Genomic DNA, 72089 nt, shown 5'->3' on the forward strand with positions numbered 1-72089 from the left:
CATGGTTTGAGGCCCATTTGATGTATTAAAGGCCCATGGGTCTAGGCCCAATGGGTTGTACATGAGGTCCATTACAACGTGATTCTACCATGGTTCATGTGTTGACTATTGTAGTGGGCTACGCCTTGGGAGCAATGATGGTTTGACGTCTACATTGAATGGATAATGTTGGTTAAATGTCTGCATTATAACTCTCCCTAAGGCCCACTGATAGGCCCATACTTGTAATAAGTAGGCCGTGTAGGCCCATCTCCGTTATACACAGAGCTCATCTCTTTATACATGTTTAGTATAGATCCATGATTCATGATCATACGCATCATATGTATGCCTAATATGAGAAGTGACTGATCATAGCATATGCCTTTGGGCAGATTGTTTATGGACTCCCTGATAGGCGGAGTTGCCCTACATAAGCGCGCGGTGCACGCAGGATTGTTGCATGTTTGGTAGGGTAATTCATGCACTTGCATTTGTGTGATCATTGTATGCCCTAGCGACATCAGGGCCAAAGCCACCGCAGACACATCGTGAGTGGCTGGATTGGATACTGAAAATGTTTGGTTCTAGTATACGGGCGCCATAGATATCCCTGGGTGAAAATTTCTAAACCCGATGGTACTAAAGGATGACTTCAACATCGAGACCGAGTGGATATATGAGCACATGAGGGCCGAATACCAGGAGGCCGCGTCTCCCACTGTATTGTGGTCGGTTGGAAAGAGATTTGGCCTTACTCGCCCAAGGGTAGGGGGCAATACTAGGCTGAGTTTGACCAGCTCGTGAATGAGTCCGCTATCGACGTGCCGGATAGGTATTGGTAGACTATTGGCTAGGCGGATAGTGAGGTTTCTTACGCTCACTTGGACTATGCGGCTAGGAGAGCGACAGTGCCATTTGGAGTATATTGAACCCCAGTGATTATCTAGAACGAGAACTGTACTGATATATGATGAGGATTGACATGCTTGAGTTGCATCTCGTATTGCATGACCGTGTTATGGCCGATAGCATTCATATCTTGCACCGCATAACCTTAGTACGGCTGATTACATTCATATACTCATCACCATGATTCCGCATTACTCTGACCTTACATTCTGAGCAAGCTTATATTACGCACACACTTACACCACCTTCTAAGCTTTCTATAAGCTTATGCACGATTGATGCGTGCAAGTGACACCAGGACGCAATCGCAGCCGTAGTCTCGCAGTAGTTGGAGTGTGCAGCCGAGCTTCTGGAGTTTTGTTACTTTCGTTACATTGTATTTTCCTTTCAGACACATTGTACTCAAAAGTTTTTTATCATAGTAGATTTTGTGGTGGTGTTCTTGTGGTTATTGTTCGTGCGTTATGCTTTTGGTTATACTCATTATGAATCAGACTGATGATTATAAATCCTCCTTATAGTATCCCAGGATCGGAACCTGGTGAATGGGTGTCGGGAGCCGAGAATGGGGTTCTATGGTTGCTGTTGACGCCGGATTCGGCGATCGAAAATTTTGTGAGCCCGATCTCCAAGTTCGGGGCGTGACAGGAATTAACCGCGAAATGCATGGAAATGACCGTGAATCAACACGGAATCGCCGGAATGACCATGAAATGCATGGAAATGACCGTGAAGTGAAGCGAAATAACCGTGAAATGCGTGGAATTGACCATGAAGTGAATGGAATTGACCATGAAATGCGTGGAAATGACCGTGAATCAATACGGAATCGCCGAGAATGACCGTGAAATGCATGGAAATGACCGTGAAGTGAAGCGAATTGACCATGAAATGCATGAAAATGACTGTGAAGTGAAGGAAAATGACAGTGAAATGCATGGAAATGACCATGAATCAACATGGAATCACCGGGAATGACCGTGAAGTGAAGAGAATTGACAAATTGACCATTTGGCAGAAGAATGCATGGGTTGACAGCGTGGTAAGTAAATCACACACATACATATGTGGTTTTATTCAAAATACTTATATTAGAGTAGAGCTTAATTTTTCATCTTTATTGATTAAACTATGAATAAGTACGTCGATTTCTTGGAGAGAAGGCACCGATCATTTCCTCCATTATATACAAAGGACTACAAGTTATGTCTCACATTTTTTCTGGTAACTGTATGATTTGGATCATGTTTACTATGTTATTTCATTATATGATATATGTTTTAATTTGGTATGTTGTTTGTAATAGTCATGTATCGGCATGCAAATGTCGACATTGCGAATGTATCGGGATGTTGGTAGTGACGAAGCACGTTTATTATTTTACGCTACAGGAGATAGGTCTGCGTTGGAAGGAAATGCTTGAACGGTCAAAGAAGATACCTCTATACCAAAGCAGACGAACGGATATGACTGTGGCATTTTTGTCATGAAATATATTGATATTTTGTACAGCGATCAAATTTTGTCAGGGAGAGACTTGTAGCAATTCACTTCCAGCTTTACGGAGTCAATAGCCTATGATTGCCTGAGTGACCTCAAAATATGATGTATTTGTCCTAGGCATGAGAGGAATCAGGAAATTTTGTGAAATGTTGTAAATGATGTACTGTAAAACATTCATGGTGAAATGATGTAAATGATGTGTTGTATATTTTGTCATAATTTTGTAGCAAATGATGTATTCGTAATAGTGATTTCATTATGAATGGTGAAGTCATCATTTTGCAGTAAATGATATCTTCTCTTCACGGTCATTTCCAAGCATTTCACGGTCAATTCGCTTTACGTCACAGTCATTTTCATGCATTTCACGGTCAATGCCAGCGAATCCGTTTCATTTCACGGTCATTTCAATGCACTTAACGGTTAATTTGCTTCACTTCACGATCATTTCCATGCATTTCACGATCAATCCCGGCGATTCCATTTGGATTCACGGTCATTTCCATGCATTTTACGGTCAATTCCCTTCACTTCACAGTCATTTTCATGCATTTCACGGTCAGATTGCTTCACTTCACGGTCATTTCCATGCATTTCACGGTCATTCCTAGCGATTCCATGTTGATTCACGGTCATTTCCACGCATTTCATGGTCAATTCCCTTCACTTCACGGTCATTTCCACACACTTCATGGTCAATTCACTTCACTTCACAGTCATTTCCAAGCATTTCACGATCATTCCCGGCGATTCAGTGTTGGTTCACAGTCATTTTCACGCATTTCACCGTCAATTCCCTTCACTTCACGGTCATTTCCATGGATTTCACGGTCAATTCGCTTCACTTCACGGTCATTTCCATGCATTTCACGGTCATTCAAGGGGATTTCGTGTTGATTCACAGTCATTTCCGTGCATTTCACAGTCAATTCCCTTCACTTCACGGTCATTTTCATGCATTCAAGGTCATTCCTGGCAATTCCATGTTGATTCACGGTCATTTCCATGCATTTCATGGTCAATTCCCTTCACTTCACGGTCATTTCCATACACTTCACGGTCAATTCGCTTCACTTCACGGTCATTTCCATGCATTTCACGGTCATTCCCGGTGATTCCATGTTGATTCACGGTCATTTCCGTCATGGTCATTTCCACGCACTTTACGGTCAATTCACTTCACTTCACGGTCATTTCCAAGCATTTCACGGTCATTCTCGGCGATTCAGTGTTGATTCACGGTCATTTCCACGCATTTCACGATCAATTCCCTTCACTTCACGGTCATTTCCACACATTTCACGGTCAATTCGCTTCACTTCATAGTCATTTCTATGCATTTCACGGTCATTCAAGGCGATTCCGTGTTGATTCACAGTCATTTCCATGCATTTCAGAGTCAATTCCCTTCACTTCACGTCATTTCCATGCATTTCACGGTCATTCTTGGCGATTCTGTGTTGATTCACGGTCATTTTCACGCATTTTATGGTCAATTTCCTTCACGGTCATTTCCATGCACTTCACGGTCAATTCGCTTCACTTCACGGTCATTTCCATGCATTTCACGGCCATTCCCGGCGATTCCGTGTTGATTCACAGTCATTTCCGTCACGGTCAATTCCCTTCACTTCACGGTCATTTCCACGCATTTCACGGTCATTTTGCTTCACTTCACGGTCATTTCTATGCATTTCACGGTCATTCCCGGCGATTCCGTGTTGATTCACGGTCATTTTCATGCATTTCACGGTCAATTCCCTTCACTTCACGGTCATTTCCACGCATTTCACGGTCAATTCGCTTCACTTCATGGTCATTTCCATGCATTTCACGGTCATTCCCAACGATTCCGTGTTGATTCACAGTCATTTCCATGCATTTCACGATTAATTCTCTTCACTTCACGGTCATTTCCATGCATTTTACAGTCATTTCCATGCATTTCACGGTCATTCCCGGTGATTCCGTGTTGATTCACGGTCATTTCCCTTCACTTCACGGTCATTTCCATGCATTTCACGGTCATTCCCGGTGATTCCGTGTTGATTCACGGTCATTTCCCTTCACTTCACGGTCATTTCCACGCATTTCACGGTCAATTCGCTTCACTTCACGGTCATTTCCATGCATTTCACGGTCATTCCCGGCGATTCCATGTTGATTCACAGTCATTTCCATAAATGAAGGGAAATGAAGGGAAATTGACCGTGAAATGCATAGAATTGACCATGTAGTGAAGGGAATTGACCGTGTAGTGAAGGGAATTGGCAATGAAGTGAAGGGGAATCGGTGGGATTGACTGTGAAATGCATGGAATTGATCACAAAGTAAATGAAATGAATGAAATTGACTGCGAAATGATTGAAATTGACCGCAAAGTGAATGAAATGGATTTTCGACCATCGACCTGATGGAATCTTGGAAAATAACCAGGTCGGTTGGCTAAAGTAACTTCTCCTACCCCAAAATCATATAGCATACATCAAGTAACTAATTTTGGTTTAGAAGATATTCTTGTTAAATGAAGAAAGAAAGAAATGAAAAAAGGAGAGAAATTTTTTTTTCATATGCTTATATATACATATTTTAAAAAAGAAAATTGTAGGTAGAATAAAGTTCTCTATGTATAAAAAAATTTAAAAAATAAATAAATAAATAAATGCATTGACTATTGTCACAGTGGTTCGTCTATAGCTACGGTTATAATCCGTAGCCATAGGGAGTGCCAGATCGGCATGGCCCCGCTGGACAGGCCAGCAACTGGCGCGAGGGCTGCTAGTTCGGCGAGCCTACCCCGTACAATCTTCTATGGCTACGGATTATGGTATCCATGGCTACGGTTATAATCCGTAGCCATAGGTCTGACCAAAGCATACATCATTCCTATTCTACTTTAAATGTCTACCATTGAAACCCTTTTAGGGGTCACTGAAGTTTTAGATCATTATGAAATTTGTTTTTCCTCTTTATATAGGTCTTTGTGACCTTATGAATGGATTGGATGGAAAATAAATGTTATGGTGGGCCCTACAAAATTTTTAACGGTGAAAATCAATTTTCCCGTTGCTCTTTGTGGTGTGGTCCAGTTGATCTTTGGATATGATTTTTTCTTTTTGATAATGCTCCGAAATGATCTCAAAATATGGATGAACGTAGTGGATATAATAAATACATAAGTGTCGGGCCCATGAAACTTTGATATCTCTTGAACCGTTCGTACAACTCGGAGTTCGAGGAACGTCAGCGCTGGTCTTCGAGTACCAGGCGATCTGCTTCCGTAAAGAAAGCAGGGGCATTTTCGACCTGAGAAATGGGGCCGTACAGCCGGGGCTTATTCTTGGGAGGTAAAAGCAAGTGAGCTTAAAAGGTTAATGTGCCATATATGGGTCGTACAGTTGGAAATTATTTTAAAGAATAAGATAATGAACCCCTGAGCCCGTGAGACTCACGCCTATGGCAGGCAATGCAAATCCAAAGCAACCTTCGTCATTGCCATCATCGCCATCATCACGTGCTATTTAAGGAAGAGGAATCACATCATTCATGTCCTGTGTCTCCGGCAGTACACGTGGGTTGTCAATTCTGACAAGTGGGTCCCACCGTTCGGTAATCCAAAATATTGGCCTTTTGAGTTGCACTGTGGATAGACCAGGGTCCAAAAATCCTCCATATTGACAAATATCAAGGACCAATATTACGAACTTCTTCATTTGAATGTATTGCCGTTTATATCTAGGAAAGAATGTTCAAATTCTAAGAGGATCCCATTGACTTCGTTTAGGGAATAGTCTAATCAACAATGGGATGCAACGGATTAACGGTCTGGATTAAACATCTATGGGCTCATTTTGGATTGTGATCCACTCACAATAGGGCTCACGATTTTAACGATTTACAGCGGGATCCAAAAGTTTCCTCTGGCCCACCCGTCATGCATGCTCAGACATCCGAGCTGTGAAGAAGCTCGATCGCTCTACGAAGATGGTGTGTCTTCGAAATCAGACCGATATTCTGATTAGGTGCACCACACATGGACGTTAATTAAAACCAGTGGCTATCATTGATTGTGATGGTGTTGCTTCCTTGATGAAGGGATCGGCCTAAGTTTTAAGCAGATAATTTCAGTGATACGGCCCACCTTTTGCACTGCTCGGATTTTGTAAAAAGATACACGTTGAAGAGAAAGATCGCGATGCATGTGAAAGTTCAGCACAGGCCTTGATCTGCCCTCTTTTTTTTTTTTTAAGAAAGATATTAGATTTCGGTAGAAAATGTTTCGTATGAACTTTAACGTACATTTCTCTATCCCGCCAACATGTCATCTTTGTAAAACATCCAAGCCAGGCAGAATATGGAACGCACCATGGTGATCATCTTGGGCAACAATTAGCATCCATCCACTCATTGGGTGGGCCACACCAACGTTACTTTGATTTTGATGGTTCAACCTGCCTTGTCGGTGGATCGTCCTCTTTTTCGGGCGCAGCTTTAGTGGATCCCCCGACTCGGTAGATCCCTGACTGTGGGCCCCAGTCCTTTAATCTATATTACATACATCCATGCCATCCAACCATTTTGACACCTCATTATAGGGTATGATACTAAAAATAGGTAGACCACCCCCACGTAAACAATAGTGATTAAATACTCACCATTAAAAACCTATTTGGGACCACCAGAATGTTTATTTACCATCCAACCTGTTGTTAAGGTCACAAAGACCTGGATGGAAGGACCACAGAAATATCAGCGTGATCCAAAACTTTTGTGGCCCACAACAAGTTTTTAATGGTCAATCACAAATGTTTCCTGTCGTGTGGTCCACCTGAGATTTGGATCTGCTTGACAATTGTGATCAGTCCATAAAATAAGCTGTCAAAACGAATGGATGGAGTAGATTTAAGGTCAATACATCAAAGTGGGCCCCACATTCAGGCCGAAGTCATGCCCCTCTTTTTCACTCTACATCATCTTTGTGATGTGGCCTACCCTTCGTACGAATCAGATGTTCTACAAGACTGACGGTACGTGAGCATTTTAATTTGTATTTTCATTAACCACCATCCTTTGGTTTTAAAGATAAAGGTATATTAAAGGAGCGGATAAGGTGGTGTTGGACCGTTGGTAATTCCATCATGTCTCAATCAATTCGGCTGAGATAAAAAGGTCTAATCCATTATTATCAACTAAAAGTGTGGCACGCGCAACGCACGTGAAAAGCAGGATGGAGAGCAGTCAAGGAGCTGGGACTCACCCAAGAAGTTGCCAGCAATTACCATGGGCCCACCTTGATGTCTTTTTTCTATATCCACATGGAACCATCCGTTCTTCCAAATCAATGAAGCAGATCCAATTCTCATGTGGACCATACCATAGTAAACAGTGGTGATTCATCATTAATGGGCCACGAAAGTTTTGGTTGAAACTGATATTTATTTTATCTTTTCATCCATATTTTTGTGACATTATCAATAGATTTAGATAGCAAATAAGCCTTACGGTGGTCCCTATAAAGCTTTTAGTGATAAGGACTTTAGTCACCACCCTTTTCTGTAGCATGGTCCACCTAAGATTCGGATCTTCTTTACTTGTAGGCTCATGCCCTAAAATAATATATAATACATGCATCAAGATGGGCCGCACCTAATCATCTCATGGGAGAGATAAGGAAGTATGGAGAAAGTAAAAAGGAGAGAAATCAGCAAAGGATGTAAGATAGGAGATAAATTCAAAGATATTGTTGTAAGAGTCTAAGCTACTGCTAAAATTCAAACTATATCGATAGAGCACATTTATAATTTCCAAAATGCCATACTTTATTTTAAAATGTTTCCATATATCTTTTTAATATGCTACCTAAGAGCAGTGGTAAAATTAAATGTGAGGGTAGAAGTGCCACTATATTTAAATATAGATATGGATGGAGGGGAAGTGGCTGGTGTCCTTGATGTAGAGCGGGTCGTGGACAGTTACATGGCCAAGATGGATCAGAAAAGGGCCGGTCGACGATAGAAGTAATCCAGACCATTAGACCTTAAATCAGGTGTATCTCGCAATTCGGAATGAGTCGTCTGACATAAAATATATGATTTTGGGGTAGAACGAGCTACTTTAGCCAACCAACCCACTACGCGGGGTTGCCCAAGCCGGATTTACGAAATATCGCCAGATCGACGGTCGTTTCCCTATTTTAATTTCGTTTTTACTATAAATAGTAAGTGTTAGTTTAATTATAACTCTTCATCCATTGGGCTTTAGGAGTTGTGTCCAACGTGAAAGAGCTTAGAAAATTAGGAGAACAGCTTGGTAAAACCAAATAGGACACTTACTATTTTTGGCCAAAAACCTTGCGCACTAGTAGACATTACGACCGTCTATAAATAGTAAGTTTACTATTTATAATAAGTCACGGATTCTGTGAGTTTTAGTTGTAGTTTGATTTTGATTTTTTTCACATTGCTTGGTACTCCTATTTAAAGGGTCGTGAACTCATTTTTATTCATTTATTAATCAATTTCAAATTTATTAGAATTTATTTCTATTTTTTGCTTTCTTTCCTCGTGGATTCGAGAAGTCTCTATGAGGAGTCCAGAGAAGTTCCATGGATTCAGAATAGTTATCCTTTTGAGGAAGACGGTGCTCAACTTCACATCCTTCCCTACATCAATTTGGTATCAAAGCGAGGTTTTTCCTCAAATAGATGGCTTCTAACGACGGGTCGGGCAACAATCCCATGGGCGGTGCTCTAGGGAATTTAATTTTAATGACGACAGTTTTTAAAGCAGCGCAACAAGAGAATTGGCAAACCATGCAAGGGCTACAGGCTTCCATTGACCTCATAGCGAATCTCTTGGTGGAAACCCTAGGGCAACTCCGTGTTCCTGTCGGTAATCCTCCACTCCAATTGCTGAAACTCGTAATCGCCCTGATTGTAAGATAATACTAACAGTGCATCCAAGGGTCATTCCTGAGGAAGGGGGATCCAGTGAGGAGGATATTGATGACATAATCTTCCAACACCCCAAACAAGGCAACGATCGAGTAGATCGAACAAATCGAGAATTCAAGATGCAGGTTGATATTCCTAACTTCAATGGTTAACTACAGTTTGAGGATTTCCTCGATTGGCTTTCTGAAGTTGAGTAATTTTTCGACTATGTGGACATCCTGAAGCAAAAAAAGTCAAGCATGTGGCCTATAAGTTGAAAGGCAGAGCTTCAGCTTAGTGGGAACAACTGCAACTTGCGCGAACTAGGCAGATGAAAGCACCAATCCGCACATGGCAGTGGATGAAGCAGCTACTACGTGCCCGATTCCTCCCTAGTGATTACGATCAAGTATTATTCTAACAATACCAAAATTGTCGACAGGATAGTCAGTCGGTGAGAGAATATACCGAAGAATTTTACCGCCTGGCGACGCGTAACGATTTGGTTGAGACTGAATCGCAGCAAGTCGCCCGATTCAACGGTGGATTGCGCATGACGATCTAAGATCGGGTCCAGATGCAGTCCGTCTGGATGATGAATGATGCGATCAAATTGGCTATTCGGGCGGAAGCAAAACTTGAATGTCTTAACACATGGACCTATCCTACCGCAAGGATTGCTGCGGCAGGTCCGCCCCAGAGAGCTCCACAGCCCAAGGGAAAGGAGCCCGTAGGAGCACGCACTCAACCTCCTACGTCTGAGAGTCGAAATCAGGGAAGTGGGCATGCTAGACCCTAAAGGGGCGTATCAACTACTGCTGATCCAAGTAGAATCCCAAACCCCTATGCTTGACCAAGGCCTGACAACTACTATTGTTGTGGCCAACCGAGCCACCTATCAAATACTTGTCCCCAGCGAAAAGTGGCGAACATCGCCGTCAATAATGGAAGTACTGATAACGCTTATGAAGATCGAGATGTTGAAGAATAAGAGCATACCACAGAGGACAAGATAAATGATTCAGGTTGGGTTTAGCAAGATCGCGGCGAGTCGCTTGTCGTGATGCGGCTATTATATGCGCCAAGAAAAGAGGTGCATCCACAACGGCATAACATCTTCCGCACTAGGTGTACAGTGAATCGAAAGGTTTTTGACATAATCATTGATGGTGGAAGCAGTGAGAACATCGTCTCCAAGGTCATGGTAGAAAAATTACAATTGAAAATGGAGTGTCATCCCTCCCCATAAACAATCGGTTGGATCAAGAAGTCAGCGAAACAAAAGTAACTGAATGGTGCACCATATCCTTTTCAATTAGCAAATATTATAAGGATAAAGTAGTATGCAATGTGGTTGACATGAAAGCATGTCACATACTACTCGGTCGACCCTGGCAATCTGACTATGACGCCACTCATAAATGGCGAGATAACATATATATCTTCGTCAAGGATGGCCGGAAGACCATATTGGCCCCTATGGATCCAGAGGGACCACCTGAAACTTCTAATGTGGAGGGCCGCTTTCTTTTAACCATACGGGACTTCGTGGAAGAATCCAAAGAAACAGGACAGGCTTATACATTAATTGTAAAAGAGGAAGAGCTCGAGCCTACTATCATCCCTGAAAGACTAAGGCTCTTGTTACATGAATTCAAAGAAATCTGATCCAATGACCTTCTCGATGGGTTACCCCCCATGCGGGATATCCAACACCATATCGACTTTGTCCCCGGGTCCAGTTTACCTAATCGTTCTCATTATCGAATGAGTCCGAATGAGTGCGAGATTCTGCAGGGGTAAGTGAAGGAGCTGATCCGTAATGATCTTATTCGAGAAAGCATGAGCCCATGTGCCGTACCAGCTCTATTAACTCCAAAGAAAGATGGGAGTTGGTGCATGCGCGTCGACAGCCAGACCATCAACAAAATCACCATAAAATACAAGTTTCCTATACCACGGTTGGACGATATGCTGGACATGCTAGAGGGCGCAAAAACATTCTCTAAATTAGACCTAAGGAGCGATTATCATCAAATTCGAATACGGCCAGGTGATGAGTGGAAAACAGTCTTTAAGACTAAGGAAGGATTGTACGAATGGATGGTCATGCCCTTCGATTTTTCGAATGCGCCTCGCACATTCATGAGATTGATGAACCAAGTTCTGAAACCTTTCATTGGGTGGCTCGTTGTGTTTTATTTCGATGATATTTTGATATACAGTCAAGACGAAACCACCCATATGGAACACCTCAAGAATGTCCTTTGAGTGCTCACTGAAAATAAACTGTATTTCAATTAAAAAAGTGCAGCTTCATGACTGATAGCCTATTGTTTCTGGGTTTTGTCATAACATCCACGGGCATTCGGGTGGATGAGGAAAAGGTAAAGGCAATCAGAGAATGGCTGGTTCCCATAAATATGCACGAAGTGTGAAGTTTTCATGAACTGGTGACATTCTATCGTTGATTCGTGAAAATTTTCAGTACCATTGTGTCACCAATCATAGATTGCATGAAGAAATGGCAGTTTCAGTGGACTGACGAAGCCGACAGGAGCTTTGCCAAAATCAAGCGCAGATTATCCACGACCCCGGTTCTTGTACTTCCCAACTTCGACAAACTGTTTAAAGTCGAATGTGATGCCTCATATGTCTGGGTTGGGGGAGTTTTGTCTCAAGAAGATAGGCCGGTAGCCTTTTACAGTGAGAAACTTAGCAATGCACGCAAGAAGTGGTCAACATATGAGATCGAGTTGTACGCGATGGTTCACGCACTGCGACACTAACGACATTATTTAATTCAAAGGGAATTCATACTGTACACGGACCATTAAGATCTCAAATTCATTAATAGCCAAGCTAACATTAACCGTGTGCATGTTAGATGAATCTCGTTTTTATAGGAATTCACGTTCGTGTTAAAACATAAGTCAAGGTAACAGAACAAAGTAGCCGATGCGCTGAGTCGCCGTGCAACTTTGTTAGTCACTATAAGCAATGAGGTTGTCAGGTTCGAGCGCCTCAAAGACATATATGCCGACAACGATGACTTCAAGGACACATGAGTTAAATGCCAAGAAGGTCACCCCGGCGACTTATATATGCAAGACGGGTTTCTTTTCAAGGGAAATCGATTGTACATCCCCAACAGTTCACTAAGGGAACAGATAATCCAAGAGTTATATAGAGGTGGCCTTAGTGGACACCTTGGGCGATACAAGACGCGAACTCTTGTGGAAGAACGGCATTACTAGCCGCAATTGGTACGTGATGTGGGAAGACAGTCAAACGTTGTTATATTTGTCAGACCTCCAAGGGGCAATCTCATAATACGGGCCCCTACACCCCATTACTCGTGCCTAACGGCCCTTGGGAGGATTCATTTATGGACTTCGTGCTTGGTCTCCCATGAACACAACGCGGCATAGATTTAGTGTTTGGGGTAGTAGATTATTTTTCCAAGATGGCGCACTTTATTCCATATAAGAAGACTCTCGATGCAACACACATGGCGAATCTATTCTTCAGAGAAATTGTGTGGCTATACGGGGTTCCCAAGACTATTACTTCTGACTATGACATGAAATTCATAAGCCACTTTTGACGGACTTTGTGGACTCGATTCAATACACGACTTCAGTACAGTAACGCTTACCACTCAGAGACTGATGGGCACACTGAGGTTGTGAATCGCACGTTGGGAAACCTCCTTTGATATATTTCAGGAGAAAAACCGAAGCAGTGAGATTTGGCCTTGTCTCAAGCGGAGTTTGCATTCAACAACATGGTGAACTGCTCGACAAGGAAATCCCCGTTCCAGGTTATTTACGGACGAGTACCTCGCCACACACTAGACTTGGTCCCTCTACCCAAGCTCCTTGGCATGAGCATTGCAACAGAACATATGACAGACAGGATGATGGGCATTCATGCGGAGGTACAGACCAAGCTACATGCCTCAAACGAAAAGTATAAGGAGCAAGCGGACAAACATCAGTGACAAAAAGTGTTTGAGGTGGGCGACCAAGTAATGATCCATCTACGCAAAGAAAGATTTCCAACCGGAATGTATAATAAGTTGAAGAATAAAAAGATTAGACCAGTACCAATCATTCGAAAGATCAATGACAATGCTTATGTTATTGATCTTCCAGATGACATGGCGATCTCACAGACTTTCAATATCGCGGACCTGACCGAGTATCATGACGAGAACCCGAGGACGAGTTCTTTTGAAGTGGAGGAGACTGATGTAGAGTGGGTCGCGGACAGTCATGGCCAAGATGGATTAGAAAAGGCCCGGTCGACGACAAAAGTGATACAGACCATCGGACCTTAAATCGGGTGTATCTCGCAATTTGGAATGAGTCATCTGACGTAAAATATATGATTTGGGGGTAGAATGAGCTACTTTAGCCAACCATCCCCGTTATGCCGGGTTGCCCAAGCTAGATTTACGAAATACCGCCAGATCGACGGTCGTTTCCCTATTTTAATTTTGTTTTTACTATAAATAGTAAGTTTTAGTTTGATTATAACTCTTCATCCTTTGGGCTTTAGGAGTTGCGTCCAACGTGAAAAGAGCTTAGAAAAATTAGGAGAACAGCTTGGTAAAACCAAATAGGACACTTACTATTTTTGGCCGAAAACCTTGCGCACTAGTAGACATCACGACCGTCTATAAATAGTAAGTTTACTATTTATAGTAAGTCACGGATTCTAGGAGATTTAGTTGTAGTTTGATTCTGATTTCTTTCACATTGCTTGGTACCCCTATTTAAAGGGTTGTGAACTCATTTTTATTCATTCATTAATCAATTTCGAATTTATTAGAATTTATTTCTATTTTCTGCTTTCTTTCCTCGTGGATTCGAGAAGTCTCTGTGAGGAGTCTAGAGAAGTTCCGTGGATTCGGAATAGTTATCCTTTTGAGGAAGACGGTGCTCGACCTCATGTCCTTCCCCGCGTCAGTCCTGCTAGGCCCAAGGAGGGGCTCTGTGAGGCCCACCGTGATGTATGGGTTTTATCCGAGCCATTCATCCTTTTTTTTTTCCAGATCATTTAAGGTAATGAGTCAAAAAATTGAGGTGGATACAAGGCTCAAGTGGACCACAAAGTAGGGATTGAACACTCATCATTAAAAACTTCTCGGGATCATAGAAGTTTTTTATAAGATAAAATTTGTGTTTTCTGCTAATCCAAGTTCTTTTTTTTTTTCTTTGCAAAGAGGTTGGATGAAAAATAAACATCACGGTAGACCCTAGTAACGTTTCAACAGTTAGTGTCATTATACCGTTTCTTTCTATGATATCTTCCACTTGTGCCTCGAATCATCCTCATTTTTTGGGCTCATGCTCTTAAAATGATCTTTAAAGATGGATGAACGGAGTGGATAAAACCCATACTTTACTATCCAGGTGGGGGCAGGGCGCAATCCGCTTTCGGATGGAGGAGGGCATGGAGGGAGGTGGATTTCCTGCTAAAGCCTTTGGCATGAAGTTCCTACATCGTGAAGCTTGGTGGGGCTCATTGTGATGTTTGTGAGAAGTTCATGTCCATCCATTTTGCAAGATCATTTTAGGACATATGACCAATAATAAGGTGGATCCAAAACTAAATGAGACTATACGGGAGTGAAAATGGGGGAAAGAAATTCCTATAGTTGAAAACTTATTGAGTTCCACCTTTATGTTTATATGTTATCCAAACTATTTATAAAGTCATTCCCACTAAGATGAGATGAACTAAAAATGCAAAAAGCTTAGCTTAATATTATCCACGCAATTTAATCAAACACAATGCCACATGTGTGATTGAAGGCCGATATTCGGTTTGTGTGTTTAGTTAAAAAGTGTGACCGTGCCAAAGTCATACTTAACTTAATGTTTGATTGAACATTGGTGACCCTCACAATGAAACAACTGTGTAAGATCGGATTCAAAAATCCAACTATCAAGTCAGCTACTGGTTATGATCTACGAGAAGACAATTTGTGAAAGGGTATGGGTGAGACCTTCCCGATGGATTCTTTTTGCCTTATATATAAGGACTTGTTCTTTCACAAGTAATTGCATCCGATGTGTTTATCCAATGAATAAAGATAAATAAATAGATTAAAAGAATATTAAAACAATGCCGATTTTATTAATATTTGAATGAATTCTATTACAATTGATAGAATGTTAAACAAACTAGAGAAATAAACAAAACGAGAGATAAATACATGATCCATTTGTAAGAATAGATGATTGAGGCTGGATGTAATCAGAAAGATGATCACCTAAGTAAAGACTTAATTGATTGGAATCCAGCAACTTAAGGTTGTGGATATTTAATCTAATCCTACAATATCGTAGCGGTGGCGTTGGATAGTAACAATCTATCCTAAGATTAGGATAAACTAAGTAGAAATAGATTATATTTGGTGTAGGCCTTGAGCTCTTCATCGATTGGTCCTTTTATAGGTTGTCGAGACGGCAAAACTCTCGTTGGGTTTTCTTACTAACTCTGGATCCTTTGAGGTTACGGTATTTATTCCGAATAGGAATCCCTATAAAGCTAGATACGTTGGTTTTTATATCTACACTTTTACATAGATGCTTTCATATTAAAGACCTTTATCACCATGCCGCATCTAGATTTGGAATTGATTATATTCATCTCCACCATTCATCCTGGACTTGAATCGATTATGGTCATGCATCTGAAATGACCCAATCAGCATCGTCCACCTCTCTATGATCCCGGTCCCTTTTGATCGTAGAATTAGTGGGACCGAATCCACTAGTCCGAGCTCTCGCATTCTTTTAATCCTAATTCATGACAAACAAAGACCCAATCTATTGGTGTCCATCCTATCCTAATTTGGGTCTAAGTTGTAACTAATCCACTCGAATTTTTAGTTGATCTTCAAATACTCAGAATCTTCATGATCACAGCAAAACCTTTGAACGTCCGTAAGGTCTCCAATTTTAAAAGGATTGTGAGATACAACCTTATCAAGTAATACACAAATTTGTTATAAGATTCTTTCACTTAGTGGGTCTTTTATAGGCGTGCTGGATACGTTACCTCATTAAAATGGCACGCTAATCACAACCACATGGCACGCAACGTTTCACTCCCCTAAAGGCATGTGTATGGCTCATTTTCATCATGTTATTAATGAAAGACATACAAAGATCTCTTCAAATGCGAGTATGATTTTACCATTATTGAACTTGTAGTGTTGACACATGACAACTTTTTTTTGGTACACGCCGGTATGCTAAAAATGAGCGTAACAGATACAAAACTTTTGTGGCCATACCAATGTTTCAACGGTGGCCATTCAATCCCTGCTATTTCCTCTCATGTGGCCCACTTGAGTTTTGGATCATCTTGATTTTTGGTTGCACGTCCTAAAATTAGACTGTAAAACAGATGAATGAGTGGATTTCTCACAAACATCACGGGAGGTCCCACCTAGCTTCCCCGCGTAGGAACTTCCTACTAGTGGCTTTAGCAGAAAATTCACCCAGTGTAGAGAATTTTTGGGGAATTATTTTTTTAAAGGTCTTTCCATTCCGATAGCCGGAGTAGGGGTTGACCTTCGAGACCAAAGTGGTTGAGCTACTGTAGTGGGTCCGCCACAGTGTTTATTTGAAATTCACCCACCCATCAGCACATCACCCGATGTTACACTCGGACCAAAATCAACTCCATCCGTGATTTAGGTGGACTATACGATTGGAAACAATGCACATGACAACACTCACTCTCCAAAATTTTCCTTCGTGTGGCCCACTTGAATTATGAATGGGGGATGGGCCTGATTTTGTAGGACCCATGCCTAAATTTTGGTGTACCACCTAATGGTTGGAACCAATTTCATTTAATCATCGTGGTGGACCCTAGCTATAAAAATCAAGGACAGACATCATCTCTAAATTGTTTCCTCTAGTGTGGCCCACCTTGATCACATGCTAGCCTGATTTTTGGCCCTAGGCCTAACGTTACATGTCTAATTATAGGAGCGAATCTCACGAATATCAGGGTAGGCCCAGCCAAAAATTAAGTGCGAGCGTCACAAAATGTCTTTTTCTAATGCATCTGTGGGAATCTGAGATGAGTTGAGAGAGGGATGCCCATCCTTAATTTTTTTTAAAGTCTCACGGGGATGTGTATGCATAATCTACTCCAACCATAATATAGGTAATCCCACATTAATCTCAAGGCAAATATCAAACTAACTTATGATTCATGTGAGACACACCAAAGGAAATAATTAGGGGAGAGACATCCACCCTTGATATTTACAAGGCCAACGTGATGATTGTACAAAACTCACTCTAACCATTAGGCTTGGAGCCAAAAAAACAGGGACTGTATGTGATTTAGGTGGTCCACGCCCTAGGAAATACTTTAGAGGGTGAGTGTTGCCCTTTACAGTGTTTCCAATAGTATAGTCCACCTGAATCATGGATGGAGATCATTTTTAGTCCGTGGGCCTTGGGTGACTCACCTAATGGTCAAGATGAATTTCATATAAACATCATGGTGGGGTCCACTAGAGTGGCTGACCCACTGTCCAACCCAAAGTTCAATTAAGAAATCTATCAAATCCACTCCAAAGATAATCACTTACGTTAACCGGTTAGTTTATTCAAAACCTTTTTGGAAAACGAGGTGGAATATGAATTCTATATTTAAAAGGTAGGTTGTTTCTAATTTCCTTTTTTCTATCATAAAATACCAAGTTAGGACAGTTCGTATGACGATCCAAATGACATTTCCCGGGTTTTGAACCTACGGGCTTGTGGCGAGACTAGGCATGTGGCCTTGAACTAACTCCCACCCAACTTACCTACAAGCAGAAGACAGGGCTGGAACTTGGGTTCTGGTCAACCCAAACTGGATTGACCCAACCTAGTTTAGGTCAGGTTGGGTTGGATTGTTAAGGTCCTCAGGTTAAGATGGGGTTGGAAAACATCCAACAGTTTGATTCGAGTCGGGTACAATTTAAATTCAGGTTGAGTTTGGGCAAAGTAAACTCAGGTCAGGCAAGGTCAGGTTGTGAATGATCACAGTATTTGGGCCTAGCTAGTTGATATTGTATTGGGTTAGGTTGAATTGTTTTGACTTGAGTATGGAGGAATTGGGATTGAATTTGAGTTAGGTTTATGTGAAATTTAAATTCAACAAACATGATGTTCTTGTGAAATTCACCGAGACTACCAGTTGATGTTAGGTTCCGATTAAAAAAAAAATCAGCTTCATTTATGATGCAGGTAGAACACGTGGTTAGAAAATAGTGTACAAGCAACACACACCTTCCAAACTGTTTTCCTTAGTGTGGCCCACTTGAGTTATAGATGGGTCTGATATTTTAAAAACTAGGCCTAATTTTTAGTGTGGCACCTAATTGTTGGAGCAGATTTCATTTAATTATCGCGGTGGACCCTGTACAAATCAAGGGTGGACATCTCTCTCAACTGTTTCCTCTAGTGTGGCCCACCTTAATCACATGTCAGCTATTTTTTAGTCATGGACCTAATGTGTGACTACACATCTAACGATCAGAGTCAAGGTGGGCCCCACCAAAAATTAAGGATGTGCAAGCTGACTTATGGCTCATCTGGGCCAAATCAAAGGAAACAGCTGAGAGAGATGTCCACTTTTAATATTTAAAGGACCCAACATGATGAGACAAAACTCACTCTAACCATTAGATGGTATGCCAAACTTTAGGCTTAGGATCAAGAAATCAAGACCATCCATGATTTAGGTGGACCACACTATAGGAAATACTTTATAAGGTTAGTATTGCCCTGTACATTGTTTCCAATAGTGAGGTCCACCTGAATCATGGATGGTCAATATTTTTTTTATCCCTGGCCCATCAAGTGACTCATCTAATGGTCAAGATGGATTTCACATAAAGCTCGTGGTGGGGCCCCACCGACTGGCCAATTCCGTTAAGAAATCTAACAAAGCCACTCCAAAGATAATTAAATTAATGCGGTAATTTATTGGAAACCTTTTTAGAAAACGTGGCGCAATGTAAATTTTATATTCATGAAGTAGGTTTCTTCTAATTTCTTTTTTTTTTTTTATAATATCATTACAATAGCAAGTTAGGATGGTTTTATGATGATCCAAATGACCTTTCACAAGTTTTAAACTATAGCGAGGGGAGATGAGGCGTGTGGCAAGATGAAGCATGTGGCCTTCAGCTAAGTCCCATCCAACTTCCAACAAGCAAGAGATAGGGTTGTAACTTGGGTAAACGTGATTGACCCAACCCTAGTTGGGATGAGGTTGGGTCTCATTAAGTTCCTCAGGTTGAGTTGGGTTGGAGAAGCATCCATCAATTTTAATTGAGTTGATTTAAATTCTGGTTAAGTTTGGGTTAAGCAAATTCAGGTGGGGGTGAATTCATGTTGTGAATGATTACATGTATTTAAGTAGGGCTGAGGTTGTATTGGGTTAAGTTGGGGTAATGTTATAATGCAAGGGCATATACACTCGGGGTGGGTAGCCTGTGCGAAGCGGAACCCATGTAAAGTAGGGCCCACAAAAAAGTTTGGCCGAGGTTCTAACCCATGCGATGTAAAGCCTGTAATATGAGATAAAGGAATTGACTCGACACTCTATATTAATTCGAGCTTTTAGAACAAGTGGCTAATTATCCTACATCATGTTAGCTTGGGCATAGAAGGCCTTGGTTGGAATATGTATAGGTTGGATTGCCCCAACTCATGTATCTAAAGAGTCTGTGGTAAAAGTCTTGGCTATTTATTTTGTGAGGTTAAAATTCAAACGATGCATCAAAAGTCCACTTTTAAAATTTTCTAGTCTGTCATCTTTATTTAAAATGTCTTCTATCCTTTTTAACATTGTCCGTAGGGAGTGGTTGAAAATTTAATTGTGGAGGCACAAGTGTTAATATACTAAAACATATATGTGGATGAAAGAGTGGCTGGGGGATATCTGTTTTAGGAAAATTTTCAAAAATAAAGAAAAAGGTGTTTCCATTCAATTAGCTAGGGTAGGGGTTAGCCGTGTGACCAAAGCAGTAAGGCGACGGGAGTGGGCCCTGCCATGATGTTTATGTGAAATCCAACTAAAGTACCGGTGCATTGTCAAAAATTATTTGGACAATGCAATTGGTACAAGGCAATGCTTACCCTCCAAACTATTATTCTTGGTGTGGCCCACCTAAATTAGGGATAAGCCTGATTTTTTAGAACCCATGCCTAAATTTCGGTGTGGCGCCTAATGGTTGGAGTAGATTTCATTTAATTATCATGGTGGGTTTTTGATGTGGCACCTAATGGTTGGAGTAGATTTCATTTAATCATCATGGTGGGTTTTTGGTGTGGCACCAAATGGTTGAAGTAGATTTCATTTAATTATCATGGTGGGTCTTGTAAAAGACAAGGGTGGACCAAAAATTAAGGATGGGAGTCCAAAGTTTTTTTTTTTTTTTTTCCAATATGTAAATGGAGATCCGAGATGATTTGAGAGAGGGATGCGCACCGTGATGTGTATGCGGAGTCTACTCAACCATTATATGGGTAATCCCACGTTAAGCTCATGGACAAAAATAAAGTTGACTTATGACTCATGTGGGCCACACGAAATAGCTCAAAGAAAAATGTCCACCCTGGATATTTACAAAGTCCAATGTAATGATTACACAAAACTCCCTCTAACCATTCAGTGTGCACCCAACTTTTAGGCTTGGAACTGAAGAATCAGGACCATTTGTGATTTAGGTAGACCACACTATGGGAAATACTTTGGAGGGTGAGACCTAATAATTTTGTCCCTAGACTACCAAGGTAACTCACTTAGTGGTCAAGGTGGATTTTATATAAATATCATAGTAGGACCCACCTAAGTGGCCGGCCCTTGTCCCACCTTAACTTCCATTAAGAAATCTAACAAAGCAACTCTAAAGATAATTTCTTAAATTAATCAGGTAGTTTATTAGAAACTTTTTTAGAGAAAACGTGCCAGAGCGTAAATTCTATATTCAAGAGGTACGTTATTTTTTTCTAATTTCCTTTTTTTAATTATTAAAATATCAAGTTAGGACAGTTTGTATGACGATTCAAATGACATTTCATGATTTTTTAACATACAACTAGGTCATTGGGTCAGATTATTAAGGTCCTCTATTCGAGAAGGGTTCCATTTAGATTCGGGTTGGATTTGGGTTGAGTAAATTCAGGCTAGGTAAGGTTAGGTTGTAAATGGTCACATGTATTTAAGTGAGGTTAAGGTTGTAATAGGTCAGGTTAGGTTGTATTGAGCGAATGAGCGTTGAGGGATTTGGGTTGAATTTGAGGATCTTGGGTTGGAATGTAGGTCAGGTTAAGCTGGGATTGACCTCACCCAACCCTTCTTGGGATGATATGGTAGGCTAAAAGGTTGGAATACCATCGTCATCTCTACTGGGCCATCCATCATGTATGGCTCATTTCTCAAAAAATACTACTGTTAGAAGATTATATCCATTGCATGTTTGACCGTTAACTGTTCTCATTTATAGCCACCAAAAACATGTATCAATCATACAATCTGTGTCTACGAGAGTTTGCTCTACCGTATCCAGATGTTATCAAGCAAGGAACTGAATCCTCTTCAACACCTACCGTACAACGAGCATGCAACACGCAAGAGCTCTGTGGGCCCATCGTGATGTTTTTGTATAACATCCACTCCATCAATCCATTGCACAACCACATTTTAGGACCTGATATAAAAAAGAAGGCCAATCCAAAGCTCAGGTGGGCCATATGCAGTGGAAATAGGTACACTCACCACAGAAACCTTCCAAGTGTGGCCTTTTTAGCACAAGCCTCACATTTGGCAATTAGTCACTCAAGTGAGAGATCAGGTCCGTTCATCGTTGAGTCCCTACTTTGCAAATGCCTTGTTTCAAAATTCAAACTTTTCCGATGGCCAGGTTCACCACGCATGTGGAAAAAATATAAAATATAAATGAAGAAGCTGATCAACACGCTACACACTATGTGCATATGTATAGCCAGCCTGATGATCAAGTTGGCCGCTTCTTTTTTTTTTAATTTTTTCGGTTTTTTTAATAAAAAAATAGGAATGCCTACTGAGTATCGTGCCACCGTGAATGTATGTGGTTTATCCACGCCGTCCATCCATTTTTCTAGCTCATTTTACGTTTGATCCCAAAATTGAAGCATATCCAAAGCTCAAGTGAACCACACCACAGGATTTCCTATGGGAATAATGATTTCCACCGTTGAAAACTTTCTCAGGCCCACAGTGATGTTTATTTGTCATCCAAACTCTTCGTAGGATCGCACAGTCATGATGAAGGGAAAATACAAATATCAGCTTGATCCAAAACTTCCGTGGCCCCCCAGAAATTTTCAACGGTAGACCTTCAGTCCACTTGAGCTTCCCATATGCTTCATTTTTAGGCACCACAGAGTTGCTAAAATGGACAAATGGAGTTGATAAAATACATAAATCACAGTGGGCACCACAGAGTTTACTTAGTATGCAATTGGCTTCCCTACTTTTTAACACCAACAACATTTACAAGTAAATGGTGGAAATCATCTGATGAGCAGCGACAATCTTTCATACGTGTCCATCATTGCCACGTGTGAAGCCAATGCCCAAAAAAAAAAAAAAGGAAGAAAAAAAAAAGTAAGCATGATCGTGACTGTCATAATGGTAGTGAACGGTCCAAATTGAATAAGCATATCTCCATCAATCAAAGTGATTGTTTTTTCATATAATTAAGATTTCAACGACTAGTAAGCTCATCCCCACATACCATCCACCCTCGTTAATTTTCGACATGCATCAAACGTGCCTATTTCTTTCTTCTTCTTTTTTAGTTATAGTGGTGGTTGCATTAGTCATCTACCTATTGAATAATTCTTATATTTATTTTGGGTTGACCACAACGTGGACGGTGATGATGGATTATTGCTTTTAAACGGATGGCTCAGCTTCCTGCAACACATCCACCGTCCACATGGCAAGAATGCACATCAATGCCACAGATCAAATCTTCAGCCTATTGTGGATGGACCATAGCCCCTAAAAGTGTTTGATTTGGGTTTTTGAATTTGAACTTTCGATTGGATGGGACATGATCCATGCACCTACAACAGGTCGTACCATTTGGGGGTTGGACCTGGCGTTTATATGTCACCCCTCGTAGAGGGTGGGATGGACCACCCACCATGAAGTGTAGATTCGAATTTTCATATCTGTCCTCATTAGTAAAGGTGAAATGAGCTGGCTACGACTGCTATGGACCACTCCCTCACCATCCACCCCCATTTCTCGGCATCAATTGCTTTGTGTTCTCCTTGGAGATTGCGACCATGTATTATGCAGTTTTGCTTGGCTGAAATTGTATGAGGAATTGAAAAGCTTATATGAATGGATTTATTAGACTTTCTTTTTTATAAATGGAGGAACAGAGAGCATATCAGAAAAGTTCAACTGCAATGAAGCTAATTAAAAAAGAAAAAAGAATATTCATCTATGGATATTTTGAGGGAAAATTATGTGGGACCCACCCACTAATAATTGCTCACAAGCGAGCCTCGTGAAAATCCATGTAGACAATACATGTGTCAGAGATCTAGGCTGGGCTATTCATTAAGTAGTACACCTAGAGCATGCCATGTACCAAAAATAGGACAATACTCCCACAAAGTTAGCCATTTCATCTGTTGGATTTTTTCGACTCAACCTGAATTTCATTTGGATTCTTCTGGGAGCATGGATTTTAAATTTTGGACTTTCAATTGTCTTGTAGCCTGAATTTTCAAAATCCAAAAATACAGATAGTGTTTGGCAATATAAATTTTGCCTTTTAAATTCCTGAAATTATTTTGTATATCTTGTAAAAATAATTAATGTGGTGAGATAAATTGTCTCAAATATTTTAACATCATATAATGTGTGATATGTAAGAAAATCATTGTATTGAGCCCATTGGAAGATACTTTCTGTCCAAAGTAATTCAAAGTATCATGTGGCCTACAAAATTAGGCCTAATAATTTAACATGATATAACATGCGATATATAAGAAAATCATTATATAGAGCCCATTTGAGGATACTCTTGGTCCAAAGTAATTCAAAGTATCACGTGGCCTACAAAATTAGGCCTAATCATTTCGTAAGTGAAATAAAATTTTATATTTCTTTTTAAGTAGTTGTTAAATTATTATTTTTTATGAAGTGACACACATAATGACTGTATAAGCTTAACTTTTATAGCATCTCATCATTACAATGTGAATTTAAGTGGAAATATCCCGTGGCAAAAATGGCATTGCATTGAGTGGAATATAAATTGCATTTGACGTTTGGAATCAATGGAAATGATTGGATTAATCCAGGTATTTGACCTTCCAGTCTCGATAGGAGATACAATGAAATTTTTGGTGAATTGAAAACCACTACATTTGTGGACCCCACGTTGATGCATGTGTTTTATCAATGCCGTCCATCCATATGCACCCTTTTACCGTGACACTCAAGTTGCTTATGAATATAGGTGACCAAAAATAATAGTAAAATTTGACCCATTGATTACAATTCCAGCATCCAGCAGACATTAGATTCATATAATACAATGCTTTTCCCAAAGGAATAATTCACTCCCAAACATGAGTTTAGATGATTAAAATACCATGTATTTCTCCACATCTAATCATTGCATGATGATGGTGTTATTTCCATCCGATGCAATGCAATGCATCTTTCCAAACAAGCCCAAGTGGAGCTTTGAAGGGCATCCAAACAACACCTAAGACAAACCATATACATCCATTTATCTGGAAATCCCTAGTGCTGGAAACTAGGCTCTATCTTCATGAAACCATTGTTTCTACAATTTTGTTTTAAAGGACTATATTTCTGGCTGTCTGCTTATATGAGCTTCCCTATGTAATTCCATCAATCATTCTTACCCTTGACATCAATAAGGGTGCTTTAACCCCAGTAAAAGCAATTTTAAAAACCCAACCATCATTTTGAAACTCGGTGGAGTCAACTCAGTTGGTCCGAATCTCTGATTACAAGAGTTCAAGCATTGATTCCATATAAAAGAAATCACCAATATTTATAAAACTTATCGAGTTTCCATGGAATTGGCCACGTTGAACCAGAAACTTGAACGTGATTTCCAAGTCTAAGCCCAATGTAGGTTACAAGAAAGAGCATCTAATGAGCCACAACACATTCATGGGTTTAAATATCATTCATTTGGGTGCATTAGAACATAAACAGAAAATTCAGCCAAAGCCAATTTGTGATCCAGTGTTTGATTGTATGGAGATTGTTCACTCAGACAATTACTATTGGAAGTTAATGCACTTGCCAAGTCCAATTGAGAATCCAGGGAGAATGACAGAGAAATCTAATGCTCTCTCCAAATAACAAAGAAGGCACACCATGTGCCCTTCAAGACTTTGGCTGTCAAGGAGGCAGCGCATAGCTCAGTCAGTTGCCCCCAGTCAAATGCCCTTCTATTCCTTCAATGGAAAATCAAGAGATTGATGCCGTCAAGGTGGGTCATTTGTTGTTACAAAAGTTTCAATCCACCCGTAACATCATCAACCATATCAGCAGGCCCTGCCCAAGTACACACAAAAATCACGCTCAGGAACCTCACAGCAGATTCACATGAATTGCTCAAGTAGAACTAGAAAAAGATAATTACATGTATATTCTGAAGCCATCATAACAACATTCACTTCTTTTTTTCGGGTATCTAACAATATATTAGTAACAGAGGAAACCAGAAGTAAGCTACTGCCTACCAATCAAGAGATCCAAAACACACACACACAGAGATAGCCAGACAGACAGCAGCATATGCAGCACGGAACTAAAGACAAGGGCATAACAGCATAGGCAATCAGCAGCTGATCCTGATCCTCTCAGCTTATCTTCTTCAAGAATGGATTGGAGAGAGAGTGGGAGGATCGGGTCGGTCCTTGGAGGGCTTCCCTCAGTATCTGCAAATCAAATCTCTGATGGCCTTTTTCAGTGCTTGTTGTTTTGATGCTTCTAAAGGAGCCAATGACGTGATGGATAGCCTCACTTGTAAGGGTCAACAAGAGTTTCATGCAACCATGGTCACTTAAATCTTTGTGGCTATTGCAACACTGATTGGGCAGGATCATCTGATGATAGCATGTCCATGACTAGATATTGCACATTTAGTGGTGGCAATTTCATCTCTTGAAGAAGCAAGAAGCAGATTCTCCTCACTTGATCAACAGTAAAGGCCAACTATCGGGAAATGACTATCGCAGTCCGTGACGAGCCTCTCATACATGAGATGGGCGTTCCTCCTCCAGCTTTGATCCCTCTTTATTGTGATAATCAAATGTCTATTCATATCAAACAATGGCTAACACAGTCCCTGCGCATATATGGTTTAAGTCTCTCTTATGTGCAATGGGCTTCCCACTCCAGTGTTAATACCTCTTCATTGTAATAATCAGATGACAGACAGTTACTCATATTGCCAACAATCACGCATTCCGTGAGTGCACAAAATATATCAGCAGATTGCCATGTTATTCGAGAGGGGGGGAATAAATAAATAACTGACCATCTCTGTGTGGATCTGTTGGGTATCAGAGGCTGAAGAAAATTCCAAATCTATGAGGCAACATCGAAATGGATGAAAAGAGGATCCACAATTTCTTCCACCTTCCAACACATGCACAAAATGTTTAAGTACTTTGTGGCATTTTTGAAGATGATCAAGGGTAAGGATTTTGAGACAATCGGTTCATTAGCTACAAAAACCAGAGACAGCTTCAGAGATCACCTGCCCCAAGAAAAATAAATAAAAATCCACACTACCGGCAGCCTTCTCTTTGGACTTGTTGGGTACCAAAGACGAAGAAAATGACTCCAAATCCTTGAGGCAGCATAGCAATGGATGAAAAGAGAATCTGCAATTTCTTCCATTTCCCAACACATGAACAAAATCCTCATAAGTACACTTGTGAAGGGTAAGGATTTCGAGACAATTAAGTCATGAGCTACGAAGACCAAAGAAAACTCCAGTAAGAAGAGGAACATTGATTGGGGTTGAGGAGCCTGAAAAAGAAAAAGGATGAGAGGAAGACCTAAAAGGTCTTGGATACAATGGTTGAGAAGGGATATGAAGGCTTTTCACTTACCGAAGAATGGCCTTAGGTTTCACTAGTGAAACATGATTTGAAAAGCCAAACTCAAATAGTTGGGACAAGGCTTTAATGGCAATGATTATTATCAAAGAGTACAGATTTATTAACTGTAACAATCCACTAGGCATCCACTCCCAGCTAGATTGAACTATGCCAATCCACGACCATGAGCTTCGTTACCCATTGCTAAGTGACAGGCATGACCTTTTCACCATAAGCCTATGGTGGTGCTGGTTCATCATTATCATCATCTAAGCCTTATCCAACCAACTGAAGTCGGCTACATGAATCCTTTCCACCATTCAAGTTAGCCCATAGGTCATCAAGTCTTTTCTTACTACCTCCACCATCATCCTTTTGGGCCTTCCCCTTGCCCTTTTAGAGCCTTCAACTTGTGCCAACTCACTCCTAACCAGCATAATCCTTGGTCTCCGTTGCACATGACCAAACCATCCAAGTCTACTTTCCCTCATCTTGTTACTTATTGGTGTGCTTCTCCTAAATTCCTCTAAATGCATTCATGTCTAGTTCTATCCATTCTCTGTCTTCCCACTCATCCATCTCAACATCCTCATTTCAGCTACACTCATCCCATAGACACATTGTTCCTTAACTGCCCAGCATTTTGTCCCATAAAGCATGGCCGGTCTGTTAGCAATTATATAACATTTCCTTTTCAGTTTGAGTGGTACACAACGGCCACATGAACCTCCAAAGACACATCTACCTTTCTTCCACCCAAGGTTATTCAAAATCGGTTACGTAACGGAAACGGTCATAACCGTTATGCGTTATAGGGTTGAAATGGCTATAACGGCTGTTATAGAAAAACAGGCCATAACGGTCCGAAACGGCCAATAACGATCCTAACAGTTTTTTTCAAAAAATAAAAAAGGGCCGTAACAGCCGTTACGGCCCGTATCATAACGGTAACAGTGGTGGGCGTTGCGGCCACCGTTACTGTTTTGGAACACCTTGCTTCCACCCTGCTTGGATTCTACAGGCAACATCCTTTTCAATCTCACCACCCTCGTGAATTATCAACCCAAGATACAGAAAGTAGTCATTTTAGGAACTTCTTGATCAGAAATCTTTACTGATTCCTTGTTCCCACTCCCATTGTTACTAAAATTGCATTCCATATACTCTGTTTTAGTCCGACTAATTTTCAATCTTTTAGATTCTAAAGCACCTCTCCATAAATCTAGCTTTGTGTTTATGCCCACCCTTGTCATGTCAATCAAAACCATGTCATCTGAAACAACATACACCATAGGATCTCTCCCCACAAATGCCTCGTTAGCTCATCCATAACTAATGCGGAAAGGTAAGGGCTCATTGTTTACTCCTAGTGCAAGCCTACAATAATTGGGAACTCACTTCTCTCCATTAGTGGTCACCACATGTCACTACTCCCTCATACGTATCCATGGTCATGTCAATATATCCTCTTGAAACTCCTTCCTCTCCCAAAACCCACAAGATTAACTCTTTAAGCAACCTATCGTAAGCCTTCTCTAAGTCGATAAAGGCCACGTGGAGATCCTTCCACCTCTGCATATATTTCTTCATAAATTGTCTACGTAGGAAAATAGCTTTAGTGGTAGACATCCCTAACATGAAATCAAACTGATTTTCTAATACATTCGCCTCATGCCTTAGTCTTTGCTCAATCACCCTTTCTCAAAATTCATAGTATGGCTCACAAGTTTAATCCCACGATAGTTAGTGCAGCTTTGTATGTATATTTTATTCTCATAAATAGGTACCATGGTACTTTTCCTCCATCTGTCTGGCATTTTCTTCGATCTTACAATCTTGTTAAACAACTTTGTCAGCCAAAATAACCCAATATCTCCCTTTGGTATACCATCTAGTCCAAAGCCCTTTCTTGTTTTCATCTTTCTCAAAGCTTCTTTCACTTCAAATATCCTAATCCTAAAAAGTACCTATAGACTACAACGTCATTTGATTTTATGGTTCCTTCTATCTCTATGCTCTTAGAGTAATTGTCATTTAACAAGTTCTGAAAATAGCTTCTCTCACGTTTCATTGATCTCATTAATACCCTTTGTTCATTGCTCTTAATACATCTAAAATGATCTAGGTCCCTCCTCTTCCTCTCTCTCATTTTTACAAGTTTAAAGACATCTTTTTCACCTTCTCTTGTCCCCAATCAATTGTTAAGATCATCATAAGCCTTAAGTTTCACTTCACTCCTTTCTTAGCAATTTTTTGGGCATTTCTATATTGTTCAAGACTTTCATTGTTTCTAGTCCCTTTCAACTTTGAAACATGCATGTTTCTCATTAATGGCTTTTTATACATCATTATTCCACCACTAAGTTTCTTAATATGAAAGTAGTAGTGCTTCTGAACTGAAAATTATACCTTAAATAATAATAACAATAATAAATTTATGATTTATCTTTCTAGTAAAGTACAAATCTGATTTATAGAATTACTAATAGAAATCCAGATCACTGGTGTCATACGAATTACACAGGAGATGGTAGGACTGAATCGGTCAGTATTGGTAGTTCCCATGAGTGGCATAACAATGTAAACCTATGGCATTGCATGTATCAGTGATGATGGACATCCTAAAATGTACAAAATTTACTGGTTTAGAAGAAAATGATGTTTCTGAAGTCCTTATAAAAGCTGACTGCTAATTGTCTGGTAGAGGGGTATCGAATGGTCCTCCCCATAAAGTTAAAAAAACCATGCTACAGCAATAAGCTAATTGACAATGACATGACATTTTGAGGCTTCTCTGCATATCGGCACAGGTGCATGTAACATGTAACATGAATGGACAAAGTCCAAGTATTTTTTGTAACTTTCCCCTAACCTGTTAGGTAGTCTTTCGCTTTGGGATGTCATTGTATTTAAATACTAAGTTTTTATACTTTAATTGGAAAGTCCACATAGCTGCAATGAGCCTGTCAGACTCCAACCTGGATACAGGGTTAATGCTAGTGTGTAGTTGGTCGTTAAGCTTTTCTTCTTCTTTTTAAATTTTCTTGAGAATGCTTTCTTCTTAAACTTTTGCCAAGGGACCATATGCAATCCTATTTTCAGTCTTGATTATTGGAAAACAGGAACCAAGAAGTCAACCCTAAATAGTTGGGAAAAGCTATGTTGAAGAGGATGATAAATTAATATGCTTGGAATGATGTGCCCTCAGGCACCCTTGCAAGTAAGTCTTCAACACTAAAACATGTATGGCATGTTGAAGAGTTATAGAGATTTAATTGGCAAGTACTTTCAATTTAATCAATTCTAGTCATAATTCTTTTCAATCTTGTGGAGGTATAATCAATTTAATACATACTATTCACTACAAAACTAGGCAATATGAAAGCCTATCAACACTATCATAACCACTTGACCAGCAGAAAAGCAAAATATTCAAAAGGTATATGTGAATACCCTGTGATTGAATTAAAGCCTTCTTTCCCCAGTAACAATGGTCCCAAGCATACAACACTGAAGCCAGGGGTTCAAACTAATGATTTTTTTTTTTTTTACACACGCTCACACCCACACACACCACAATGGGCACTCAAACCCATGACCTCACTGTTGAAACTCACAGAGTCTACCACTGAGCCATGAGTAGGTTCAAACTAATGATTATCTTAAAAAGAGTATCCTAAATGTTATCATACTTAAATTCCTGAAATACTAGATCATATAATTCAGATCCAAGTTTCATGAAATCAGTGTATCGCAAATAGCATTATATTATAAAGGATGGTAACAATTGGACTTTGCAATGCAACTACTGATATAGGCACAGAACAAACTAAAAGCTTTAATGCAATAAGGAAACTTACCAAGAATCGCCATCACCGTCCTTGAATCTGAAGAAGAAGAAGAGCTAAATTCATCAATCACAGCTCAACATTAGGTAATGGGAAGTGAAAAACTTATCACCTAACTGTCAACATAAAATAAACTAAAGCATCTTCAGAAAACAAGATACATACACAAAACCAACATAACTCACTCGGTGCAATCTGTGTTCTCCCAGCATCAATCGTAATGTGGGTCGGTAACTTCAGCGACTTTGCTCTCTCCTGTCCCAATTATTATGTCAGAAATCATGGTTGCAATGAGAAAAAAGAAAAAAAGTAGGAAGACAGCAGTTGTCACAATCTTGTCAAACCAAAGCATACAGGATGAGAAAGTAGACATCTAAGAGATGGGAAAGGAGCATTGAATGAACTAGTTGACTTCCCAGGAAACTAGAATGCAGAGAATGAATTGAGACATCCCACCATAAATATCTTAATCCGGTTCGTGTAAGGCCTGCCTCATCACTAGCACGAAGCCTAGCACCTCAAGCTTCACCTTTAAGGTCTTACCAAATATGAGGCATTCACAGCTATGGCATGTCCCACCCTCAGGCTACCGTGTGACTTATGTAGAGGTCTGAACAAATTTAAGGTTACATGGTGCCATCAGAGCAAAACAACATCAGGGAAAGGTACATCAGGGAAAGGTTCATGAGGGGAAGAAAAAAATTTGTGTTTGATTCAATTTCAATCCTTTAAGAAAATGTCAAATTTCGGTCAAAGAAAGAGAAACACCAAAAGATATTGATGAATGACAAGTTCAGGTTTTACAATTTTGACTCAAAAAAAAAAAAAAACAAAAAACAAAAAACAAAAAAACAAAAAAAACAAAAAAACAAAAAAAACAAAAAACAAAAAAAGAGTGCAACAATGGCTATATATGAAAATACAAAAGCGTGCTTGTGTTCCTTGTATATAAATAATATCAAAATAGAAGACTTCAATGAAAAACATTAGAATTTATATACGCATGAGTAATAATGTACGTAGTGAATCAAATATTGAGGGAATACCATTCCATCTCTATCAAATCCTTCATTTCCAATTAATGAAGGGTGAGCTTGTTTAAGGAAGGAGGAAACAGATTCAAGTTCTTTGAATTCAAATAACACCTTTTTTTCTCGGGAGGAACTGAAATTAGAACTTTGCTCAGAACTTTTTGATGAGAGTAGGAAGTTCTGGAAAGCCAAACACATCTTTTTAGAATTCCACAAACTTTGGTTCCTGGTTGGATACCTAATGGTCCCGATCCTAATCACCAAATGAACTCCCGAGAAATGAGTGAAATAAGATCGCGTCTCAAGACAAAAGGTGGATGAAATGATCTCCTCAGGAGTGAACACCTAACACAACAGGAAATGGTCAACTAAACTTGCATGGAAACATTGTTATGATCTCCTCAGAAGTGAACACCTAACACAACAGGAAATGGTTAACTGAACTTGCATGGAAACGTGTAATAATGGGAAACAATTTCTTATAACTGGCAAAAGAACACTGCGCTCTTAAGTGAAACGGGTATTCAAGTTGATTTTCCTAATATGATAGGATAAATATATATATATATATATATATATATATAAAACTGAGAACTGCACGATTTTATTGATAATTGAACGATCAAGAAAATGTGGGAACAGTCCAGTGGTCCTTTGTCAACAGCCACTTCAACCTTTACAAACTGAAGAGGAAATTGTATTAGTGTTGGTCACACATGCAAGAATCAACATAAGCGAACCCAGTTCATGAATTCACTCACTTGGCTGACAAACACCTAGAAAAGTGCATTTCTTAATAATCGTAGAAACTAAGAGCGTTGTTCAGTCAAATCGGTGAAGTTGTATTTTATAATTTTCTTCTTTAACGCCTTTAAAAAAATTCTTTCTTCTTTTACTTATCAACCAAATTGATATGTCATTCAAAAGAAATTCAAGAAGAATAATGGCCATTGTTGTTCATGATGATTTGTAGTCGAATTACTTGTAGAATTAGCAAATCTTCTTCACTTTCAATTTTCAAAACCACCTTGACTTGCCCGCACATCTCCCACCTGCAAAGAGTAGAAACTCCCAACAATAAGCTGAAAAACCTGACCACAGAAACTATTTGCAGAGCTCGTGCCAACCATTAATTATTTTCAAAAAATATTTTTTGAGCATTACGTTGCCATGAAATCAATACCTGTTTAGTGCTTTTGGCGCCTTGTTATGGAGCTTTTTATATAAACCCAGAGTAGCATGACTGGCAAAGGATAGCACAAAATAAGGTGATTGAGACCAATCATGTAGAAAATTCTTTCTAGACAATTTTAAATGGCAACACTAAGCATAAATCACATTAGCCTTTGTTGAAAACATCTTTCTTATTAATAACTGAAATTTTACTAAGGAAGACAATGCAACTATCCTTTAGGGAAATTGATATCAAGGGTGGCAATGTAATGCAGGACATGAAATTTAAATATGATGTGCGAGATTTTAGGCTAAAGATCACGTTAGTTCAGAAACAATTACACAAATTCCATATCCCACATGAAAGTCGAAACCATTCAATTAAGGGGAATCTATGCGGGTCCAGGCCTACACATGTTAGGGCTGGATCTATTTAAATTATAAACCAAACGATGCTCAAAGATAAGCAGTAATCATCCACACATGCATAGCAATCAGTCTCTAATCTAAGGGATTCACCAATTTCAATTCAAGGAACCCTAGGGTGAAAAAATGGGCAAATAAATTAAGGATAATGCAATCTAGAGTTAGGGTGTATGAAAAACTGGTATGAGAGGGTAAAATAAGAAGAAAACTTGAACCAGAAGACAGTTCCCACGCGCGGACAGCAACAATGGCCCAGACGCATGTGCATGTGATCACGGCCGCACATGTGTGGGGCCCACTATTCAGAAAGAGGCCATCTTGGCCCTGGTCGGCCAGGGATGGACTCCAAAACACCCAAATCTCAGCTCGATCCGATGCACGGTTTATTCGTGGTGCTCCGCCGAAGTTTCAGCCGTCCTGTAGGGCCAAATTCTGAAATTCTGTTGTGTGGAGGAGAATTGTTGCAATAGATGATTGATTCGAAGTGTAGATGATGAGGTGAGATGAGAAGAAGGGATGATAGAAGATTGGTAGTAGAGATGGCGATGGATGGAGGCGAATCGGGATAGATGTGGCTTCGCACCACGGTAGTTAACCCTTCGATGAAGGGAGGGCTTCGCACTCAATTAGGCTTCACAACTCAGAGAGTAGGAAAACACAGAATTTTTATTAATCTTCAATGACTCAAAAGAGCTACAAGAGATGCCTATTTATAGGAAAACCCTATACCCCAAAACTCGCGCATGTGCGCAACATATTACTTGGCGATGAAGTAAACTAAAATAAAAACCAAACAAAGAAATCTAAAGCGTTCATGATATTGTAAATAATATCAATCAGCAAGACCTAAAATTTAAAATCAATCCGACTAGTGGGCCACGATCATGAGATCCCATGATGGGCTTTTCTTGGATATCGGGTTCACTCTCTTGAACCAAAACTTCGTCTTATAACTAAGAGACCCTCTCTAGACGTCGTCATCGAGTCAGATCGATGGTAGGGCCCTTATTCTTCATACGTACGTGGGTGAGGGGGTGGCATGCGTACGCGTGTGTGCATGATGTCCCCATCAATTCTCTCCGGCTGCAAAGATTTCGCCACTGGCGAAATATAACTCCTGAACCGCTCCGAGATGTAAGGATCAAGTATCTGAAGCTCCTCCTCAGCGAACCACGTATTGGCTGAAGCTGAACGTGACTTCCATTTGACCAAGAATTTCTAAAACCCGCCGTCCGACGTTGAAACTATCTGATGGTCCAGGATATCCTCTATTTCTTCTCTGGGTGTGTGAAAGTTAGGTATGGTAGGTAGAGGCTGGGAAGAAAGGTCGGGAAGAGTAGGTATAGGAGGTAGAGGCTGGAAAAATGGGTCGGGACGGGTAGATATGGGGGGTAGAGGCTGGGAAAATGTATCGAGACGGGTAGGTATGGGACGTAGAGGCTGGGAAAATGGATCGAGAGGGAGCCATGGATCAAGGAAAAGGTCTGGGGAATCAGGATGGTTAGGCGAAAGGCTGGACAATGCATCAATGGCCCCTTGAAATGCAACTAGATCCCCCATATTGAATGTGGAACTTATTCCCATGGATGGTGGAAGATTTGCCACTTACGTATTGAGACCGTTTCGTTTTATAATTTTGAATGGTCCAGCGCTATGCACGTGTAATTTTCGAACGGCTCCCTGAGGGTACCGCTCTGGCCTGATGCGGATCATCACAGAGTCCCTTACATTGAGTTTCTTGAAATGTTTATGTTGGTTTGCAGAAAGTGAGTAATGTTCATTACTAGTCATGATCTCTTGCCTGATCTCTTGATGCAATGAGTGAATGTGATTTACAAAAGACTCTGCAGACTCTGACGGCCCATGGGACAATGACATAGGGACAAGATCAATAGGTTTCCCCGATTTATAAACAGTAACGACTTCATAACGACTGAGACTTGTGGACCTATCGACAAAATTATTAAACGCAAACTCGGCTATAGGTATTACGGTGTCCCATATTCTGGTGTGCTCTGTATCCCTCCTAGGGGGAGACTCATCCGGTAGATCATCAGGAACGACATCACGAAACCCATCCACTACCGGAATGGCCTCAGTGGGTAACTCTACACTAGCCTCCGGTGCACTCTCTCTAGCCACGAGGCTGCACATATTGTACCCATCAAAATAATGGTTTTGATGTCCCTTATGGGGTACGGGTGCACGCCCATGACTGATTCCTTTGCCACCTCCATTCATTGGTCTATCCTCCTGGCCACCTGCCTGAGATTGGTCATCTTCCCTAACGGTGGGGTTTGTTCTGAGGGAGGCCTCTATTTGGTCAAGGTGTTGATCTATGCTTCGTTCCAAGCACTTACCCCATGACTCGATCTGTTGGGACAGCTTGTTTAGTGACTCTAGCAGTTGTTCCATGTTTAGTGTAGGGTGTTAGCCAAAACCATAACCCGTACGTGTGGGCGTACAACTTACTAACTCCACCTAAGGACTTTCTATGACGACTATATGGGACTAAATGATCCTATGAGACTCTATATGAGGGAACTATGCAATGTTACTCCAGCAATATAGTTAATAAAATAAGGGACTATGGACTCCTAAAAGCTACATGTGATGGACTAGATGCATGACGGACTCAAACAAACTAACCCTAAACAAATAATGTATTCCCCTATAAGAACCCTAAGCTTTGATACCAAATTTGATGTAGGACATGAAATTTAAATATGATGTGCGAGATTTCAAGCTTAAGATCACGTTAGTTCAAAAACAATTACACAAATTCCATATCCCACATGAAAGTCGAAACCATTCAATTAAGGGGAATCTATGCGGGTCCAGGCCTACACATGTTACGGCTGGATCAATTAAAATTATAACCAAACAATGCTCAAAGATAAGCAGTAATCATCCACACATGCACAACAATCAGTCTCTAATACAGAGGATTCACCAATTTCAATTCAAGGAACCCTAGGGTGAAAAAAAGGGGCAAATAAATTAAGGATAATGCAATCTAGAGTTAGAGTTTATGAAAAACTAGTATGAGAGGGTAAAATAAGAAGAAAACCTGAACCGGAAGACAGTTCCCGCGCGCGGATAGCAATAATGGCCCAGACGCACGTGCATGTGATCACGGCCGCACGTGTGTAGGGCCCACTATTCAGAAAAAATCCACCTTGGCCCTAGTCGGCCAGGGATGGACTCCAAAACCCCCAAATCTCAGCTCGATCCGATGCACGGTTTGTTCGTGGTGCTCCGCCGAAGTTTCAGCCCTCCTGTAGGGCCAGATTCTGAAATTCTGTTGTGGGGAGGAGAATTGCTGCAAGAGATGATTGATTCGAAGTGTAGATGATGGGGTAAGATGATAAGAAGGAATGGTAGAAGATTGGTAGTAGAGATGACGATGGATGAGGGCGAATCGGGATAGATGCGGCTTCACATCACGATAATTAACCCTTCGATGAAGGGAGGGCTTCGCACCCAATTATGCTTCACAACTCAGAAAGTAGGAAAACACAGAATTTTTATTAATCTTCAATGAACCAAAATAGCTACAAGGGGTGCCTATTTATAGGAAAACCGTATACCCCAAAACTTACGCCATGTGTGCAACCTATTACTTGGCGATGAAGTATACTAAAATAAAAACCAAACAAAGAAATCTAAAGCGTTCATGATGTTCTAAATAATATCAATAAGCAAGACCTAAAATATGAGATCAATCCGACTAGTAGGCCACGATCATGAGATCCCATGATGGACTTTTCTTGGCTATCGGGTTCCCTCTCTTGAACCAAAACTTCGTCTTCTAACTAGGATGCCCTCCCTGGACGTCGTTATCGAGTCAGATCAATGGTGGGGCCCTCATTCTTCATACGTACGTGCGTGCGGGGGTGGTGTGCGTGCGCGTGTGCGCATGATGTCCCCATCACAATGGGTTGGGTTTGGGCTGAGTTGGGGTCAGCCAAAGCCTGACACATTTATTAAACAGGCCAAGAAATCTTGCCCAAACCCAACCCATGACCCATTACCCTCTGACCTGACCTAACCCACATAAAAATTCATAAACCAGACCTGACCCGACCAAACCACCATGACCCAACCCAGACTTAAGAATGGAATATGACACTTAAGGCTAAGCAAAACCTAGCTAAGGCAGGGGATATATGCATGCAAAAGAAAAAAAACATATGAATTGTTCTTCTTTATTTTGTTTCAAGTTTTGGAACAAGTAAGGTGGGGTCATCTCCCAACCCATTGATAACCTATATAGGCAGGTAGGGGTGGGTGGGGTTCAACCAACCCCGACCCATTTACTTAAACGGGTCATATTTTTAACCCGAGCCCGACTCACTACCCATTTAACTTGGCCTGAACCCACCTCAAAAGTGGGTCTGGCCAATTGACCTGCAGACCAACCCAACCCATTGCCACCCCTGGATACTAATTTGCAACAGATCACACCATTATGGAGACTCCTACATCAACAAAGGAATTGGCCTCCTATATATTATATTTCAAGAAAAAAAATGGAGACTCCTACATCAACAAGGGAATTGGCCTCCTTACTCCCCTTGTAGCTTGCCTAAAAGGAGTCAACATTGAGATCATGATAATTGGGAAAAAAAAAACCTTGAATCATATAAAGGTTCATAGCTCAAAGTACACACTGATTAGATGGTTCCAACTTCTAACCATCTAATCAATTGCCTACAAATGGGAAGCAAAAAAATCAAAAATGGAATATGAGTAAAACAAAAGTAACAGTCCACAATCAACATGCACAACTATCACTTAGAAGGTTGGGACATAGAATTGTCCAATCAGTATATATTTGAGGTAAGACACATGTATGCCTCTTGATCTCACAATGGAACAGAATAGTTCTCTTTCTTTTCTTTTCTTTTTTTGCAATTCATTTCGAGCATTGGAAAGAAGTAGATGCAACAGTCTGTTCATTTATGCACACCATCTCTAATGCAATCGCCCCACATCCCACATGTGCACGCTCCACACATGTGCACAAGAAAAGGCCCACTTTCATTTTTAACTCATCTCTAATTCCCTTTTCTTTCATGTCTTTATATTAGGAAATAAGAAATCTTAAAATTTTCTTACTTAAGGGCCTGTTTGGATGCCTGTAACTTTTCTAAAATGTAAAAAAGTTATAGGTGACTTTGTAACAGTTGGTGTTTGGGGGAGGAAAGTCACAGGTAATTTTGTCTCAACTTGTGACTTTCTTACAGGAGAAAGAGGCGAAAATGATACAGGCACTTGAGTCATTTTTCAAGTTACCATAACGGTTGGAAATTTTTAAATGAAATTTTTTGGAAAGAATCGCAGCTACATCGAAGAGGCCTACCTACCTTCAAACAGAGTGAAGGCTGAACAGCCATTGAAGGCTACAAGCGGCCATTGAAGTCTGTTAGGCTACATGCGGGCACAATGAGGGCTACGAGACTGCCATTGGGGAGAATCGCAGCTGTGTATTGAAGAAGGTTGGTGGCCATTTTGCTATATAAATAAATATCCCTCTCCAATGTCTTCATCTCCCTCTCCCAGCCTCCGTTTCCCTCTCTCAGTCTCCTTCTCCCTCTCTCAGTCTACTTCTCCCTCTCCCATCGAGCTTCGGCAACGTTGGAAACCTCTTTTTCTCTTTTTATTGCTTTTTTCCTCTTTTTCTTTTTCTTTTTTCTTTTTTTTTGGCTTTTGCGTTGACGGACGCAGTTTGGTTAAGAGTCGTGGATAATGGTTGATGATCTGTGGGGCCCCCATATTGTATTTGTTTTATCCATGCCGTCCATCCATTCTTTTGGATCGTTTTAGGGCTTGATTCCAAAAATGAGGGATATCTAAATCTCAAGTGGACCACACCACGAAAACAATAATGATTGAAAGTCCACCATTAAAAAACTCCTAGGGCCCACTATAATGTTTGTTTCACATCCAAGCTGTTGATTAGCTCATAAAGACCTGGATAAAGTGAACAAAACGAATATCAGTTTGATCGAAAACATTGGTGGCCCACCAAAAGTTTTTAATGGTGGGTGTTCAATCAACATTGTTTCCAGTGATGTGGTCCACCCGAAATTTTAATGTACCTTATTTTTGGGCTGATGACTTAAAATGATCTGGAATAATAGATAGATGGTGTGGATGAGACAAATACATCATAGTGGGCCCACATAACACATCAGCAGCCCATGGACAATAGTCTACTAATGATGGTGCTATGTGGGCCCACCATGATTTATGTGTTATATCCATGCCGTCCATCCGTTTCTGATTATTATTTTAGGTAGGCTCAACCATAAAATGTTTGTTCCCTTTTAGATGTAGTTTTGCAAACTACAGTTGGTTGTTAATTAAATAATTGAAATGCCATAGTTACTTTAGGAGGTCATAAAGCTATGTTTGTAAATAACTATCTAGCAATTGTAGGAAGATGGCCTGGATTGTGCTGCAGATGGCCTGGACTGTGCTGCAGATGGCCTGGACTACATTGTTTCAGTTCTTTTCATCAATGAATGTCAACCTTCATTTTCTTAAGCTGTTCATTTTTTAGGTTTCTCAAATTTTCTTTTTTGGGAAAATGTTGATTGTACATATCAGTATCTTTGGTAGGATTTTTTTTTAACTTGCAGTTTTGACATTCATGGATGAAATTAGCCTTGTTAGGCGGAACTATTTCGATTATTGGTGGGGATGCTTGGATATGTTACCTCAAGTTTTTTGCCCACATTACAAGCATTTCGAAAACTTAGGCCCACTTTTATAGCCCACCTATTGATTAGTTTAGCCTAAGAATCGGCCAAACTATTCATTTACATGGGCTTAATAAAATGGAATAATTTTATCTCATTTTTTTTTTGTGTCAATCTGAATTTTCAATGATTCCCTATTTCAACTCTATCTAGTGTGGATATCCAACTTATTACCTATAACAAAGTTACAAGTTATCCAAACACAAAAACAAAGTTACCTGTAAGTTACAACTTACATTCAAACAGGATTACCTGTAAGTTACTTACACCTGTAAGTAAGTTACATGTAACTTTCTTACAACTTAAAAATTTTACAGGCATCCAAAAAGGCCCTAAGTGCTTTCTTACTTTAGACATTATAACTGCTGACATTACTTGAGTCCTTTCTTATATGTCAGGAAATAAGCATTATTTTTCCTATTTTAGAGATCTTAGCTAGCTAGGAATCCTATTTTTAAATTCCATAGACTATGTTGAAAATTTTAAGTGTTCATTATAAATAAGGCTTAGGCCTATGGAATAAGACAAGGTTGAATCGTATTCTCTTTGAGAAAATTCTCTTGTTCCTTTACAATAGTTGTTGAAGGGGGGAGTGATCTCTAGTATAAGACTAGAGGACTGTTGAGCTTGCTCACATACATTGCATTCTTTTCTCTTTTGTGATTCGAACTTCAATCTGGTATGTTGAATCTTATTGCAATTAGTTTCTTCATTGATATCATTGCATTAATTAATGCAACACAAGAATAGAGTGCGATTGCTTTGCTAGGGCTGCAGTGATATCAAATCTCTTTTCTTTTCTGAAAGTTGCAGTGATATCAAATCGTACATTATAAAACGACACAAGGACAAAATTTCATTGGAACTGCAATTTGAAAAAGGTCAGATGCTCCAGGAAATTGATACTAAAGGTGCATCGATTGAGAACACGAATACCTGCATTGAGCAGCAATCTTTCCTTTCCCCATCTTCAGATCATTCCTTACCACCAAAACCTATTACATTAAAAAAGGCATGTTCTGCAAATCAGTGCGACGGACGGAGAGAACAGGTTGTAGGAGAGAGAGAGAGAGAGAGAGAGAGAGAGAGAGAGAGAGAGAGAATTCATTGACCATTTTAAAGTCTTCTAGAATGTCAGCGAGTTTTTCGATCTCGAGCGGTTCCTGTTGTGGATGATTCTTCTTCTTCTTTTGCTTTCCATCTTCGAGGATGGGAGGGGAAGAGTGATGGAACGGACGGCAGCGATTCGCGATTAGGTAACCCAAGGCCAAGCAGCCCGCTCCAAGTAGTAGGGCGCTCCACCAGGACACATCCATCGCAAATCGCCCCTTCTATCTTCTTACCATTGATATATCTATCTATCGTCTCTCCACTTTCATTCTCGGAGATGGAGAGATGAGAAGAAATGTCTCATCGGACGACGACTTTCTCTTTCTCCCTTCCACTCTCTGGCTTCTGAGACGCTGTGAGAGAGAGGGAGAGAGAGAGGGAGTTGGTGCGGCTCACTGACTTTGGCTACAGTCTTAGAGCCAGCCAATGCTCAAAGTTGGGTCCTTGTTCTAACTTGAGCCGGTCGGTTTGGGTTGCGGGTCAAGCCAGCCCCCAAACCAAAAGAGGAGTTGGCCGAGACTAGACCCAATCCTGGATCCAAACCAAGCTAGAAAACCCAAACCCAACTTGAGGTACCGAAAACTATTTGCACCCTTGAAAATTGATTTTGAGGCAGTTGGATTTGAGATCCCAGATTTGTAAATTGAGTATTGCCTGATTTCTTCTATTCCAAACAGGATTCTAAGATTTTCAGTCCTGTCCATCATTTCTAACCATTCACTGGGGCTGTTTGGTAAGCAAGCTCAGCAGAGATTAAGTGGGATGAAATTACATTTGGTTCCGTGCAAATTTCATATGATGAGACTGTAGGAAGAAATGAGATTGGGTGGAATGGAATTGCACTCGGTCCCATGTAGGATTTCAAGTGGATTTTAAAACTCACTGCATCCGTGGACCCTACATTGATGCATGTGCTTTATTCATATAACATTCAAGTTTATACAAGTGGAAGTGAGGACATTAGTTGTGAATTTGATTCATTGATTACAATTCCATAGTCCACTGGATGAGGATTCGCTGAATATAGTGTTTTTGCCTGATGAAGATTTGATTGAAAACATGGGGATTGGGTGATTAAAATACCTCAGGACATGCAATCATTGTGCAATAATGGTGTTAATCCCATCTAAAGCAATTCCGTACCATTTAATTCATTAGACCAAATGCTCCAGGGAGGTACTGTTTGGATGCCGCTGTGGCTTTAAGAAAGAGTAGGCATCTACAAAAATCAAATGTTTTCTACTGGGCTCCCGGACTACTTATTGCAACTGTCCAATGACTACTTATTAAAACATTTGCTATCAGCTCTATATACCTACTACAACTGACTCCATTAACATCGACGATCCACGTTGTCTACCGACGATTCACAATGAATATCGACAATCCATAGTGAATATTGGCAATCTGCATTAACATCGGTGATCCACAGTGAATATTAGAGATCCATAGTCAATATTACTCCATTATAACATTCCTCCATTGCAATATTTATCAATTACAATATTGTTCCGTTACAACATTCCTCTCTTACAACATGCCTCCATTACAACAATCACTCATTACAACATTCCTATATTTCAAATTTTCTCTAAATCAATCATCTATTTCAATATTCTTTCATCATAAAAAGAATAATTATATCAATGAACTAGTAGTTACAACACCTAATACATACATTTTTTGATCAAATCCAAGAAGAATGGAAGAGAAAATGCACTACACACCGTTGATTTTTCGCTTACTCTTTTTGAATGAGTATATGCGTGTGGTTGGTGTTCTATTAGGGGTCTTGAATCTATAAAATTTACCTCGTCTTCCTCCTTTCCAGCCTTAATCAATTCAGTTCTCTGTCTTTTAGTCTTTCTAAATTATTGAATACAGTCGAAAGACAAGGTCTCTCTAAAATACGGGACTTTGTTCTACAAGTTAACATAGAAGTAAATATTATTTATGGCATAATTAATAAGCAATAACAAATCAGATCGATAATTATTTATGACATGATTAATAAGTAATAATAAATTAGACCGAGAGAGATTTCATGAGAATCTTACTGAGTTGAATATGATCTTCCGCTTGTTACATAAGAAGTCAATATATTTCATTATGAAGACTTCGCACTCGCTTCCACTAATCTCTTTTAAAATCATACTTACTATTTCAAACAACCATCTTTTTTCCTAATGTTTATTGCCCCTGTCACATAGATGGAACAACCATCTCAACCCCCTTATGTAGCTACTTGTAAACTCATCATACTTTGAAAGGTAGGTATAGATGCTATCGAACAATTATAGTTTTCTTTTTTAAGTGTATGATAATCAAAGTCCAATATGTGTTTTGGACATTATGTGGAAAGCATACATACAAAATACATAAACAGTACTATATGTACATTTAAACCAAACATGATATATAACATTAAGTCAAGTAAGTCGCATAGATGTGTAATGGCAAACTTACACAATCAAATTTTCACATCTCCTTTTGGAAGTGATCTCCTCAAATAATAGTCAAAATCTGAGTATTAATATCCTTTAAGATGTCATATTTAGCTCTATAAATATGCATTCCGACACCATATTCCTTTAGTAACTCGACATTGCCTTTAAAACTTATTGTCACGAATGAATCAAAATACTATATATTATATTTGTTCCAATATAAGTTAAATGTGCATACAAAGTAATTGGATAATATCTAAAACAATGTCATTACAAACATGAATTCCTAAGGATATTCTTCAAGATATTTTAGACGTCGATCGGTGAAATTTTTTTATACAAGTTGATTTCTTGTGCAAGTCTTAATTTTTCAGTAAACACATATAATATAAAATCAAGTGTGTAAAAGACTATCGTGTCAAAATTTTACTATGTCATCAACCCATATATTATCACATAGACATTTTATCCAAACACGAGCAATGTAAGCATAGACCGCCTTAACAAATTTATATTTATCAGAGCTAAGCTTTCTTATCAGGTCCATAAATACAAACTTCTGGTGGGTCAGGTCCCCTACCTAGATTTACACCATGACACCATTTGACGTGGGACGTGCACCTTGCATTAACATTATATATAATGGTTACGTATCAATAAATAAGACATGCACATGATAACAATTGAAATTTTAAACACCTCTAGCGACTACACCTCAACTTGTAGAAAGTTCATTTCATTGCGCAAGTGAAAATTCTCCTTTTTCCACTTCCTCCGCTCTTGTCGCATGCTACACAACAATTTTTGATAACTTCTTCAAGTGGGAGTTTATTCTTCTCCCCCCGCTCTCCCCCCTTGACTATTTCATTATACTATCTGAGTTTGATAAGGCCTCCTCCTCATTTTTCTACTTTTTCTCACTCACATCTATCTCCTTAACCATTTTCTTGTACTCCTCCTCTCCTTTACCACCTATTTCTTTTCAACATCTTCCTTTCATACAACAATGACCATTTTTTCCTCATCTATTATAGGAATAATTTCGCCACTAATCATAAGTTGCAATCATATGTATGTACTATTAGAAATATTGAAATACAACGCGAACAAACCAAGTTTTGAAGTCATATTTCAACTTACCCACTAATTTGTAAAAAATTTTGATAGAGTATTCTATTTTCCCACATTAGTTGCCTTCCAATTCAAAAATCGTGGATTTTGATCAGACTACGCTTGGTGGCCCAACCCTTTGGGCAGCATAAGCTAGGGATGACCCCATATGCAAAAGCTTATTAGATGAGAAAAATAATGAATATTAAAATAAGTCACATTATAATAGCATAATAATTTACGAAAATTTATAGGAAAAAAATTACTTATAGGGCCTATGGGCATCTACGGAAGTCATAAGAGTCCGAAAGGTGCTCCTTGATCCCAATATTCACTTATTTCAAAATCTAGTACCACACACTCCCCTAGTAGTACTGAGTCCGGAAGGTGCTCCTTAATCTCGATATTCACTTCTTTCAAAATCTAGTACCCCACACTCCCCTAGTAGTCACCTTCCAATTAAAAAATCGTGGATTCTGATCGGACTACGCCTGGTGGCCCAGCCCATCGGGCAACATAGGCTGGGGATGACCCCATATGCCAAAACCTATTGGATGAGAAAAATAATGAATATTAAAATAAGAGACATTATAATGGCATAATAATTTACAAAAATTTATAGGAAAAAATTACCTATATGGCCTATGGGCATCTGCGAAAGTCATAGGAGTCCGAAAGGTGTTCTTTAATCCCAATATTCACTTCTTTCAAAATCTAGTACCCCACACTCCCCTAATAATATTGATTACCACATATATCATAATTATTTGCTAAATCTATATACTTATCTTCATGCATTTTATTTTATTTTTTGCGATCCGATAACTAAATTCTCTACGCATATCAACATCGTCAGCTGTACAATGATTGTGTCATTGGTACTTTATCCTTAGAGGGTTTCAACAAATCATAATTTGCAATATGGGTTTAATCCTTGAAAAATCGATCCTTAATACTTATTCTTAATGATCCTTGATCGATCTACTTCGATTTGTCTGGTGTTCATCACTTGAGACGCATAATCAAGGCAAAGTCAATTTCCTTGAATTGAAGAATTGTGCAGCCGAAGTCAAAGCAGAGTTCACTGAGGTGTCTTTGCATTAAGCAATGAATCAATGGTCAATTTTCCCTCCATCCTCTTTTATAGAAATCAAGCATATACTTAAATTGAGTTCTTCTAAACATCTCTCGTCTGACAAGGAACTTGTTGAATGCATCATTCAAAGTATGTAGAAATTGTACTAAGCACTTGGCAACGACTTTTATATTGGAGTGTTCTAAGCAAAGACCAGGTTTTCTTGCAACGAATAATGATTATATGGTGTTTGAAAGACAAATAATTATAATTAAGTGTAATCATACCAATTCATACAAAGACACCATCTATAATTTATTAAATGCATAAGAATTGTGGATCACCGATAATCATTGTGATCGCGATTCACATATAATATTAGTGATTTGCAGTCCTTATCGGTGACAACCACACTCTCCCCCATGCACACACCATCCATACAACCACTATATCCTCATCCCTTTCACAAACTCCAGCCATTTAAAAAAGAGAAAAAAATAATCCATTCCAATATGGAACCACCACACTCTCCACTATACATACACTATCCATACAAACACCACACCCTCATTTATTCCACAAACTTCAACCACTAAACAAGAGAAAAAACATACAAAAATAATAAGAAAAACACAACTATAAAGGAGACCACCACACTAACTCTGTTTCACAAACTCTCACCATCGATAGCCACCAACAATAACAAACAACATAAATTTTTAAAAAAAACATTTGTGCGCCATAGCTTATACGTTGAAGAATGTGGCTGAACAACTTAAAAAAAACCCATCCCTTTTCACCTTGAACTTTCTTGTCATTTTGCGGAGATTGGCTGGAGTTTGTCATCGTCATCGAGAGTGGGTTGTTCGTCCATATAACTACCAATCGTCGATGGTGATTCAGCTCTTCGCGGTGGTATCTTGCTCTTCGCGTGGTCCTCTATTGTGTTGAATGAAAAAGAAAGAGAAAGAAAAGGTCAAATGACCTTGCCGTGCAAGGGCCCTACCTTTTGAACCCCACATGAGAACTTATGTATGGCCCATTGGATTGTCTTTGAACAAATCTAAGCTGTTCGCATAAAAAGAATTTTAATTTCAGGCCATTGGATGAAATTCGAGGGTAAAAATAATCACGAATGGACTACACTGTTGGAAATAGTCCAAAATTAGCGCACAATGCTTATGCATTTGTGGGCCACAGATAGCTCCATTTTTTTCTTATTGTGAGTTCACGGCTATTCAATTAAAGTGAACAGATTAAATTAGCCGAGAGGTGACTCTAATTGTTGATTTAGTGAAGCCCACACTCCATTCTCAAAATGCTATCTCGACTTCCATGACAAACTATTGGTATATGAGAAACGGCTAGCAGATGTGCATTTTCATCATTCCAAAAGCCAAATGGTGTCCAGAGAACTAAAAATGATATGAAATGAAATTCTGACATCAGCGCCTATATTACCTTAAGTAATTTAGAGCCATTTCAATTAATAACCGCTCACGCACACTTTCTTTTATTCAGCCAAAATGTGCGACGCATTGAGCAATGGGATGCAAGGCTACGACACTCGGGTGATACTTTGCCCAAGGCTATTTAAGTTGTGGCGTCTCATCACCCGTAGCATATCAGGACTGTCCAAAAAGTGAAGCCCATCTTGGATAGATCATATCCTAAAATCCAGACTGATTAAATGACCATAACCATCTGATTGGCTCATTGAATTTGGACAGCCGTCGTATTATTTGTAATTGTCCATTTGGTTAACCTCCAATTGGACAGCTTGGGTTGGGTCCGTTCGTAGTCTCAACAGGCATCGTTACTTCAACTCTCCACTAGTCTCAAAGACCTGATTTTTGCGTAGTTATGAAATGAAGACCCGTTTAACAATCGGGTCCAGATCTTGGCTCAAGACCCAAACCAATAATATCTCCCGGTTGGGTGTGGGCCTGGCTCTAATCCATGTCAAAATAAACGAGCCCATTTATTCAATGGGTCAGAGCTGTGTACAAATCAAAGTAGGTCAGGTCTGGTACAGCAGCTGCAGACGTGACACATTCATCATATGTGGGTCGAACGTGGGTTGGTCTGGTCAGGTCTAATGCTCGTGTTTATGCTGAAATCATGGGAGTTTCACGAGCACATTGAAATGGGGCTGGTCCATTACATTTCAGGTTGGTCCTGGTAGGATGTATCCATATATAACCTATTCTAACTTACATAAATTGGACCATTTAAAAATATGGTGGGTTTTGGGTAAGGCCAGGTTCATTCTCTGACTTGCATAGGCACGTGGACAACGGGTCTAACCGAAACTTACATGGACAAACATGCATGAGATCGACCCCGTCCATCAGGTGTGCTGCCACATTTTTATAATGGTTCCTAAAATACAGTAAAGAATACACCAAGGTGAGCCACACCACAATGAAAAATGTAAAATCATACCAATACTTCTAAGTTCGCTTGGGGTGGCTCACATGAGTCATAGCACCTCCTGATTTTGTAGGAATCCATTAATCCTGGTGTGACACGTCAGATGAGTGGATTGGATGACACATAAACACGATGGTGGACCACATTCACGATTGCAAGATCTTAATGGTGGGACTTGTCCGCCTAATATTTTAGCCCCGATCTAACCGACAGTGGCTCTCCTGATGGACGAGGTGGCTGTCATTGACATGAACTGGTTGTATTGCCTATTGAGTAAACTCTGCGGGTCTCACCGTGATTTTTATCTTTTACCCACACTGTCCATCCGCTTTACCAGCTCATTTTAGAGCATGAGCCCAAACTAGCTAAAGTGGACCACACTAGAGGAAACATTGTGAGTTAAACGCCTGTCATTGAAAACTTTCTGGGAGCCTTAGAAGTTTTAGATCAAGATGATATTTGTGTTTTCTCTTCATCCATGTACGTGTGACCTTATTAACATGCTGGATGACAAATAAACATCACTTCGGTCCCTAGAAAGATTTCAACTGTGGACATCATTATTCCCACTATTTCTTGTGGAGTGGTCCACTTGAGCTTTGGAAATCCTTCAATTTTGGTATCATACCGTAAAATGAGCTGGTAAAACGCATGGACGGCGTGGATAAAATACATAGATCACAGTAGGCCCCACAGAGTTTACTCAGTACACAATCCGCTTCCACAAAAGTCACGCGAGCCCTTTCCATTTCGCAGTCGAGGAGAGCATCTGTCCAAATTCAGATCCGAACTCGTTTGGTATAGAGTCGGGTACAATGACCTGTCGGGTCTACCCGATCCTTGTGCAACCGTGGAATAAAGAAGAAGGAGCGCAGAGGCGAGTCTGAGAGAGAGAGAGAGAGAGAGAGATGTGGGAAACGCCACCAGCGTTCCAGGAAGCAGATCGTTGTGACGTCTGCAAATGCAGTTTCAACACTTTCAGGCGACGGGTAATTAAAAAGAAGCACTCATCTTATCTCTATCCATCCACCCATTTCTAAATTAATATGAAATTCATTAAATCGCTGCTGCTTTCCTGAAACTGTTTCTCACAAAGATCTGAATTCTATTTTCTTTCTTCCATTCACTGATTCGAAAATTTGTAAATTTCAATTTCCGATGATTTTATTTTATTTTATTTTATAAATATTTAAATCATTAGACGCTTTAAATCAAGCGATGCTTCGAATACTCAATAACTTTCTCATCTCAGATTTAGCTCTTGATTCTCAGCGTTGTCTTGTCCGACGTCGCCATTAAATTGCTGAAGATATTCGGGTAGCATAGGACATGGATTTATTCATAAATGATCTTTATTCGAACAGTAATTGTGTATAATGAGTTCATGTTAACAGTAATGAGTTGATAATGATCTCTGTTAAAATGAGATGTGACTCATTTTTAGGCTTCTACCAAACAGCACCTTAGGTTCTCTTTTGATATCTTTCTTACTGGGGTATCTTGTAAGTTGTAGCTAAGAGGTTGCACCGAGGATTGTGAGGAAGAAAGTAATGATTAAAATTTTTTTTTTTTTCAACAACCCCATTGGGTTTGTAATTAGAGGAACATGTTTTATTTGGCAATGGCCTTCCTTGTTATAAGCAGTAGGAGTGGGCTTTTAGGACTAATGTAAAGCATGGATTTAGTGACTTTTGTCGGCTCTGCACATGTTTTGCTTCATTCATGTTATCACATCAAGAGTTTTCTTCTGTCTCCAATGTATCTTACACAGGAATTTGATTTCCATGTAGTTGGTGCCCATTTGTGCAATTTGTTGTTTAACACTCTTTTTTTTTTTTTTTTTTTTAAAATTAAAAAAATTGAAGCCTTGTACAGGGCTAAGCTAGTTGGCCAGTAAGGGGATTTTTTATTTTTTATTTTTTATTTTTTTTTATAAAATAATTTGAAGCCTTATACAGAGCTAAGCTAGTTGGCCAGTAAGGGGATTTTGATGCTTGCATGTGGTAGATGTCCTTGTTGTGAAATGTGGTTGGAGCAAAGTGCTAATATTAAAAAATTGGCATTGCTTCTAAATTGGGCCTCTTTTAGTTATATATTATTTGTTTTTTTAATGCAGCATCATTGCCGATGCTGCGGCAGGACACTATGCCATGATCATTCATCCAATCAAACAGTAAGAACTTCCCATACTTCTGATCCAACATGTTTTGTGTCATATAATATGATCAAACTTTGATCACATTGCTTACATGCTAAGTTTGTGGCTGTTTTTTTTTCAGACATTACCACAATTTGGCATCCACACCAATGTCAGAGTTTGCAGCGAGTGTTTCAATAATCCCAACCGGTGACTCCTTTACTGTTCTGTTTTTTTCGCTTCAATTTGATATATTCCAATCACCACTCGCAGAGTTGATTTTACATGAAAAATTGATGATGCGCCTCTAACCATTCTATGCTAGGACTTCTCCTGTACATTTCGTCTACTAAAAAAATCAATATGTATTGAAATATAGCAAATTATTATCGAATAGCTGGATAAGCCCATGATGATGATGACGATCAAATCATCAGCAATAAAAAGAAGCAAGAGAAGGGATAACAACCTGTGGCTCTTGATCTTTTGTACTCTATATGCATGGCCCTTGATTGAAAACTTGGTGGCTGTTTTGGTAATCTTATGTGTGTTTGTTTTTTCTTTCTATGGTTGCTTGGTTGAAATATCAAAGAGTCTCGCTTCATTTCCTTTCATAAACTTGTGAGAAGATTTTGATCTACCTTAATCTTTCTTCAATAGGTGTTCACACGATAAACCCTTTCCTTTACCCCCTGAAGTTTTTGGATGTACATGCTTTGTTCAAATTCTTAATGGAAATAATGACAAGTTGAGTACACGGGCCACAAAGTGTGTCTTCTTAGGTTACTCTAGATCACAAAAGTAGTACAAATGTTATGACTCTTGGACCAGTAAGAGATATGTATCCACTGATGTGATGTTCTTTGAAGACAATCCATACTTTTCTGATGAAGGGAGATCTTTACATAGCCCTCTTTTGAGTTAGGGGGAGCGTGTGTAATCTATTTCTATACTCCTTCCTATCTCTTGTCTCGATGATGCTCCTATTCCGTTTGTCTCAAAGCCCATTCTTGTGTATCATCGATGGGCTAAATCCTCCATTGTCATCCGCCCCTCATCTCATCTGCTTTTCTTGGCAGTTCATGTATGCATTCTTTGCTTCCTGATGATGATTGTCCTATTGCCTTGTGTAAGCCTACCCGCTCATGCACTATGCACCCCATTTGCAATTTTATAAGCCTACCCGCTCATGCATTATGCACCTCATTAGCAATTTTGTTTCATATTACCATCTTTCACGTTCATTCCAGTCCTTTGTAGCTTTCATATCCTCCGCTGTTATTCCGCGTAACTTGAAGAAAGTTATGAGTAGTCTTGACTTGACTAAGGATATGATGGACGAAATGCAGGCGTTGGAAAAGAACAAGACGTGGGAGTTAGTTCCCTTACCCGACGGCAAACAGACGATTGTCGGTGGGTCTATACCATCAAGCAATGTTCGTAATATCAGTATCGCACTATGTATGGCGTCCTTGGGATATAGATACGTATCGGTTATTGCACAGGATATATCGTTTGTATCGGGTAATTTATCGTACTTTTTGGGAAACATTGGGAAAATGGCTGAATTTTTCAATGAAACTTCAAGGATTATTAAAAAAAAAAAAAAAAAAAAAAAACTTAATACACAATTTTAAATCATAACATTTCAAAAAAGAAGTGCACATAATAGGTTTCCTTTATATAGGGTCCTAAGCCATGTGTTGTTTGACTGAACTAATGCAACTATATTCAAATTGACTGCATAACATTTAAGAGTATATGTGATGATCATTTCATCAAACACTCTTAAATACTTCGAAATTAGTCTTAATTAACAACTGGTTGAAGGGAAATTTTGAAAAGATTAATATTTTAATAATTTTTAATTAAAAAATGATTTTTATTTTTTAAAAATTGACAAGGACTTAACAAATTCGTAGATGAACCCTTATGTATGCTTGATTTTATGTTTGGAGTGCAACATTGCAAGCAATTTGGGAGAAATTGGGAAAATTTTGAATTTCTCAAAATTTCCCCAAATCGGACCACTTACACTCAAATTTCAAAATTAGAGTGTATATGATGATCGTTTGATCAAATACTCCTAAATACTTTGAAACTAGTCTCAACTAACAGTTAATTGAAGGAAAATTTCAGAATTAAAAAAAAATAAAATAAAATGGAGAACGTGAAGAACCAGTGGATATCAAAATCAAAGTTCAACTCCATGATTTTTCATGCAAAACATGAAGAACCAATGGATTTGTAAGCATTTGACACTGATTTAACATAATTTCAAAAAAAGAAAGAAAGAAAAAGATCTGAAACAAAAAATGCTCACCAGATCCAACATGTGGGATATATTGGCACTACCTGTGCATTTCGTATTGCATAGGTGGGATACAAAATATATCGTGGGATATATCGGCCGATATCATCAATATTTAAAACATTGTCATCAAGTACCTTCCCGATGGTTCTATTGATCGGTATAAGGCCCGACTAATTGCAAACGAGTATACTCAGACATATGGCATAGACTACTATGAGACATTCTCTCCTGTGGCCAAGCTTAACTCGGTTCGTGTGGTTATCTCCTCGGTGGTCAATTTATCTTGACCCTTATTTCAACTCAATGTGAAGAATGCCTTCTTGGATGACAATCTCGCCGAGGAGGTTTATATGAATAAACTCCCAAGCTTCTCTATGGCTTCTAACAAATGCCATGTGTGTTGCCTAAAGAAGTCCATTTATGACCTCAAGTAGTCCCCATGTGCCTGGTTCGATTAATTCAGTCGTGCTCTCCTGGATTTTGGATTTATTCGCAGTCAAGCCGATCGCTCACTCTTCATATGTCGTCGGCCTATTGGGATCATGGTGTTGATTGTTTATGTAGATGACATCGTGTTGTCTAGTGATGACACTGAGGGGATGGTGCAACTTAAATCTTTTCTTAAGCCTCGATTTGAGATAAAGACCTAGGCACTCTTTGGTATTTTCTCGGCATAGAAGTTGCTCTGTTTAAATTGGGATTGTGCTATCCCAAAGGAAATATGCTCTTGATCTGCTCTTCAAAACTGGGATACTAGGATGTAAGCCTATTACCACGCCTATGGATCCTGCTTACAAAATTAGTCTTGATGATGGTGAGCTCCTCTCTGATCCTGGGATGTATAAGCGATTGGTTGACAGACTCATCTATTTCACTATTACTCGGCCAGATCTCTCATATGTTATGGGAGTTGTAAGCCAATTCATGCGTTGTCCTCGAACCACACAACTGACTGTAGTGTATTGTATTCTCTAGTATCTCAAGTCCTCCTTAGGCAAATGTTTACTTTTTCAATTGCATTGTCATCTTCATCTGTCTAATCATTCTGATGCTAACTGTGTTGGAAGTTCACATGATCGATGTTCTATGTCTAGGTACTATACGTTCATAGGTGGCAACCTTGTCACTTGGAAGAGTAATAAACAATCCATCGTGGCGAGATCTTCTGCCAAAGCTAAGTATCGGGCAATGGTCTATGCGACACGTGAACTTATTTTGCTTCGGACCCTCTTACAGGAACTTAGTTATCCTCCTTTGACTCCTATTCCTTTGCGTTGTGACAACCAGGTTACCATTCATATTACTAGCAATTTAATGTTCCATGAGCGCATGAAACACATGGAGATTGATTGCCATTTCATTAAGGAGAAAGTTGTTGCGAAGGAAATTTCTACTCCTTTCGTTCATTCCGGGAACCAATTGGCTGATTTTCTCACCAAATCTCTTAGTAGGGATGCTTTTCTCCGTATCTTCGGCAAGTTGGGCATGATCAATATCTATGCTCCAACTTGAGGGGGAGTGTAGAGAATGTTCTTTATGTGCCTATTTCTTGTTTGTGCTTGTTTAGTGTTTGGCACTCCTACGGAGTACCCTATTGTTACTTTAGATGTTTAATAAAGTGTTGTGTGGTGTGGGAGCCCTAACTCATGAACCACCTTTTCCAAACCTCTCTCTCTCTCTCTCCTTCTCCATCTCTTCTTTTCCCACAAATCTTCTTTCCTCTACTATGGGAGGGGAGCAACACATTCAAGGTTCATTTTCATGTGCAAGAGTCCTCCCTTGATCACGGATAAGACTGCACCGAGATTCCTTGCTCAATTTTGGTATCTCGTAAGGTTTCTTCCAAAAGTGATGTCCTAGATAATCTTGCCTTCCAGCACCTTCATAGCAATTCCATATGATGGACTCCTTTGAGGTTGCTGCTAAACAATCCCATGTCTTTCCGAAAGATAGCTGTTTGCCTTTGTAGCGTTGAATCTAGTGCCATTTCTTAGAATTTTTCTGATGCCCTTCTAAACTTCTTCCACTTGTAAATACTTTGCTATGGACCTAGATCTTCCTCCCTTTTGCCTGGGTTTCCCTATGTTTCTGCCCATATTTCCTCTCCATGATCTTCCACCAGAGGAAATATTTCTCTTCACCAACTCTCCTCCACCTTTGCTCAAGAGGCTTTAGTTTTTCTCTATAGTTCTCCCAATTCCAAGCCCTCTCTCCTTTTGTGGAATTGGCTCCCTTGAAGGTGCCGGGCCGGCCTTTGCTTATTATTATTATTTTTTTTTTGGGGGGAGGGGGGTGCTTCCCAATATGTGTGTGATATGTATGAGGAATGAGGAGATGGCCAACCATCTTTTCATCCTTTGCCAGGGAAATTTAACATATTAGTATTTTGAGAAATTTCTAAAGCTTAAACATAGATGAAATGGTGGCTGATTATTACGAAGGATTAGGACTTTATAACTGACTTGCACAATTATCTCCCTAGTCCATGACCTGTATGTCGCTAGAGCTTGCCGTCTCTGATGGCATGTTGATGGATGTTAGGCACTTAGTGTTACCACCTATTGTTTTATGACCATTTCACTTCCATTGCCCTTCAAATCCTCATCCTAGTATCTGGTTTCGCCACATTGTCTCATTTTGTTTTGCTCTAGAGGTGAGTTTTGTTCTTAGTTTATTTGAATGCCGATTTCTTATTATTATTATTATTTAAAAAAAAAAAAAAAGAAAAAAGAAAAAAGAAAAAAAGAAGCTAATTTCTAAAGGTATTTTTTTTCCCCAACTTTTTTGGTGGAAAGCGTTCGGAGTGATCGAAGCAAACATGTTTGGCGTATGCCCATCTCCAATGGATTGAAATCTTAATTTCCTTGGTTACACCCCCTCCCCTCCCCTCTCTGTTGTTTCTGTTTTTGCTCTCTTTTTGAATAAAATTCTGATACCTTTCAAAAAAGAAAAAAAGACTCCTCTTGTAGAGGAACCGGTGGCGAGATTTCTGGATACGCATGATACTCTTGTCAGTTAATAAAGTGCTTTAAACAAGCCAACACGCAAATGTTCAAAAAATCGATCTGGATTTTCAAACAGTTGTCGAATCATAAATCTTGACTTGACTTTTCTTTTCTCATAAAAGCTGAAATACAGAAAAATGATGCAGCCAAAACAACCAGGTTCTTTTATTAGGCATCAAGCTGTAGTCATTTTTAAAATTCTAGAGTATCAAGTCCAATAAAGATGTGGAAAATACATCAGTCTTATTTCAATTGCTTTTTTTTTTTTTTTGGGGGGGGTGGGGGGGGATTTTTACTATAGTGCCTCCTTGACGATTGCCAAGGCTAAATATACAACCAAGATAATTACAAACCAAACAAGGATTTAATCTCACAAACGTCCACCTTCTTCAAACCGGACACCCATTCGACTGATTCCCTCTTAACCTTCCATTATATCTCCTCCCATGTTCCTTGCCTATTGATAAACAACGGCTATTGCACTCTCTGCATATGTGCCATAACACGGCCATCAAGACTAGGTGCCATATCACTCTCCTGTCCTTTCCCATCTCTCCATGCCAGCCCCATAGGAGATCCTAAACTGCCATTCATCAAAAAGAAGGAAAAAAAAAGGGCCTTCTGCTGTTACCTTCAAATGTATTTCGTCACTATTCAGTCCATATAATAAAATGAACGTTAGAATCATTAACAATCATGCAATGCGGCATCTTTGGTTTTTAGTGAACTATATTGTTTGTCTATGATTTATCAAATAGCAAGTTAAATCGGAGTAATTTTCTGTTTGGATGTAAGTTGTAGATTTTCAGCTAGAAACGATATCATTTAACACCATTGCTGACATGCCTAAAACAACAACAGAGAGATATCTTGTGATATGCGGTTTATTGTTTACAAACGCTTGAAGAGAAGCAGAGCAGAAACGATTTTTGAGAAGTCGGAATCTAACCTTATGCAGGTATATTTGCATTTTTCTATATTGGTAGTGATTCCAGCAACTTAAGCTGTGTCTCGAGGGATAAGGCTGCAAATTGCATTACATTACTTTCAAGGTGGACTCAAAGTGATATCTTGGATGAGATCTCTTGGATGATGAGTTGGATGAGATTATTGTGCTTATGGCCCGGTTGCAGTATATTCATCCTACGGTGGTAGTTGAATCCATGAAATGGTCTGCACATACCTGGGTCGATTTTCAGTTTCCTTCTACAATTTAATTAGGCCCAACGATTCTCAGCCTCATGGGGGTCACATGTACCACTTTTGGTTCTACGGCATTCCACCTAGGGTTGCGGCATTCACGTGGTTGGTTGGAAGGAAACGTGTGCTCACAATCGACAATCTTCAAAAAAGATCAATGCCTATCCCCAACATGTGTTGCCTGTGCTTGCAAGATGCCGAGACTATCGATCATTTGTTCATATTATGCCCTTTTACCATGACGAATGGTATCACTTTTTGGCGACTTTTCAAGTGTCTTGGGTGATCAGGCTTGGTTAGAGACTTCCTTTGGACGTGGCATGGAGGCCACGGGGGAAAAAGGAGTTGGAAATTATTGGCTAGTGATACTTCTGGCTGTCTGGTTGGCTATATGGAGGGAGAGAAATAGGCGCGCTTTCAAGACTCTGATAGATCAGTCGAGGCGATAGTACACGAGGTCGAAGGTTGGGTCTCGGCTTGGAAATTAGTCAGTTGTAAGGGATAGTTTTGGCCGTGGTCCCGTGTGGGCTTTTTTCTTTTCTCGCCTTTGTATTCTTTTCCTGTTTTCACTTGTTGCATGCAGGCCTCCATTAACCTTTGAAAAAAAAAAAGAAAAAAGGAGGACTCGAAGGGAATGCAACTGTAATTTGAGGTCTTTCCTCATTATGAATACTAATGTAGTTACAATTTGGTTAGTTCCTCTTTATTTAACCAATTATTGCATTCCAACACAATAGTGCATCCAAACGCAGCCTTAGGCACATTATAAGATGGGAGTTAGCTTTGAGTATTGGTTGTGTATTTTGTTAGCAACTTTTCCTGATGATCCAACTGCATCTTAATTACTAACAGGGCATGTCTATAATTCTACCATAACCATAGAAATGAGCAGCTCTTTTGATTGTTTACTGTGAAATTAGTTTGTTTCAGGTTTGAATTTTCTGTTGGTCTTTTCCATTCAATGACTTCCATGGGTTCTGTTTTGATCTTTTAGATCTGTGAGAGGTGATCCCCAGACATCCTCAGACAGCATTGACGCCACATCTGATAAATTTTCACAACTAGAAGTGAGTGAGGATGTTGACAATGTGCAGCCTAAATCAACTTCAGTTAACCCCATTTTAGATGTTCCCGAGTGCAACTGCGGAATGCCATTATGTATTTGTCAGGCTCCACCCCCAGATCCAGCCCCTTTGAAGGTAAGGAACTGTTCAGAATTTCAGAATTCTGCTAATTCGCGAATCTCCTATTTTCTCAATTTCTGTGGTGCAGATGCAGAATGCTGCCACCTCAACAGTTCAGCCAAACCCAAGGCCGAAAAAGATGAACACAAAACGACATACAGCAGACCTTATTTCTAAGAATATGGGTTCAGCTTCGAACTCCAAGCAAAGGTCTGTAATATATCAGTTCCTAAATCAATCGTCTGAACTTATCAGTAATCAGTAATAAGTGAGGTTTCTTTTCTTTGTTCATATTGGTAGTTTGGGCCACACCCGGATTTTTGAAGGAATAATTGAAACTCTTCTGTAGAACCCCCTCCCCTGGATTCTTAAAACCAAGTATTGACAGTCCTAGTCTTTGACATCTGCTTCTGCTGGGCAAGAATTTGGCAAGTTCCATTAGCGGGATAAGGAATTATTATTCTAACTTAATTCTTTCTTAGACCAATTGACAGCACTGTATTGTTTTTATTGATATTGGCACATAGGCTTATGTCAACACAGCTGGCCACTGATTTAATTTTTTACACACAAATTCCCAATTTCAATGTATTTTCTTTTCCCTTTTAAGTATTTTATGTTAACCATTGTATTTTACATTCTGATCAATGTCTTAAAAATTTTACCAGAGGCTGAACTGGAAAAGCCATTGGTTCCGGCCAGCAACATGATAAATACCACCACCACCATCATCTAAGCCTTATCCCAACTAATTGGGATCAGCTACACGAGTCATGTTCTGGCCACTCCACTCCATCAAGGACCATATCCTCAGTTAAATTATAGTTCATCAAGTCCTTTCTTAGTACCTCTACTCACGTCCTTTTGGGCCTTCCCCCCTTGCTGTTTTAGAGCCTTCAACTTGAACCAACTCACTCCTAACCAGCGCAGTTCATAGGCTCTGTTGTACATGACCAAACCATCCAAGTCTACCTTCTCTCATTAGTTGTTGGTGCTACTCCTAAGTTGTCTCAAATGCGTTCATTACTAATTCTATCCTTTCTCATCTTGCCACTCATCCATCTCAACATCCTCATTTTGGCTACACATCCTATAAACATGTTCCTTACATGCCCAACATTATGTTCCATAAAGGTATCATTTCAATTTTTTTGCCTAGACAAGATACGCCCCATTTGCAAGATGGAACACCAGTTAATATGGTCTTCAACCCATACGAGAACCTTTGTGAATGAATGCGGGGCAGCTATTTGAATGCTTGCTTGGGTTAGTGGGGGACCTACTGGACATTATAGAAAAGCACCCTTTGAGCTGGACAGACATTATGTGATGTCACCCTTTGATGAGAGATATGAGGCAAGAGGCTTCGAGAAAACTTTTGTTTTCTGAATTATATTCAGCCAGTAAGCAAACAGAAAATCCATGGCTATTTGAACCCGAGTGTCCAGGAAAAAGCAGAATATTTGATGGAAGAACTGGAGATCCTTTTGAACATCGTATAAAATCTCCCCTTCGGTTTGATTGCGACAACATAATGTAGTATATATAAAAATAAAGAAAATAAGACAAAATCGAGAAGCAAATGAAAATATAAAAGTTTTAAAAAAAGTTCTATTACTTTTATGTTCCTCTTTGCTTTAACAAAATGAATCACTGGCTGGAAGTAGGAGTCTAAGACATCCAATCCCTAATGGTACACTTTTGCTTTTACTAAAATTGCTGTTGAGGCTTTCTTTTTCCTGCAAGAACTAGGTGGTTCACTCAGAACCAGTCAATGCTTCATGCTTCGACTTCAAGATCTTTGCCCAAAAAAAGGTTGAAATTGAGAACAAGACCACTGGTGTGGCCTTTTTTGGTCTTTTTTCCCAGTTCAAACTGCAGTACAGTATAGTTTTCTAAGCATTGATTTTAATATAGGAGATGATATTTAAACCTCCTGCTTTTGATAGAAACATCCCTTGGTAGTTTTTACTTCACCCAAGAAACTGCTAAAGAAACAGATAACAAAGTCTTATGTAAAAAAGGCAGTTGTAAGTATCTTATCTCTTAATATATTTATCGTTTCCCAAGAATAATTCGCTTAATATTGTCATTGAAGAATTATTTTATGAACATGTTGGTGTAATGTTTATCCCAATGTGACCATGTTTGAAAATTTGGTGTGTCCAACACTAGCATGTGTCCATTTGCCGTTAACGTTTTGTTTTGTGGCTTTGTTTGCACATCAAAGTCATTATACTACTGAATTCCTTTAGAATAACTTGATGGCTCTGCAGCACGTTTTTCAACCTTGGCCAAACAAATGATAGCTTGGATAAACCTCGCGTGGATTACGAAGTTAACGGGGAGGTATTAATGCTCCTCTTGGATATCAAGCAGACAACTTTCAACTATGATTACAAAACAATTTCTATGCAATTTGTTCTTGATTCTTTGATTGAATGATTTATGCAATGTGTTCTTGATTCTTTGATTGAATGATTTTTCACTTTAGGGTTTAAGAGAAGCCATAAAAAGCCATGATGTTGAGGCTGTAAAGAAGCTTCTGAGTGAGGTAGCACTGCTTACATCCTTGAGTTTGTTCTTTATCATGGATTTACGACTGAATGTTTCATCTTAACAGGGTGTGGATGCCAACTACTGTGACAAGCAAGGGTTTTCCTTGCTACATTTGGTATGGTTTCAATATCCACTTTTGATTTTGATGCGTTGTAGAATTACGTGAGTTGACCTCTATGTTGCTAATAGTAAAATTGATTGGTGCAGGCGACCCTCTTCAATCAGACTGAAATTTCTTTCATTCTCATGGAGCATGGGGCGAGTCTGGAGTGCAAGAATGCACAAGGTAATTCCCTTTGATGATTCTTCATTTGCTTCTATATGAATTAGTTGGATAATCAATTGTCGAATTATAGCTGCACAAGTTTGTGCTTAGGGCGCAGTTGCCCCTTTCAGACATTTCGGTTCTTAGAATTGCTTGTGCTCTTCCTTCTGTTACTGCTGCTTTGCAAGGAGCATTCCTTGATACCAGGGGAGTGCGATCTTTTCTTCTTCTTCTTCTTCTTCTTCTTCTTCCATTTTTTTTTTTTCTGGTTACTTGATTCACGGGAAAATCTATCTGCCAATTTCTGAAGTGGTCTTGAGAAACTTGTTCTATAATGATTTTCTTGAGTTTGGAATTGGAGTCTGTACGTGGAACCTGGTCGAACTGAGTCAATTCAGCCAGGATTAGTGAGTTACTGAATATCGAATCTCATAACATGAAGTGGCTTTGTGTGTGTGTGTGTGTGTGTGTGTGTGTGTGTGTTCGCGCACGCATGCAGGCGTGTGCTGCATGCACTTATCCATCTTCAAGCCTGAGAATAAGCTCTGTTCCTTAGGGTGTATTGACAGTTACAACTATATATTGAATAAAGTATGCGTGGTCCTATTGTATTACAAGTGCTGACTCTCATTCTCTTATTCAGGGGAAACACCTTTGGATTGTGCCCCTACCATGTTGCAGTACAAATTACGGAAGAAGATGGAAGAAAGTGCATAGCCCCAAAACCAAGGTCATTGATTGACCTGCGAGATGAATCTTCACATTGTCTTTAACACGGCCAAACTCCTTTTTCTTTGAAAGTGTTGACAAGTTATATATTAGCTTATCAGGTGGAATAAATGATTTGTACCTTCCCACGAAGGCTGTGTATTGGAGCTGTAGATACTAAATTGTTACCAACCACATTGTGGCCGCACAATGTAACGAGTACAATCCATCTTTGAGAAAGTTGCCACATTGGATATTCGTCAGGAAAACTATTGGACTTCCATGTATAATGCCTATGCAATGTAATGCATTTCTTTTTAGCTGGTATTTTGTAGTTTATACATCCATGAACTAATACTCAAGGAGAGTGAGCAGTTGAGTAACATCCACAGCAAAAATGTGCATTGGCTGGATGTTTTACTCCAGTCAAGTTCGGATGGTGATAGGAAGTCACATTCATTGTTCGGAATATCTCTGATATTATCGAAGTATGCAGCTCCACGATGCTGATAACACTGATAGCAATATGGATAACACTGGTAGTCTCAGAAATTTCAAGCATCGGCGATGTATCACTAAGTAACCAATGTATTGATATTGCTAATGCATCGCCAATATTTTTCACTGTGTAAATTCTAGGTGTCGCTTGTATCGCCAATGTATCGATATCGCCAATATTTTGGACTCTGTAAATTCCAGATGTTATTTGTATTGCTTGTGTATCAGCAATATTTCGATAATATCGCCAATGTATTGATATTAACAAAAATATGTTTATTAAAAAAAATTTCATTTCAATTTTTTTTAAATGGGTGGATGGTTGTATGCAGTATTCAAATTATTGATGATAATATTGATCATATTGCAATAAGTCACAACATGGGTGATATTGAGACGATAGTCTTTCATTTCCTTCCTAGCCGATGATTTCTTGGTGAAATATTATGTGTTGTCCATATTCTAAAATACCATAGATGTTTGGATGGAAGGTTGGATAGATAGATGGAACGGATAGGATAGTTAGACTGGTTTCTTATGGCGGCATATGCTTTTAGGCCTCCATTAAATGAAAAGTTATTATATATGCATTTTTATTTTCTTTTTGTAAATTTTTTATTCCTAAAATATGTAAATATGTGTAATCTAGCATATCTTGAAGTTTCATTAAAAATTCTACTGTTTTCCCATGTTTTCCCAATGTTTTTCTGCATTTTCAGCTGTATATAAATATTGTTTTTGTATTCCCGGCCAGCAAAATTTTTGGCGATACTGATACTTCGGACACTGGTCACATAGAGATTTCCATCACCTCCTCAACTGTCAAAGTGCAGCCCACTCCATCAGTGTCTAATCTTTGATTGAACGGACATTAGACACTACTACAGTAAAGTTCTGTTATGGTTGTTTTAAATTGGAGGGTTTCAATATTAAAGCATGAATCTATGGTGATTGGCACATTGGATGCCTTCAATACGCATGCCCATAAGTCTAATGGGACACCAAGGATGAATTATATCTTTTATGTTTCCGCGTAGCCCTAACAATGACGGTTTCTGGGATTTTAATAGAAGACCATTTGCAAATTTAGCTTTGCAATGGATCATATGGGATCTGCTTGCTCGGGTTGTTTATGAATAGAGCCACACGACCAATGATGCCATGTATCTGCATTTCCTGTGGCAATTACGAATAGATCATGGTCAGCGAAAGTCATTGGAGAAGTTCTAGTACCGGAATGAGGGACAATCTTGCCAGGTTCTCATCATGGGTTTGAGACATTTGTGCCCTCTTGGGATGCAGAGGCAGGCATTTTTTTATTCTCCATCGAGGATCCTTTGCAAAGCATGTTAAGGGTGTGTTTGGATGCATTTTGAGATTGAGTTGCATTATTACTAATGATAAGGTGGAAATTCTTAAATTATGAGATTTGACTGGAAATGAGTATCCCCAACTCAATGCACTTGTATAACCGAATTAGTGATTTTTGCAGATTTTCTTTCTGAAAGAAGAGTGATTATTAGGGCATGAAAAGAATTGACTAACATGGAATGCTAGAAGATGGCTTGTCATCTTTAACTTGTTCATCAACAGAAGTTATGGTGTTTGGAAAAAGTTTTAAAAAATAACCCTCTTAAATCTAAACGAACTGGCTATTTACAGAGTAGGCAATGAGGGACAAGGGTTAGATTTTAGGAAAACTATTGGTATACAGACTGCCTCTTTGTTGGATCTTCCAACAAGATCCAACAACTTGAAACATTCAGCAGGATGTATTGGTGTTACAACCACAAGGGTTACGAAATAGCGCGGTGCCCACTTTCCTTGAGTGATGAAGAAATAGGGAGATTAACAGATCTTCAACAGATTCTTCTAGTGTTTATCCTCAGGGATGGATGGGACCGGCGAGTCTGGACTCTTGAAACCACAGGGTTGTTTTCTGTCTAAGCTTTTCATAGGTAATCGGAAGAGGAATTTGTTGTGGCATTCGGCTGGTTTGTGTGTTTAGATAATGGTCTGCCCACAGACCATTTCACAAGTAGGGAGATAATCATAACTAAGGTATGTATGATGATGTGTTTAGAGCCGAAGGAGTTAGCAGGTCATCTCTCTTGATGTCTTAGAACATTTGGGGTGATGTGAACATGTCCAAGCTCAGTGAGGGAATTCATGTAGGCTTGGAGATTTGATTTCTCAAGGGTGAAGGAAGCTGCAAGCTGTGGAACTTAAGAAGCTGGGCGACAATCCTACAGTCTATTTGGAGAAAGGAACAAAATGATGGGGCATTTCTGAATAAGGAGAGAGATGGAGTAGATATGCAAAGAGGCTGGAAAGCAAGGAATAGCCATCGTTGTCATTATAGCTGATGAACCTAAACTTTTGGAGAGACTAGATAGCAGTCTAGTTTGAAATGCAGGGTTCATGACTATTATAGCTTATGGATACATTCCTAGTGTGTAATTAAGACTTAAAAAAGAATATAATGGCGGAAAGTAGTGGCGAGAAGGGTGATTAGTCAAGGAGCACACAGTGCGAGCACGTTGTCTGGATGCGGATAAGGTAGATAGAGGGGGTGGTCCTACCCATATGTGACTGGATATGGTCGATCAGTCGGTCGGGGCGGGCCATTTGTGTTGGATAAGGATTGGTGGGGAATCCTGCTTTCCTCTAATTCTGACATGTGTTCCATCTTGATGTTGTTAGTGGATTCGAGATCCATTCACCAGAGAAGATGTGGCTAGCTCCCCGTCGACAGTTAGTCAGCAGTTGAATGTTGTCTTAAAGAAGAAGGAATGAGAAGAATACAAGTAAAAGCAGTTTTGTTTTACTCTTATACACTTTCTTCTTCTTATCCCCATCTAATATCATGAATTCAGTCATCCATTTTTGGATTAGAAATAGAGCTAGAACTAAATGACTTTTAGGAATCATTTGGGCATGGAATGTGAAGAATTTGTACAGTGTTTTTAAAAAATTTTCAAGTCATTCGATAATAAGAAATAAGAGAGATTTAGATTTCAGATGAACCAAAATCTTTCAAAAGAGTCCTTTATACATTCACACCTCAAATCTGATTTTTAAAATCCACCTAATTATATGTATTTTAGTATAATTGATTATTGGAATTATGCATTTGGTTAAATTCACATCCATCTTACAATCACTTGGCAGCATCAAATGCCAGGGATTTATAGAGTTTTTTTTTTCCCCCCTTATTCATTTAGTAACAAAGAATGGAAGAAATTTAGATTTTAGAGGAATCAAAAACTCCCAAAAAAAACTTTTTGCACATTCTCACTTCAAAGCTAATTTGTAAAATCCTCTTAATTTTATATAATTTAAAATCCATTCTGACATACAAACCCCTTATATAATATAAGTTGTTGAAATTATGCATTTGGTTAAATTCACATTCTCTATTCTTTGATCTGCCGTCCTTTCGACAAGTGTCTAATTTTAGCATCATTGGTAATGTTTGAGAGAATAAATGGACTAAGGACAAAGAGAAATGAGATTCTGATAGGGGTTAAGCTTCTCTTTTTCCATAAGATGGGAGTGGCAGAGGCAGGTCACCTCTATTTAATAAAAAGAGAGAGATTGGGAGTAGTATTAATATTATAAATATAAATAGTGGTGACCATGGTCAGAGTCTGTATTAGAATAATCTGTAAATGGGCAGGTGATGGAGCCAGGTAGGACTTTGGAGGGTGTGGGTGGAATCTGAGTCAGGAGTGACGGAGACATGATGGAGGATTTGTCTTACAGATGTCACGTCCCATCACCAAAAATTAGGTAGCAGACCTTTGTCACTAGTTTTCATCTTTTCCCATCTTCAAATATTTGGACACAACATTATCTTTTCTAACTTTCAGTTGAAATCTATACCGTTGGTTTGTGTTCAGATCTATCCATGAAGAAAGCTGATATGCGGCCCTGAGAAGCAGTTATCTTTTAAGCCATCCGACCAAGAAGAGGATTGGGCAGTTATCTTTTAAGCCATCCGACCAAGTAGCGGATTGGGGACCGACTGAGTAAACTCTGTGCGGCCCACCGTGATTGATATATTTTATTTACGCTATCCATCCATTTTATCAGATAATTTTAAGGCTTGAACTTAAAAATCAAGCATATACAAAGCTAAAATGGACCACACCACAGGAAACAATGTGAATTGAATGTCTACTGTTGAAATGTTCCTGGGGTGCCACAGAAGTTTTGGATCAAGCTTATATTTGTGTTTTCACTTTATCCATATCTGTATAATCTTATAAACAAGTTGGATGACAAATAGACATCACTGTGGGCGTTTCAAAGGTTTCAAGGGTAGAAATCATTATTCTCACTATTTCCTGTCGTGTGGTCCATTTGAGCTTTGGATATGCTTCAATTTTGGGCTCATGATCCATAAAAACAGATGGACGGCATGGATAAACCACATACATTCACGGTGGTTCGAATATAGTTTACTCAGTTCGTAAAAGGGTACCGACTAACTCAGTACGGATTAGGTTGTGCCATTACCGCCGGGCCACCTTGATGTATGTATTTTATATCCACGCAGGGCATGAGCTCAAAAATGAAGCCGATCCAAACTTAGGTGGACCATACTATAAGAAAACAGTGTTTATTGTTTAATGAATGCCCTACTATTAATAACTTCCTAAGGGCCATGGTAATGTTCCCTAATATTTATTTTCCATTTGACTTATTGATAAGGTCGCCTACCTGGATGAAGAAAACAAAATATCAGCTTGATCCAAAACTTTTGTGGCTCATTATAAAGTGTTAATGGTCAAACACAACTGTCTCCTATGGTATGGTCTAGCTGAGAATTGGATCTGCTGTTTTTTTGGGCTCATGCCTTTTTTTTTATTCTTTTTTTTTTTTTTGGGTTAGCCTGTTAGCAAGCACCCATGTCAGTACACACACTCCATGTTAGCCACCCCCACTAGGGATCGATACCAAGACCTCAAGGGCTCATTTTAAGGCTCATGCCTTAAAATGACCCGGTGAAGTGGATGGACGCATGGATGTAAAATACATACATCAAGGTGGGTCCCATAGTAAGGGCTGCACCATATTGGACAAGTATATATGGGCCGCACCTAATCTGCTCCTTCTAACAAGGGGAGGAAGCATCATCAACTTTTATCAGTCATTTGAGTGGGAAAGATTACTGAAAGATTACTTTAGCAAAGAACAAAACATTATCATCATTATTAATTATTACCGAGAAAAATGTTATTAATTAACAAATATATAAAAAAAGGGTGCTATTCATTAGAAAGAGGAAGAATGTTGTCCATGTGTCTATAGGGATAGACATATATGAAAAATGCTATACTTCCAACCAGTTGGTGTGTGAGGCCCACCATGGTGTTTGTGTGACATCTTGCCCATCCAATAAGGTTGTGGGACTGTGAAAACGAAATGGCCAGAAAATCAAGTCATTCCAATAATGAAAATGGAATGTTCAAGCTCTCTCTCCATGAGCCTTGTTTACATTCATTTTCGATGCCCCGACATGGACTAATGAAAGACTGCCGCAAGTCGGCACTATGGGTTAGCAATAGCGCAAATCCTATTTACATTCAGGAGTATCTTCACTTGATCTTCCTTCGACATTATGCATCTAATTATTAATGTGTGGAGGCACAGACTCTCACATGTGCCTTTAGAAGATCAAATCAACGAAGGTCATGTGGCCACGATTAACATGCTAATTAATGCGGCAGCGTACCCAATACATCTGTAAAAAATTCATCGAAAGAATATATCTTATCACATATTTGGCTATGATACACTCAATGAAGCTATCTATCATAATCCTTTTAAAATTGGAGATTTTCCCAGAGACGTTTGATAATGTTATGAATATCCGAAGGTTGGACCTTTATCTAAGCAAATATGATTACGATTTGGACCTAGATCAAGAGAGAATGGATATCAAATAGATTGGGTCCCAAATCATACATTAATTGAAATTATGAGGATGAGAGCGTTTGTTGAAAGATTTAATCCAACCTATCTCCGATAACAAATCAATATCAGGTGGATCCGAACCGCCCAACATCGCAAGGAAGAGACAGAGAGTCCGATTAGATGAGTAACCATGATCAATTTAAGGCTAGGATCAACCTCCAAATTAATCATGAATTTGATTATTGGGCAACGCAAATCTCCCATAAAAGGGATTAGCCACGAGAAGAAGATATGAGAAGTCAGCAATTCCAAATCTATCTGAAGTCCTTCATATTTAGAATACACATCATGAACGTGAAAGATATAGGATTAGCAAGGAAACCCAACAAATGTTTTACCACCTCGACAAGTTATAAAAGAAGTACACGAAGAAGAGCTTGGGGTCCTACGCCAAATGCATTTATTTAATTTTCAATTTACCTTTCATTTATCGTCTTTTATCTTAGCCTAGCTTTAGCATAGACTGTCACTACTTAACATCCCACATTACGATACCGTAAGATTAGATTAAATATCCACAACCTTAAGTTGTCGTATCCCGATTAACTGAGTCCTTACTTAGGCGATCATACCAATCCGATCACATTTTGCTAATCATTTGCCTTGATTGTTTGTTCCGATAGACGAATCAATTATTTATCTTTCGATTGTTTATTTTATTAGATTATTTTCAATACTTCGTCAATTATAATCGGCTACTTATTTAATTAATAAAATCAATATTGTTTAGCCAATTTTATATATTTGTTCATCATTCTTCTTTTAAGAAATATATTATGAAAATATTGCTAAAAAAATAAGTCCTTAAGTCAATAAACACAAGGCAAGTTCTTGAGCCCATTTACATAAGGCAAAAAAAATCCATTTAGAATGACTAACTCATGTCCTTTCATAAATGACATTATCGCAGATCACAACTGATGATTGAAAGGATAACTGCATCTTATGTCCAGTCTCTAATTAGTCTACCTTAGTGCAAAGTCACCAACATTCGATCAAATATTAAGTTAAGGAGACTCGCGCCCCGCGTCATAAACACATATGAAATATGAATACAGGCTGTCGATCACGTGTAGCCAGACATCCACTCCAACAATCAAATACACCCCATCCACGGTGGTCTATGGGACTCAAAATCAGGAAAATTCAGGACTTAGGTAAGGTGCACCACAAACGTCAGTCTAGAGTAGATGCCTATACATTAAAACTTTTGTAATTGTTTATAAGATCCTTTGAAATATGGTTTAAACATCCAGACCCACATAGGTAAGGGGTCACACCAAATCTCAGGCCATTCAAAAACTTAAGTGAGCCCATCAGGTGCTTTTAAATGCTTTAGGCATGATATTACATGGTTTGAGATGGTGTGGTCCACCTGAGTTCAGGGTTGGACTATTTTAAGGATATCCCATGACATAGAGGGAACCCACCAAATGCAAGGTATGGATCTCTGTCAACATATCACGGTATGCATGCCTTACCATGCACCGACCTCATATGGACATGAACATGACCTGTCTACTGTCCGTTGTATCTGGTCCAACTCTTCTTTCACTACTGATGTAGTGCAAAAATGACATCGACCAACTGGTCTGAAATATCCTTAAGCGACCTCTCTCATGAATGATCTTGTCCATCCATTATTGTATGTAATTGATTGGACGGTCTTCATCATCCCATCAGCACAATTTTGTCAAGGTATAGCATATAAAGTATAGAGAGGACCCAATGAACAGTCAAGATAGGTGATGTGGATGCCAACAAGTCCAGATGCAATTAGGTGCATGGAAACGTTTGATACACATTCTACTAAATGAGTTCTCTTTAATTTTATATAATAATAATAATAAAAGTTAATCAGGCAAGTATACTTATTATCTATTCTAGTCTCTAGAAGGGTCTGGAGAAGCCACTCTCTATCTTTCAAACTTTCGCCATTCCTTTCTCATCTTTGTGTCCCACCGCACATTGATCCAGACCGTTCAATCCAGTGGGTTCAATGTTGGATGGCAGTCATGTGTCAAAACCCCGTTGATATGAGATCCTCACTGTCCATGCACAGCTGTTGAAATGTGGACCGTTGTTCATGGACAATGAAGATCCCTGAACTGTGAGGCTTTTACAGGACCCACCACTACATGGGTGCCACGTGGCAAGGGCCAAGAAACCAGCAATGGTGGGAGCACTAAAAAAAGAAAAGGAGAGGAGAAGAAGAATCAAGACATCTCCACATGGGGAAATGGTACATGCACCATCCAAGGTAACTTAAGAGCCGTCCGATCAGGTCATTTGCTACAAGGGGTATGGATGCCCATGCAGCCAGTGTTTTGTATCGTCTTTCCACATGCCCATATCGTCTGTACGACCTGACATTCGGCTACATTTAATTGAGACCGTCCAAAATGTGCTCATTGTTCAGATGGCTCCTTTACGTTGGATCAGACTAATTCGATTTTTTCAATTGGCCGATTGATGGACATTTGATGGACGGTCGAAATGAAAATACTCAACAAATGTTTACTAATCGTAGGTTAGGATTGTCCAATCAATTTTACTTTTGGATGATCAACTACTTATACAAGTACCCTCAATTTGGACGGTTTGATTTGAGCTGATGTATGCCACATCTACGATTTTCGACTGCCTGTACACTTCCTACGAGTCGGGGAATATATAGTACGGTGGAGTAAGGGGAACCGGAATAAGGTAGACCCATCCCACATGATAATAATAAGAAGGGTTATTTGTCAATCCGAACCGTCCATCTAGCGGGCACAATCATGGATGGCCTATATGTCGGAAATCATACCTAAAGGAGAATCCTACCCTTCATTTTCCATCGTTTTTAAGAGCATAACACCGACTATTAGCCTTTTTGTTTTTGTCATTACTTTGGATGCCACTGTCAGATTAATGGTATTGAGAAATGTTACACTCCGGTAACTATAACTCACAGTGCTCCTAGTTGCATCAGGTAACTTGGACAGCCCGATAGATTGATCTAAGCGGTGCATTTAAGTATAGGAAATATTTCAACAGCTAGCATGAAAACTATGACTAGTTGGACTATCAAATCATAGATTCGACCTTACTTTTTATAGCCATCCTTTTTCCAACCATGGATCATATGGTTAGGTTTGCTTAAAAGAAGTGGTTCTTCGAAATAATAAGCAACATGACAATGCCAACTACCAAATACATAGATCAAGTTGTGGGTTAGACTTAAGTTCGGTTTTATATCAACGCCGTCCAACATGGATCGCGCGTCCATATCATTTTAGGATAGAAACCGAGAGAC

The 72089-nt window shown here is 39.4% G+C and overlaps 2 protein-coding genes across 3 annotated transcripts; one reads left to right on the forward strand and one right to left on the reverse strand.

The window, feature by feature from the left end:
* Positions 1–25576: 25576 nt before the first annotated feature.
* On the reverse strand, positions 25577–42249 carry LOC131251837 (uncharacterized). The gene is made up of 7 exons (XM_058252824.1): positions 41877–42249; positions 41701–41759; positions 33582–33641; positions 33381–33450; positions 31553–31622; positions 31380–31406; positions 25577–25963 (listed from the first exon to the last, which is right to left on the reverse strand). The coding sequence occupies exons 1-7, from the start codon at positions 42078–42080 to the stop codon at positions 25914–25916; spliced, it is 540 nt and encodes a 179-aa protein (XP_058108807.1). The 5' UTR covers positions 42081–42249; the 3' UTR covers positions 25577–25913.
* A 7456-nt stretch (positions 42250–49705) lies between these two features.
* Positions 49706–62629, forward strand: LOC131251838 (uncharacterized). Of its 2 annotated transcripts, none has more exons than XM_058252826.1 (10): positions 49706–49928; positions 51056–51112; positions 51219–51286; positions 58590–58794; positions 58874–58989; positions 61056–61128; positions 61274–61333; positions 61403–61453; positions 61546–61624; positions 62247–62629. In XM_058252826.1, exons 1-10 carry the CDS (start codon positions 49848–49850, stop codon positions 62318–62320), a joined length of 864 nt encoding a protein of 287 aa, XP_058108809.1. In that variant the 5' UTR covers positions 49706–49847; the 3' UTR covers positions 62321–62629. The 2 variants fall into 2 exon arrangements, with proteins under 2 accessions (XP_058108809.1, XP_058108808.1); XM_058252825.1 differs by having other exon boundaries at positions 49709–49928; positions 58868–58989.
* Positions 62630–72089: the final 9460 nt, after the last annotated feature.

Source organism: Magnolia sinica, chromosome 7, assembly GCF_029962835.1.
Source record: "Magnolia sinica isolate HGM2019 chromosome 7, MsV1, whole genome shotgun sequence".
In the NCBI taxonomy this organism is placed as follows: Eukaryota; Viridiplantae; Streptophyta; class Magnoliopsida; order Magnoliales; family Magnoliaceae; genus Magnolia; species Magnolia sinica.

Bases quoted from the DNA above. Each gene is read 5' to 3' on its own strand.
- LOC131251837 (XM_058252824.1), bottom strand. From the start codon at position 42,080: ATGGATGTGTCCTGGTGGAGCGCCCTACTACTTGGAGCGGGCTGCTTG. The intron at 33,642-41,700 runs GTATTCGTGTTC...ATCCTTTGCCAG, and splicing joins AAGATTGCTGCTCAATGCAG to TCATGCTACTCTGGGTTTAT. The intron at 31,407-31,552 runs GTGAGTTATGTT...CTTCTTCTTCAG, and splicing joins GAGAACACAGATTGCACCGA to ATTCAAGGACGGTGATGGCG.
- LOC131251838 (XM_058252825.1), top strand. From the start codon at position 49,848: ATGTGGGAAACGCCACCAGCGTTCCAGGAAGCAGATCGTTGTGACGTC. The intron at 51,113-51,218 runs GTAAGAACTTCC...TTTTTTTTTCAG, and splicing joins ATCATTCATCCAATCAAACA to ACATTACCACAATTTGGCAT. The intron at 51,287-58,589 runs GTGACTCCTTTA...TTGATCTTTTAG, and splicing joins TGTTTCAATAATCCCAACCG to ATCTGTGAGAGGTGATCCCC.